This window comes from Ambystoma mexicanum, chromosome 6q (genome assembly GCF_040938575.1).
Source record: "Ambystoma mexicanum isolate Mex_15411 chromosome 6q, UKY_AmexF1_1, whole genome shotgun sequence".
NCBI classification, from domain to species: domain Eukaryota; kingdom Metazoa; phylum Chordata; class Amphibia; order Caudata; family Ambystomatidae; genus Ambystoma; species Ambystoma mexicanum.
In genome coordinates this window covers 208,778,985-208,851,073 of record NC_090937.1, presented here as the reverse complement: position 1 = coordinate 208,851,073, position 72,089 = coordinate 208,778,985, and positions in this window count along the sequence as shown.

Genomic DNA, 72,089 nt, shown 5'->3' with positions numbered 1-72,089 from the left:
CTATTCAATCAAGTGAAGAAAACAAGATCTGTACTATCCTCGTGGAAGAAAGCAATTATAGTGCCAATTTTTAAAAAAGGAGACGCACTGAACCCAAGTTCTACAGGCTAATTGCCTCGCTGGACTCCATTGTCAAAAACGTTGCGGCGCTACTCCTGCGAGATCTTAAAAGTTGGGCAGTGAAGGAATCCATTTTGGACAAATGACAAACAGCCTTTGTTAGTGGAGTCGGCACATCCCTGAACTTATTCATCTTAAACCTCTTGAAACAACGAGCAGTAGAATTAAATGGCAAAATCTACCTAGGTTTTGTTGACCTAGATCAAGCCTTTGGTGGTATAAGCTGCAAACTGCTCTGGACCAAGCTAAAGCTTTGGAATTGCCCGGAAGATCTTTCAGAAGCAATTGAAGCACTATATATGGATACCACAGTACAGATTCTATTATCTAGAGATGGATCCATAGCTAGGAAAATCCATACCTTTTGAGGGATTAAGCAGGGCTGTGCATTGCTCCTTTTTTATTTGCACTATACATGACAGACTTGAAAAATTCAAATAAAGAAATCAGGGCCTTCCCCTCCAAAGATTGAAAAAGGAGAAATCGCCTGGATTCTCCATGCGGATGATATGGTCTTTATTGACCAGACCGCCATAGGTCTCCAGATGCAATTGAAAGCCTTTAAAATCTACTTAGAGGGCAATCATATGAAGATGAACATCGAGAAATCAAAGATCCTAATAATGAAATCAACATGGTGTAAATTTAGGAAATGAAAAGATTTCAACTGGACAATCGATAATCAATCCCTGGAAGTAGTGGAATCAATAACCTGCCTAGGGATTCGAATTAATAAAAACATCAATGAGTCAGGTCTCTGCATGGTGATTATGGACAAGCTATTGAAATTAACAAACCAAGGTAGAGCACTGCATCATTGTTTTGGAGCATTTTCCCTGATGCCGACTGTCATATTTTATAAGCAGAAGGTAACAGCAGTATTAACATATGGAGCAGAAACGTTGATGAACCTCTCCTGGAAAATATGGGATCTATTTGAAGCCTACTTCTGGAGGAAGGTCCTCAGATTGTCTAACTCATTGGCAGTGGCAACAATTAGGTTTGAGCTAAGATTGCAATCACTATTGTCTATAGTAATGTGGAAGACAATCTCCCTCTATCGGAAATGTTCTCTTGATTGCCCGCCTGAACCATTTGAGATATTAATGCGACCTATGACAACAAAAGATAAGAACCTAGGGAGAAGGAAGGAACATTGTAGAGAAATCCTAGATAGCTCAAATATCGACTTGGATACTCTGAAAGGAAATCCAAATAAAGCCAAAATAATACTGCAAGAAAAAGACTGAATTGAAACAGTTGAACTGAAGAGATTAAACATACTATGTTATAACATTGTATGGGAGCGTGAGAAAATAAATGAACTGCCGGTATATCTAACTAAATTTCCATTGACTCATTACAGAGACTTAATACTGCGATGCAGATTGAACATACAGGCATCGAGAGAAATAATGTTGCAAAGGAAGCAAATAACTGCACAAGATGCAGTATCCCACTTCTGCAAAGAGGTGGGTGCTGCAGAAAGAGTCAGACAGCTGATGCTATCATGCCCCCTAATAAATGAGCAAAGGAAGGAAGTAGTGGGCATTGAGGGGCAAAGGAAAGGCTCCAATAAGGAAGAGCAGATGTGGGAGGATATTCTAACGACAAGAGCTCTTGGACGGGCGATTAATGCCTTAAAGTTGGCAGAGGCACAGTTGATGATGACAGGGTCACAGGACTAATCTCGGAAAGAGGAGCTGGAGCTGTGTGGGAAATTAATAGGAAACGGAACTGTGGCTTAAGTACTGCATGGAAAGACTGTGTGAAGAACCTTTGGCATGTTAAAGGCTTATGTTAAAGGTTGAAAGATAATTAACCAATAAAATATTAACTTTAAAAAAAATAAGTAAACCAGCTATGCAAGTGCCCAAGAATTAAAGGCACTTCATCAAAAGAGCATGAATATAGGGATTATTCCCCCCTTGCAATGCCCAAGGCAACTTAATGAACATATTGAGTTATTTAAAGAGCAAGCCCTGAGCTCTTGGTGGTCCTTAGAGTGCTTTTGGACCTATGTTTGCTGGACTGCATTTACATACCGATTTGACCAAAAAGAGCTCCTTTCGTTGTTTTCCCCAATCACAGCATGAGGGGTTCAAGTAATTCTGGGATCAGCAAAGTTATATCATTATTGGCAGAAAAAGTCGTTGTACCGTAACGTGGGAAATGGGCTCGGGGTGTCAAAGGTGATTGTATCATTCATTTCAACCAGACATTATTATTGTTATATACCTTCACAACAAGTAAAACAGACATGGAAGAAACAATGTGACTTTTAGCAGAAGCAATTCTGTTGGGAAATATTCATTCAGGAACTGCTGCTGTGTGATTCCAGCTGGTTTTACTCAAAGTCACTTATAGGCTTCAGGTGGTGCCTTTTTTCATAGGCTGGAGTCTGGCTGGGATGCAGATCGGCCTTATATGCGGTCATTTGCCCGAATTCTGAATCATTACATTGGCATAGATTTTTCTTGCCAGAATAATAAAGCAGTTTGAATAACTGTGATAATGCCCAGAATTAGTTGATTGCCCATATATGCTTTTGGTAGAAGTTATATTCGGTTTTCCACAAATTATTCGATTCATCCTGATATTTAACAAGCAAAATCTACTCTGTGGTGAAATCATGTCAATTTCGGTGATGACTGTAACATCAAATATCAGAAAGGGCCTCTGTGCTGCCTGGCAGATTTCAGGTGTTCCATACAGGGGCTAATATCCAATATGTCTGCCAGACACTATTTACATATGTGCAATAATCACACCGAAAAACCGCGATTCTTCCGGTATGGAGGTTTTAGTAACTATTCACATTTTACTGGAAACTCCTCAAAGCCTTAGGCAGCTGCATTTGGAAGCCATGCAGTAGCACGAATACAGAATTCAAAATATGTATTCCTCGTAGCACTATAAACAGACAGATGTGTGTAGCAGAGGAGAGGAAAGCAGGCTGTTCTTTTCTATTAGAGGTACTTTCCTGGCAGTGAGCAGTGTCACCTCGGGCTCATAGTCCCAGGGAGTCAGCGTGCACTGCTGCTGAGAAGCCTGAAACAGTTCTTACAAGGACTGAGGTGTATGCACGTCAACAGTACACAACCCACTGAGCCAGAGCGGCGGCTGTGGCCACATTCAGGGTGGCGCAGGCACAGACTGTGTGCGTGCCTCCAAATGCACATTGCCCTGTCTGTGAAGACTGGCCATGAATAAGGCGTGATTCGCCAAGCGTTTTTCGTATGGGATCGCGCTATTTATATATTTAATTGGTTTTTTTTTGTAACATACCTAATACCGTACCTGAGTTCGGGTTCTAAGCATAGATCCGGCATTCCAGCCTCCGGTGCTCTTGCTTCCAAGACCAGTGTGTTGCTCCTGTGCTACCCTCCAGTCACACAGCTATTATAAAATGCTCCTATGGGCTTGCGCTACTATAAAATGCTCCTATGGCATTGTGCTATTATAAAATGCTCCTATGGGATTGCGCGGTTGTAAAACGAGCCTGGAATCAGGCCCTAACGCGTTACTGGAACATTTCAGAAAACGCTAAAATGGCTGGGGTGTCGGAATGCAGTTTGGATTTTAAATCAATTACATCATTACAATTATCGTGAGTTTACTGGAACATTCCATGCTTGCAGGCTTCAGGAAATATGAGTGCAGGTGCATTTCCCCGACAGCTAAATGGTGTATCGTTAATCAAGATGTATGTGATGAAGGGCGAGTCCCAGAAGGATGCCTGTATGACCTTAGTACAGGCATAGCCAGTAAGGGTACATGGGATGGGGCAGGGCTTGACCCATGCATCGTGTGTGGACAAAACCTCGAAAACAGTGTGTGCCTGGCAACTGCATTTTGCATGGCTCTGGAATGGTTTCAAGCTGACCATGTGCAAGCTAGGAGAGTTACTGGGCCTCATTATGACTGTGCCGGTCTGGAAACAACGGTGCCGATAAGCCTACTGGCACTGTTTTTACCGGACCGGCCCAGTTTGACTGTGCGGACGGGTGTCGCCGCGCCCACCAGGGTCCAACCTGCAGGGCGGAACGGCACCTGCCCGCAGAGTTTCACAGAAGCACTGGCACCGTTATTAGTGGTGCCGGTGCTTCCGTGGTCCCCATTCCCGTTGGGAATGGGGATTAACAATTTACCAGCTCCTGACTTCCCGGAATGGCGGGGTTGTAATACACAGGGTTACCTGCAAGCCAGGCGCCGGTACATCTTGCAAATCCAATGGCAACCCATTGGTAGCACCGGCAGGGTTACCGCCGGACTTGTAATGAGGCCCAGACTGCCTTTTGTCGACAAAGGTATGAATCCAAGCTCCTCAAATAACATTTTTTAAAATACATTACATGATTTAATCGAGAGTGAACGAAGATGAAAATAACAGCCCTCAATATAAGGGGCCTAGGGCGTGATATACCAAAAATATTTGTAAATGGGAAAGTCCCTTTGAAAATGCTTTTGTAAATCAGGCCCTTAGTGGTCAAGTCATCCTTTAAGACCTTTACTCTTCGTCACATGGATGCACAGGCCACCCGCTTTCTATAGAGCCCTCTGCATGGAGCCAGCAGTCTCTCCAACATGGCTTGCTGGTATCAGGGACTGCACCAGTTGGTTTTAAAACGTCATTTCTTAGGCCACCACTCAAAGAACTGAAAGCTGTTCCCAACAATGTGTCCAACTTCAGACCAAATTCAGACTTGCTTTACTCGCAAACCATTCTGGAATGGACGGCATGAATTCAACTACAGAACTGCAGTGAAGCAAACGATCTACTCGACTCTCTCCAAGCAGGTGTTCACGTGGCACACGCCACCGAGATAGTCATCACATCCATTTAGAAGATTTGAGAACAATGCACAGGGAATTGACCTTTTACATTTGACCTTTTGTCCTAATTGATCTAGTTATAGTTATCCTAATTGACCTTCTGCACAATTGACTTTTATATTATTTTTGTTATTTTATATAGATATTGGGTTGGCTTTGGACTATAAATAATATAAGTGGATTGGATGGGGGTCACGTTTTTTTTTGGTTTGGGTGGAGGGTAGAGGGGGGTTTCCACTGCATATATGTCCTACATGACCTTTTAAATTAGGTCAATTCTCCCGAGGTCAATTCTCCCAAGGTCAATTGTGAAAAGGTCAATTAGTAAACATCCGGGAAAAGTGGGGGATCTGGTACGCTTTGACATTTACATTTTGTTTGTCCAAATCATGTTTGGAAGCTACCACTTCCGCCATTCACTTCAGGGGCTCTCCCAATCACCCTGGTATACCCCAGGATGCCCGCTCTTTTTGTTTAATATTTACATGTTCCCAATAAATAGTTTGATTTGTAATATTGCTGCATTGGTATATCATTTTGCAGATGAAGCACAACTATTTTTCAAATCCTCTCTGGGAGATGGGAAACACTTCCCTGGATTTGCTCAGATGTCTTGGTCTATTTATGAATGGCTGACTTTAAATCTGATCCCCACCAAAACAGACATTCTAGTTGCGGGCGCCCTTTTTAAGACAGGGTAGAGATATCGGGCCTCAACAGCTTGGTTCCCCACCGGTATCTCAAAAGACTGTGAGAAATCTGAGGGCACAGATTGCTAAGGCACTTTCAGTAAAATCACACATCGCTCTTCTTGTGAGGAAACAATGTTTTTCCATTTGAGAATGAATAGCAGGGGTGTTGCTAGGTCTGGGAAGGATCCGGGGCTATGCGAATGTCGAGACTAGCCTTTTGGTTGTAGGCCCTGAGCTTCTATCCGAGGCTACATCCAAAGGACCAGGGGCTACAGCCATCCTCAGCCCTCCTTAGAAACGCCTCTTGTTTCAGGGCATAATCTCCCTGATGCTATGCTCTTTAGACTGGAGAAACCGTGTATTTCTAGCCCTGCTAAAGTAGCACATAAGTTGCTCCAAGACCAGAATTCAGCAGTGTGCATGCATCCTGTTGCATCTGAGGAGTAAATCTGACAGTATGTGCCAGGAATTGTAATCATTAAATTCGCTATCTGTCGCAAAAAGCGTGGATTTCAAATCGCTGTGCCTAGCCCATTACTCATTCTATAATTAGGGCCGCCCCCCCATCCCCCCGATTTGTTGCTCACTGTTTCCCCTTCTACACTCCCACGGGAAGCTTGTGCTCAATGGATAATCCGAGCCTAATTATTCCTAGTACCTAGAAAGTTAGAGCAGGAGACCCAGCGGTCCCAGTTGCTGCAGCAAAAAACTGGAATAGTCTGCCTGCCCCAAAGAGAGACTAGTGATTATAAATCATTTAGGAAACAGTGTAAGACCAATTTCCCAAATAAGGCCCTATCCTTCACTCGTCAGCTGTAGTGCTAGGACTCTGCATTGGTGGGGACAGATGTGATCTATAAAAAACAAAATAACATATAACAGAACCAAAAAAGGCTACTTTGCTGACCACATCATATCAGCAACAATAACTTCAAAAGAACTTTCAAAAACTGTATTAAAAAGACTTTGGTGGGATACCACCCTAGAGAACCTCATTAAACCATCAGTTATAAGTGGAATAAAAAAATGGACCAGTGGTAGCAGAAAAATCTTTCAGTGAATATTTGTCCCCGCCGTAAAAATGGGACATTGTTTTGGCATCCACGAATGCCAAACAAACGTATGTCTGCCTTGTGGGCCAATCAGGAGAGGCCGATTTTTATTAATCGGGTTCGTCTAGCCAATAACAGCCTCTTCATGTGGTTTGCTAAGTTTTTACATGTTCGTTCAGACAGTCAGAGTCCATAAATCTAAATGAAATGTGTCTACCAGTGAAATTCCTAGCTCACTTGGGATTCTTCTCTGCGTGTTGCTAGTCAATGAAGCAAGGTGTTGCACAAGGTAGGCTCACACTCGGAGGGTGTTTGGGGTTTTTGGAGCTTTTGAGAAGTGCTTAGAGGAGTGTATTTGTTGTTAGCCCTTTGTATACTTTCTATTTTGTGTGTTTTCGCATACGTTTTATGTTCTTATTTGCATTAGTGTTTGGTAAGTGTGTGTGACAGTGTCTTGTGTTAGTTACCCAAACAAATAAAACAACTTTGTCTTTTCCTCTTCTGCGTTTACCCTTCTGCGTCCCTTTAGAAAATGAAAATGAAAAGATTGTTTCCTAAACCTACTTGTATCCGCATACAAATATATATAAAAAAAAAATTGTTAACATTTTCCCCTCTGTGTGTTTGTGGTATTCTGTTTTATACATCAATGTAGTAGTAGCATTGCATTGGTGCTTAGTGGTGATTTAGTTGTGGTTTTTAGGAGTAGAATTCTGTGTGCTCGTGTCTTGGGTCACTTTGGGTTGTGCGCTGGGTCTCTCTGGATTTTGTGTTCTCAAGTTGAGCAGTAAGCAGACAAAAACAGGTCTGGGTTGTGCGCTGGGTCTCTCTGGCTTTTGTGTTCTCAAGTTGAGCAGTAAGCAGACAAAAACAGGTCTGGGTTGTGCGCTGGGTCTCTCTGGCTTTTGTGTTCTCAAGTTGAGCAGTAAGCAGACAAAAACAGGTCTCGCCATTGCCATTTGTGCCAGTTGAAATGGAGCAGTCAGCTACCACTCTGTGGGCCTGATTGCGACTTTGGAGGCAGCCATGACCTTAATAAGGGCATGGCTGCCTCCAAAACCGTGTCCGGGTCCGGTTTCCCTGAATGGGGAATTACCGGGCCATTCCGAGTTTGGAGGGCCCTGTAATTCCTCCTTCAGGGAACCCGGGCCCGGACCTTCCCCATTCGCATTAGAGCACCATAGGGCTCAATGGGAATGGGTGCGGGAGCTAACAACAGGCCGATTACGACCGGCCTGTTGTTAGCTCCCTGGTCCCCTCGAGAGACCCATGAGGGAACCTCATAATATTACGGAATGCGTTTAACGGCGCTGGCACCATTACCGGCGCCGTTAAACGCATTCCGCAATAGTAGTAATGAGGCCCTGTGTGTTAAGAGGAAGAGTGCTTGGAGGAAAGAGGAGGAGTTGCATTTCTCTGTGCAGGAGGAGGAGCATCTCTCCAAGATGAGTGATAAGCAGAGAAACACGTCCATTTGAGGGGCTTATCATGGGTCCAGGCCAGACAGCCATACCAATACGAGAGTATAGGAGGACTTTTTCTGCTGACTGTAAGCAGGTAGGCAGGGGAGGCAGGGCATCAAGTTGATTCTCCCACCGAGGCAGGGAAGGTAGGGACTCATTTGATGCCCCCACACAGGTTTTGGAGATGAGGGAGGATATGTTCCTTTATATGTTGCTGTTGACCGCAGAAAACACACTGAAAGAGGTGTTTGGATTTGGTGGGCCCATAGAGGAGCTTGTGGTTTCCACACAGCAGGGTAAGGGTGCTGCTGCGGACCAAGATGAACTCTCTGAGCAGAATGCCAAGGTGGTGGACCAGGATGCAGAGGTGCCACAGCAGGCGGTGGAACTTCCTGAGGAAGAAGAGGAGAGGCAGGTAGAGACAAAGGTGGGGAGGACCCTCTTACTGCTCCTTTTGTAGGGGAGAGGGAAACCCATTCCCCAGCAGAGCCATTAAAAGTGGCAACCACAACTTTCTCTCCACAGTCTTGTGTTTGCAGCTCTCATGCTCAGGGGTTCCCTCTCCCTCGACTCACCAAATGGCACTTGTGTTGTTTATCCACTTCATATCACTGAGACTGTCACATAATGTAAACAAACACACATCTAAATTTCACTCTAAGAGCCCCCAGTCCCTTATTCTCTCTGCCCACCCTTCCTCCTAATCAATTACTCTATCTCCACTCTACTTTATAAACCCTTCTCTAAATTCCACATCCTGCATCCTGCAATAAACTCCTACCTCGCTCAAAGACTACAAACATACTCCAAATTCAACTGAAGTTCGACCTGGTCCAGTCACCAAAAATACAGGTGTATTTGTATTTTGTATTTATTGGAACAAGTATGTCAATTTCAATCACAAATTAATTACAATTGCACATGTTCTAATGGAGCAGGCACTCCCCTGAAGGTTGCCTGTACAAATAGCACAAGGATGAGTACAGGTGGTGAACCAGTTTATTAGAGTGTGGACAAAGTGGGACACAGACTGGGGACTAAACAAAACAAACACAAAAGAATACAAATATAAGAAACAGATAACTTGCAAAGATAACATTAATCTAGGCAGAAGGAAGGGGAAAGATCTTACATTTCCTACAAATGAAAAAGAGGTATTGTACAAATATACAAAGTTACATGATTACATTATTACACAACACTGGGGGGAGGGTAAGAGTAAGCTAGAGATGATGGGGGCAGTCAAGATCCCTTTTTAGCAGTAAAGTGAAGTTTAATCCAAGCTTTCAAAGGATCCTCAGTCCGACTGGCTTTGTGATGGGCAGTGGGTTCCAATAGAGTGGGGTGAAGAGGGCAAAGGAGTAGAAGCAAGAGGAGGCACCGGGGGGGGAGGGGGACGGGGCATGAGGCAGTGAAGTTGAGGGCAGATGAGTAGTGGAGAGATGGTGAGTCGAAAGATTTGTAGACTAGGAAAATTAACCTGTAAAGGAAACAGATGTACATGGAGACTCAACCAGCATGGTGTTGGCAGGTAGAAGTGAGGTGGAATCTGAATAGGTTGTAGAGAGTTTGGCTAGTAATGTTGAGGACTTTGGGCCTCATTACGACCCTGGCGTTAACCATGGCGCTGTTAGCGCCATGGTTGACGCCAGTATTTTACCAACTCCGCCATGGTGAATGGCGGAATTACTGCCCCATTGCAAGGTTGGTGGGGCGGTAATTCCCCATTCACCATTGGCCCTTCCCCATTCCCATTTTTGCCCCCATAGGGCTCAATGGGAATGGGGAAGGTGGTAATTACGGTACCGCAAATTGCGGTACCGTAATTACCTCGAAAGTTCCTTTGCGGGTTCCTTCCTTAACGGCTGGTAAAACCAACCGTTAAGGTCGGGACCCGCAAAGGGACCTCGTAATTAGGCGGTAAGGGTTTAACGGCGCCGACACCTATTATGGCGCCGTTAACCCCTTACTGCCTGGGTCGTAATGAGGCCCTTTGTCTAGAGGGAGGGATCAGTGTAGAGAAAGGACAAAGAGTAGTTCAGTTTGCTGATCCTGAGGCTGGAGATTTCATAGAGTGTTGAGTAAGACATTGAGTTTCTGAATATTGAGAAGACTACATCAGCAGTAAAGGTAGTGGTGGTGATGAATTGTTGAAACAGAGCTCAATCTAAAAGAAGAACCTATGGTTCTGAGACTTTGGCCAGGGAGCAAGAATGTCAGACAGGAAGTAGTTAGAATATGGTATGGATGAGGTTGGAAGTCAGGAGAAAGATTACATCTAATTTTGAAGAGTTCAACATGAGGCAGTGTGAAGACATCCAGTGACAGATTTTAGTGAGACATTTGGTAATCCATTCGTAGATGGGCTGGGGTGAATGAGGCAAAGTACAACATGATTCTCGTTTCATCAACGAAGAGCTGGTATTAAAAACCAAAGGACAAGATAAGTCTCCCTAGGACAGAGTTATTAATGGTGAAGAGCAGAGGCCCAATGGCTGATCTGTGGAGTATGCCGACACAGAGTGGGGTGAGTCCGAGGTTTGTGAATTCCATTATATTTTAAAGGAGCAGGCTTCCAGGTAGGAGGCAAGCCAAGTGACAGCAAATTCGCCAAACCCAAAGAGAATGAGGAGTGAAGAGGATTGGTCCACAGTGGCAAAAGAGGCATCAAGGCCCAAAGGTTGTGCAAAGAAGTGAGTTTGGAGTAGCGTGCTTTAGAGAGAAATGCATGAGTATGTTATCACTGGAGTATTTCCTACAGAAGTCAAATTAAAGTGGATCTACAAGGCCATTATCCTCAAGGTAAATAGTGATCCGGTTAACGACCACCCACTCAGGGATCTTTGAACAATTTGATAGGAGAGGAACTGTATGCTAGTTTGCCAGGATGTTTGGGTCAGCAGATAATTACTTTAAAAGGGGTAGGACAATACCCGAGTTTAAGGAGGGAGGGAAGTGTCCATCAGAGAGACAGTGGTTAAAGAGCTCAGTGATATAAGGGGAGGTGATTGAGACTAAATCTTTTACTATTTTAGGAGAAAACAGGTTGATAGGAACACAAAATGGGTTATGGCTATCAAGGATATGTGCTAATTTGATGGAGAGGTAGGAGAGAAGTAGTCAAGAGTAGAAGGTTTAGGGGACATGTCATTGCTTGGAGGTTAGCGGGAGAGAAAGCCGGGTTCTGAGAGTGCCAGGAATTTTAGGGATTTTAGAGGGAAAGTATCGAGCAGAGTCATTAGCACAGAGGGAGGAGAACATGGATATTGACTTGGGAGGTGTGAACTCAGTTTGGAATGTAAAAGAAAGTTTGTGGGGGTGATTGCCAAGAACATTACGTTTGTGAAGTAAGAGATTTTTGTGTGAGGAGGCTAGTCGTGCAGAGAGTAGAGGGAGCTGTCAGATGTGAAGGAGATAAGTTAAAGGTGTGTGGCTACAGTGGGCCTGAAAATGTTAAAGTCCCCCAGCAAGACAATGAGGATGATGGTGGGCAGTGACTTAAGGAGAAGGTTCAGGTCTGGATAGAATGAAATGAGGAGACCAAGGGGTTGAATGAGAGCAGGAACAGTGAGAGGAGTATTAATGAGAAGTTGAACAGTGGCATATTCAAAATTGATAAGGAACAGCACTCCACCACTCTTGCCAACAGCTCTACAAGAAGGTAGCAGAGCTGGTGAGGAGAGCAACTAGTGTAGAAGCATCATGAGGGGACATCCAGGTTTCTGTGATAGCAAGAAGGGTTAGTTGGGGTAATAGGAATTGAAGTATTCTGGGATATAGGAAGACTTGTTGCAGAGTGATTTTGTTTTCCCAAGGCCAAGTGTAAGAGGGACAGGAGGTGGTGAGAGGAGCAGTTGTAATGCAGAAGGTGAGGGATAGATGAGGTTTGAGATCCTAGCAGAATGGGATAATAAGGTTTGATGGTGCGGGTGCAGAAGAGAGAGGGAGATGGTGAGGGGGTAGTGTGAGGTAGAAATTAGACCCGCAGGTGGAAGACATCTATGAGAGAATTCCAAGTCAAGAATGGGCGCAACTAAGAATAAAGCGAAGTCAAAGTGCACGATGAAGGGTAGAAGAAATATGCAAATGAAAACTATAAAGGGAGGGTGCAGCCCAAGAGAGTGACGGTAGGGGTAAGGCAATGGGGAAAGGTTGATTGGCTGGGAAAGAGCAGATGTTTGTCCTGAGAAGGGCTAGGCTGTTGCTGTATGTCACCAAAAGACCCTTAACATGACCAAAACAGCAATCTTCCTTGCTTCTTAGAGATAACAGCAGCTTCACAATGAATTGACTTTCACTGGGTTGAAGGATCTCTGTGTTTACTTTTAGCCCTTAGCTGTGGACGCCCGCACTGGATACCTGCAAGAGACTCCATAACAAGGTAGGCTGTGTATCACATGACCTTCTTGCAGCAATAGTGCTCCAGATGGCTTCCAGACTTCTTGAAGGCAGGATGCAGGCAGTGTCCTGGGAGTTGTAGGTCCAGGAGGTTTCATTTTGAACCAGGAACAACAGATGCAACATAGGATCATTTGGGAATGCAAGATGTGGCCAACATATCTTTAAAACATAATTCCAGTCATGCGATTCGGTCACCCAGGCCTATTAATCAGAACACATGTAAGACCCAAAACTGTGATTTGCAGTGCTGGGGTTTTATTGTAAACAGTAAAGCTTCAGATTAAAACTACATTGCTATTTCCACGGTTTTGCCCTACATGAAAGTAGTGCACTACCCTCCAACGAATTGGGTGGTAGGTGCTTATAAATAAAAAGCAACATGTTTCTAAACAAAAATGTTGTGCCCCATTCTGGGAGTGCCAAACATCCCGTTTTTACAGTTGGCTCTTTACAAATCAGCAATAAATAAATAAATAAATAAATAGATGGAGTATATTAATTTTAACTTGAGTACACGTGCTCAACTTTCCACCCATTGACTGATCCTGAAATGGAGTGCTAACGCTGACAAATCATCCCTTCTCTCAAAAATCGCACAAGCTGCACTAGGCCCAGTGAAGGAAAGCCCTCTGCCCTACCAAGTGGCACACTCATATGTCTTCTGTGTGCAAAGTTGTGTCTTCAAAAGTTTGGGCTGAACGCATAACATACCTTTTTAGTTTGTACATCAGCAGGTGACTAGGAGAGAGTGTCATCAAATCCTGCCAGCGCTCTTTGCCCTATAAGAGGCAGGCAATGAATATTACTTAAGTGGTTTGGAACTCAGGGACAGTGAGGATCACATCCTCATTTTTTGGATCAACCAGCATGCTTAGAATCTGCCACCAAGCAGCTCCACCGGATGCAATGTGCCATGAAATGTGCTGCGAAAGAGGGTGATCCCTCTGCTAGTGAGATGACCTATACAGCAAAGATAGGAGAAACAGGAAGGGGGAGAGACTTCAAGCAACAGGATTGAATAAGTTCTCTATGTTATTGAGCCACCAATCAAACCCGTTGAGCCACTCATCTAAAAAATGATGCCTCTGTAACCGAGTGCCACTAAACACATGGAGCCACCTGACTCAAAGACACACCCTGTTAACTGTTCAATATCAAACCAGCTGAAAGATATCAAACGTCATCTCAAGCCCATGCAAAACAAAGACCAAGTGTTGAGCTAGCAAAGAGAAAGGGAGATGTATTGGTGACTTAGATGTCAGTCCCAGCCACACTCGATACTCTGACAACCAACCCTTACCATGGGCCCCACACATTGGTGTCGTACCCTATTGGTACCTCAGTGCAAACAAACCTTGCTGAAGGACTTCTTTTTGTGTTATGTACCTTGTCTCAAATTGATCTATTGTTGACATCCCTTCTTCATTTTAATGGCCAGCTATTCAATCTGTGTGCTGTAGATTCCCATTGTGCCAATAATGTAATTCTCCCAAGCAGGCATGGGTTGTTGGTGATTTTGGTGTGTTCTGTGTTTAGGAAGGAGTGGTATTTTTACACAGATTTGTTTGGACAGTCCTATTTAGTACTTACTGCACTGTACGTGTTTGGACGCTGTTGTCTGCTCCCCTTCCTTTCATCTGATTATAGCCTGCCCTTGAAAATTGCTACCTAAAATGGAGGTGAAATTATCTATGTTTTTTTTTTCTTTTTAAGCGTTACGATTGAAATAGAATAAAGATGGTTATGTCGGCCTTGTACTTCTTCTGGGCAGAGTAGGGTTTCAGAACACATCTATCTGATCGTCCACAAGACTACTGGATGCCACAAAATACTTCTGTGGTACAAGTCTGTTCGATAAAAACATAACAATATGACATAAATGAACATATCTTTGCAATACACACCAGGCGACTGTGATGGGACCACACTCTGACACTGCATTTTCCCACCACACCTGACCGGGTTTCCTCTTTGTCATTAGCTGGATCTTCTGACTGAGTGTGGAATGTGGAGCAGTGCGCAGAATAATCAGGTATCCTGCTGTATTATACCTCAAAACATAATACCAGAAAGATCCCTCCTGTTCAAGGTTTATACATTAAAAATAAGACAGGGCGAACCAGGTACATTGTGTACAGGTATAGACAACGAGGAGACTATATTTCCAGATCACAAAGCACTGAATAATGTTTACTAAGCAGAGCTAAAGGTTTTGGCAAACATGTGCCACTCCATTTACTGACAGCAAATAAGGTCATATAAGGCCCACATAGGAGGGAAGAATTACAATCATGCTTTAGCTCACAGTGCCTTGACAGGGACGAGTTGACTTTCCCATTTGCATATCAGTCTGACCCCACCCACAAGGCTAGTTTGAACCGCATACATGCTAAATAATTATCTCCTGAAAAGGAGTACCGCTAGCATGTGTTCTGCCTAGTTGTGTGTCATTAGTGAGGTGTTCCTGCCTTGCTCTAGGCACACAGCGAAAGGGGTCTATGACTGGATTGCCCTAACTAGTGTATGGTGAATTCGCAAGTATTCTGAAATTGGCCTAAAAATGGAGGCCCCCTTTACCGAGAGCCAACGATACTAAGTAACCTGTTCTATGGGATAGTGACCACCCAAGAGTGCCTTCAATCAGTATTTAACTTACTGTGCCTTACCAGACGAGAAGTAGCCATGTGTCTGCATCCCACCCTTTTGGACATTTTACATGCATTTATTCAGTATCTGGTCAATCCGTTGAATGCTATTGCATCTAACACAATCCATCGAATTATAAGCATCGAAATGCCATTCCACTGAATGACCATTTTGTTGTCTATAATTCGATGGATCTATCGAACTGTGTTATATTGGATTAGGGTTGGGGTTTGTGGTTAGGGTTGTGGCTGGGGTTAGATTAAGCGTGTGATCAGAGTTAGGGTTTGGGTTGGGGCTAGGGTTATATTTAGGGTTAGGGTTAGGGTTTGGGCTAGGGTTAGGGGTTAGGGTTGAGGCTAGGATTAGTTTAAGGGTTAGATTAAGGTTAGGGTTAGGGTTGGGGCTAGGGTTAGGGTTAGGGTTTAGGGTTGTGGATAGGGTTAGATTAAGGGTTAGATTAGGGTTAGGGTTTGGTCTAGAATTATGGGTTAGGGTTGGGGTTTGGGTTAGGGGCTAGGTTTGGGGCTAGGATTAGATTAAGGATTACATTAGGGTTAGGGTTAGGGTTATGGGGGTGGGTGTGGGGTTGGGGATGCTAGGGGAGGTTAATGTAACGTTTTAAAGTTACAAAAAGGATTGAAATGCCAACATGTAAAAGTGCATTTCCATTGAAACCAGTCCATTTATATTTTCGATGGACTGGTTTAGATGGAAATGCACTTTTAAATGTTAAAGATAGCCTGTCAATGCTTTCGCAGACGATGCTTTGCATTAGATGGTTTGGTATATAGGTGCTTTTTTTTGACGGATTGACCAGAAACCTTCTTACACAATTTTCCCTTCACCCCGTTATTTTATGACTTTACTCTACACAATTGGGCTGTATGCTTACATGCATGCCAACATTAGCCATTCCTTCACGGAGACGCCAATCCAGTCTAGGTGTTAACCTTGCATTCTAGGCCTTACAGTCCTGGATTAACACATTATAAACCCAGGACTTAACCTTTTAACTGCCAGGGGTTTCCCCCCAGTGCCAAGGCCTTTTTGGTGATTTCAGTATTTCACCATGCAAAGCCTTCTAACATTTTCTCCTTAATTAACCCCTTAAGTGCCAAGGACGAGCTATCTCGTCCTTGGCACTGGGGAGGTAATCCCAAGGATGAGATACCTCGTCCCTGGCACTTGCAAAGTTGAAACCAGGACTGCACTGGTATCTCCCTAATGAAATGGATAATGCGGGCATGTATGTGTTTATATATTACTATCAATACACATTAACTGTCTATGTTTCTACAATACTAAGCTAGATGCATCAGACAAGCAATAATGCAAGGAAATAAATAAGAATTGAAACCCCAACAATCTGGACGACCAAACTCATTATACTGAGGACAAGACAGGATCCTCGGACTATTTAATTGCCTTGAAACAGACCACATTGTCAAACACAAGTTGCTTATAGGATTTATTAGAGAACAAATCAATTTGAGAATATAAAAGCTGTTCTTTACAATAAATACAACTGAACATTAATTATTTTGTGAGCATATATGATATTCTTTTTAAGTATCTATGAGACTCAATTTTGATCATGGATATACTAATTGAATTTAGATAAACTAGCAGGACACTTACGAAACAACTTATTGAGTTATCTAATGTATCTGAGTTCATGATTGAACCCTTATCATCCCTTTAGTTGGATATGGGCATATTTGTGGACGAGTGACTATGCACATCTTGTTAAATAGGAGCTATCTGACCGGAGGTGCTAAGTCAAACATTTGAAAAATGACTTTGTATCTTGTTCCACAGCCTATGAGACATATGTTATTTCATATCCTAAATAGCACATAGCTCCAACCATAAGGCCTTAAATATATGTATCCAGGAACATATACGCACAATTGAAAACAGAAATCATGCATGTGCTGCAGTGTTTTTTTATAAAATTAAAAACTAGTCATCTCTGAGAGCAATTGAATAGTCACCACATGTCTAATTGCTATTCACATTCAATGTAAAACATTTGTATTTTCATGTTTGCACAGACTACAGTCAACCGCAGGGCACTCTGCCCCACAGAGCTTCGACACACCGTGTTAACTGTTCAATATCAAACCAGCTGAAAGATATCAAACGTCATCTCAAGCCCATGTAAAACAAAGACCAAGTGTTGAGCTAGCAAAGAGAAAGGGAGATGTATTGTTGACTTAGATGTCAGTCCCAGCCACACTCGATACTCTGACCACCAACCCTTACCATGGGCCCCACACATTGGTGTCGTACCCTATTGGTACCTCAGTGCAAACAAACCTTCCTGAAATACTTCTTTTTGTGTTATGTTCCTTGTCTCTAATTGATCTCCTATTGTTGACATTCCTTCTTCATTTTAATGGCCAGCTGTTCAATCTGTGTGCTGTAGATACCCATTGTGCCAATACTGTAATTCTCCCAAGCAGGCATGGGTTGTTGGTGATTTTGGTGTGTACTGTGTTTAGGAAGGAGAGTTATTTTTACATAGATTTGTTTGGACAGTCCTATTTAGTATTTACTGCACTGTACGTGTTTGGGCGCTTTTGTCTGCTCCCCTTCCTTTCATCTGATTATAGCCTGCCCTTGAACATTGCTACTTAAAGTGGAGTTGGAATTATCTATGTTTTTTTTTTCTTTTTAAGCGTTATGATTGAAATAGAATATAGATGGTTATGTCGGCCTTGTACTTCTTCTGGGCAGAGTAGGGTTTCAGAACACATCTATCTGATCGTCCACAAGACTACTGGATGCCACAAAATACTTCTGTGGTATAACTCTGTTTGATAAAAACATAACAATATGACATAAATGAACATATTTTAACAATACACACCAGTCGACTGTGATGGGACCTCACTCGGACACTGCATTTTCCCACCACACGTGACCGGGTTTCCTCTTTGTCATTAGCTGGATCTTCTGACTGAGTGTGGAATGTGGAGCAGTGCGCAGAATAATCAGGTATCCTGCTGTATTATACCTCAAAACATAATACCAGAAAGATCCCTCCTGTTCAAGGATTGTACATTACAAATAAGACAGGACCAACCCTGTACATTGTGTACAGGTATAGACAACGAGGAGAATACATTTCCAGATCACAAAGCACTGAATAATGTTTACTAAGCAGAGCTAAACGTTTTGGCAAACATGTGACACTTCATTTACTGACAGCAAATAAGGTCATATAAGGCCCACATGGGAGGGAGGGATTACAATCATGCTTTAGCTCACAGTGCCTTGACAGGGGAGAGTTGAGTTTCCCATTTGCATATTAGTCGGACCCCACCCACAAGGTTAGTCTGACCCGCATAAATGCAAAATAATTATCTCCTGAAAAGGAGTACCGCTAGCATGTGTTCTGCCTAGTTGTGTGTCATTAGTGAGGTGTTCCTGCCTTGCTCTAGGCACACAGCGAAAGGGGTCTATGACTGGATTGCCCTAACTAGTGTATGGTGAATTCCCAAGTATTCTGAAATTGGCCTAAAAATGGAGGCCCCCTTTACCGAGAGCCAACAATACTAAGTAACGTGTTCTATGGGATGGTGACCACCCAAGAGTGCCTTCAATCAGTATTTAAGTTACTGTGTCTTACCAGACGAGAAGTAGCCATCTGTCTTCATCCCCACCCTTTTGGACATTTTATCTGGTCAGTCAGTTGAATGCTATTGCATCTCACACAATCCATCGAATTATAAGCATTGAAATGCCATTCCACTGAATGACCAATTTGCTGTCTATAATTCGATGGATCTATCGAAATGTGTTATATTGGATTAGGGTTGGGGTTAGGTGTTAGGGTTGTGGCTAGGGTTAGATTAAGGGTTCGATTAGGGTTAGGGTTTGGGTTGGGGCTAGGGTTATATTTAGGGTTAGGGTTTGGGTTTGGGTTAGGGTTAGGGGTTAGGGTTGAGGCTAGGATTAGATTAAGGGTTAGATTAGGGTTAGGGTTAGGGTTGGGGCTAGGGTTAGGGTCAGGGGTTAGGGTTGTGGATAGGGTTAGATTAAGGGTTAGATTAGGGTTAGGGTTTGGGCTAGGGTTAGTGTTGGGGTTTGGGTTAGGGGCTAGGGTTGGGGCTAGGATTAGATTAAGGATTACATTAGGGTTAGGGTTAGGGTTAGGGTTAGGGTTATGGGGGTGGGTGTGGGGTTGGGGATGCTAGGGGGGTTAATGTAACATTTTAAAGTTACAAAAAAGCATTGAAATGCCAGTTTGTTACATGTAAAAGTGCATTTCTATTGAAACCAGTCCATTTATATTTTCGATGGACTGGTTTAGATGGAAATGCACTTTTACATGTTAAAGATAGCCTGTCGATGCTTTGGCAGACAATGCTTTGCATTAGATGGTTTGGTATGTAGGTGCTTTTTTTTGATGGATTGACCAGAAACCTTCTTACACAATTTTACCTTCACCCCGTTGAAGTGGGCTCCGGTGCCTCAACCCCGGTGACTGCTGCTGCGGGTATCTGCCTTCTCTGAAGTGAGATCTAGCATCATGGCCACTGTGACGTGCCGGTTGCGGCCTGGTCGGCCCACTTCCTTAAACTTCGCCGTCTCTGGTGCCGGAGCTCTACTACACTGGCAGTGGGAGGAAAGAGATGAAAAAGTAAAGGGAAATAAAAAAAAATAATAACTTCCACATAACACAATGTTCAGAAACTTCCTCACGCTCTTAAGCGTTCAAAGGTACAGGAGCTTTTACTTATAAACAACTTCCAAATATTATCTCTCCACATAGCTTCTGGATGAATTACTGCCCATAACATTACATTCACATAAGACATACATTTATAAGACTATTTTAAGCACAAGCTAAAGAAAACAAAGTAGGAAATACCGTGTAATTCCAGAAGATATTTTCTACACCATGCTGTCAGCTTGCTATAACCATTTTTATATCTGATTATTTGCTGGCCTGTCTTGAGAATATCCGATTGCCGCCAGTGCACTTGACTATACTTGAATCATTTTCTTAACTTGATTGAATACTCTTGGAATTGGGTGTCTTTGTAAATCCATACTGAACCTCATCCAACTAATCTATTATTCTTGCATGGTGCATTATCACTGTTAAATGACTGGTGGCTCTCCTTAACTCATTCTTAAATTTACTCATTATTTTCTGGTGCTCCCATTTAATCTCCTTCATCGGGTCAAGCACTATTTGCATAATACAGAAATAATAATTGCAAACTGTAGGATATAACATTTACAGGCCAGACTAAGAGTCTTTATTGCTTGGAAGACACTACTATAAGCCTTCTGGAAGACTATTTTTTTTTATCATCAGAGGTTGCACCACTCTATTGCTGAACTTTGGCTTTAACAACATTTAATGTTAACATCTCCTTTACTTTCCAACATCAATATACTTACTCAAGCATTTTGACATTCTACATATTTCCATCTATCTCAGTTAATAACATGGCTGCTAATAAAAAAAGAATACTTCTACTACTAAAGAATCCAATGTCTCTGCCTCTAACCTCAAGAGACCCAAAAGTGACTCATCAACACCGTTAGGTATCTCTGATCCTGCTATCGATGGCATTTTATCAGAAATTAGATCACTCAAACCCTTCATTGAGACTACAAATCAAAAATTACAACAATTAGACGACAGATGGAAGGGTTTTGAGAACAGAATGGATGAGGTAGAAAGAAGAGTGGGTTTAGTAGAGAATTTAACCCCCAAAGTAGCACAACTTGGGAAGTCTATCATAGATCTTCAAAGTAATAATGAATATTTAGAAAATTGAAGCCGGCGTAACAATCTCTGAATTTCAGGTCTGCCTGAGGGCTCAGAAGGAATCAATACCATTGCCTTTTTGCACAAGTTTCTACCCGCCTTGCTTCACCTATCTATAGATTTGGCACTCAACATTCAATGTGCTCATAGAATTAGCCAACTATCTACCTCCACCTGTCCACAACCATCGTCCAGAACACTGTTTTTTATCTTCTAGAATATTCCCAACTTCAGCTCATCCTATTTGCAGCAAAGGAACGTAAATCCCTCACTTGGATTAGCAATAGGATATTTCTCTCACAAGATGTTGCTAAAAGCACGGCCCAACATAGGAAAGTATTTTAATCCTTTCATCCTGCCTTAAAAAAGCTAAACATTTGATATGGTCTTTACCATCCTTGTTCATTCAAAGTAACACATGTAGGTCGTACCACCATGTTTGAAGAGCCTGCTGACCTAAGAGCTTTTATATGTGCCATCAAATCCAATGACATCGACACATCCTCTCCTGCTAGTACCTCTACCTCCTTTATTACATGAATGCATTACTTTCTCTTTTACCTTACTATCTTCTACGTAATGCCATGATTATCCTCAAACTGTAACCTGTGAGACGGATAGCCACGCAACGTCCATCTTCCATCCTTAGTCGCTCTTTCCGCTTTTTGACGAATCAGTGGGTGTCACCCTTCCCTGTAATTTTATTCTTCCTTTGTTTCCTTTACCCTGTCGGATCTTTGTTCCTGGTTCAACATCTAGAACCCTATCAACTTGTGTATGATCAAGCTCCCTACCCCCCTTCCCTTTAACCGATGTGTCTTTCTTATGTGTCTCCTTCTGATTATTTGTGATTCAAGATATTGCTCTATGGCACAAAATATTTGTATTTACATGGTTTCAGGTTATGTTACCATAATTTGTGAAATGTTAAAATGATTTTCAAATGTGTCACATGGAACATCAAAGGTTGCAATAACCCCATTAAAAGAAGTAAGGTAATCTCTCATCTCAATAAATTCAGTCCTTGCATAGCCTGTATACAAGAAACACATCTTTCCAACAAAGAAACACTGAAACTGAAGTCCCTTTGGGTGAAAGAAATCATTTTTAGTCTGGCTGTCGCTAAGAAAAATTGAGTAGCTATAGTAATTAGTAAGAAATTACCCTTCAAAATCCTAGACCAAGGTGCTGATACTAATGGGAGAAGGGTTTGGGACAAACACCTGATTGAATCCACTCAGGTCACCATTCTTAACATTTATGGTCCTACTAATCCGGACCCCAATTTTTGGGTCTCCATTAAACAAATGATACTTCAAAACAACTTCACCAATCTAGTCATGTGCGGGCGCACAAATCAGATCCTTGACCCTTTTCTAGACAGAAAATCCAATAGCATGTTTAAAAATACCAAGTCCCACAAATCCTTTTTGGGATGCTTAGCTGAAACCGACCTTATAGACACATGGAGATTATCTCATCCCACCCAACTCAACTATACCTTCCACTCATCTACACATAATACTCTCTCTTGCCTTGATTATATTTTCTCAACTAAAACTCTTACAGGTTCCATTGTTGACTCTAAAATTGTAATATCAGATCATGCTCCAATATGTACCTCCTTTAGTCTTTCAAATGTGCATAAACCCTCATCTCATTGGAAACTTAATAACTTTCTCTTACAAAACCCTCAATTCATTCTATCCATTAAATCCTTTGACCAACAGTTGTATGCTGATAATCAAAACTGCGATACACCGGTTGTGAACAATTGGGATGCGTTTAAGGCTGCTCTAAGAGGCCACATTATGGCTTTCTCAAGGAAAAAGAAGGCTCTGCGCAAAAGCAGCTTGATGACCTGTACCCTCAGCTTACTTTAGCTGAGCAACATTATTACTGTGACTCTAACCCTAACAACCTACATCAGGTCATGGCCCTACGCTTCCAAATTAATAACGCGATCACTGATCTTGCAGCTGGAACCATTCTTAAATATAAAACAAAAATGTATCAAACATCCAACAGAGCCGGTAAAGCACTTGCCTCCTACCTTAAAACAAAAAGAGAAAAAAATTTCATTTCCCATAACAAAGACACGTCCGGTACTGTAAAACATCATCCTAAAGATATACTAAACTGTTTCAAAAGGTTTTATGCTAACTTATATACTCCTGAAAACTCGATTCCCCATAATAATATTGCATCTTTTTTGACAACATTAACAGATCCTCATATCCTCAGTTAGACCTCTCTCACTTAGATAATGACATTACCCTTCCTGACCAAAGCCATTAAAGGCTTAGGTAGAGGGAAGGCTCCAGGCCCAGATCTCCATCCCTCACTCCCAATCTCAAAAATGTATTCTCTTATTTAATTTCCCAAAAATTATCCTCGGGTTCTTTTTCTGAAGCCCTACTTATACTTTTTCCCAAAACTGATAAGGATCCTTCACTTCCCGCCAATTTCCGACCCATTTCCCTTATCAATGTGGAGAGTAAAATCTTGGTGAAAATCCTAGCCAACAGAATCAAAACATCTCTTCCTGCTTTAAAAAAACCTGATCAAGTAGTTTATGTAAAAGGACGTAATATTTCTTCCAGTGCCAGACTACTTTTGAATGCTATCCACTTATCGGCCAAAGATAAAAAAAAAGATAGGCATGGGCATGCTGCCATAGCATTAGATGCAGAAAAAGCCTTCGATTGGGTTAATTGGGACTTTATGTTCCAATCTCTACACTGGCATAGTTGTAGTGATAAGTTTATCTCTCTTGTTAAGTTACTTTACTCTTTCCCTAAATCATCAATATGTATTAACAGCCTATCCTCTCCCTTCTTTCCCCTCCTCAGAGGCACCCGACAGGGATGCCCCCTCTCACCTATCTTATACATTCTCTCAATCGAAGCGTTATTGGAACTCATTAGATCTAATAAAAATATCCCTGGTATTTCAGGTGGAACATCTCATATAAAAATTGCAGGGTATTCTGATGACATCCTTATTCTCATAAAGAATCCCAAATTACACCTGCCCTGAATACTCAATGTATTATCTCAGTTTAGCCAAGTATCAGGGTATAAACTCAACAAAAAAAATCTGAAATCATTCCCCTCAATTCTTACTGTCTCAAACATGACATTGACTATTTTGGTTTTAAATGGTGTAGCTCCTCTATTAAGTATTTAGGTATACGCTTTGCCCCCACAATCTATGATACCATAAACCTTAATACCCAATCTTTATTGGATAAACTAATAGATCTAATCTCTAGATGGTCCCCCCTTTATCTCTCATGGTGGGGACGGCTCGACACGATCAAAATGATGCCATCACTTGTAGTCCTATATTATCTACAACTCCATTGTGTCCCTACATCTCCCTCCTTTTTAAAATCTATTTACTCTATCCTACTTAACTTCTTATGTAGTGAAGGTAAAAGCTAAAGGATTGCCTTGATCAAACTGAAAGCGCCATACGAAAAGGGAGGGGTCAAGTTTCCTGATTTCAATTTATATCACTCTGCTTATCTTCCCAAACAAGTCAGGTGTTGGTTTGCATGTCACAGAGCATCATATATCCCCACATGGTGCACCTTAGAGAAACATCTGGTTCATCCCATGGAAATAGTTGACCTTCTCTACATATTTCATCATTCCTCATCAGGCATTTATGACCCCGTCAAAGCCTCCATTTCAGCTCTACTATTTTTTCTCTTTCCTCATACAAAACTCCCAAAAAAATGCCTTTCGCCTTTACTATGACATAACAGAAAGATTGTGATCAACAACAGAGCCTTGAATAGAAAATCTTGGTTGAAAAAGGGCATTAGATTTATACAACAAATTACAGACGGCTCTTCTATTATATCTGTTCAACAACTCAAACACCAATATTTCATTCCCAATTCAGATTTCAATTTCTACAACAAATTAGTCAACTCTTGATGCACTTCACAGTTCTTCTAATGACATTCTTACTCCAGATGCCTTGAGACTATTACAGCTAACAATGCTTTTTGATATCAAGGCTTCCAAATTCTACAACATTCTAACTGCTTCCTTTAAGATGTGTTCTGTGCGTTTCAAATGGAAAACAGATTTAAGTTGTTCTTTTGATGACCACACTTGGTCCCTCCTTTTCTCTAGAATTAGATACATATCTGCGTTTGTGAATATTACTCAACATTGTTTCTTCTTCATGCACAGAGCGTTCCTCACACCTGCCAAATTATCACAATTTAAGGCTAACAACAGTGACAAATGCTAGACATGTGAAGCAGCTGTTGCCTCTTATGAGCACGTGTTTTTTAACTGCTCCTACACTTTTAAGTTCTGGCATCGGGTATGGAAATATCTTTTTTTTTTTTTAATTCAGCTGAGTAAACTCAACTTTTTCAAAACAATTTTAAATTACATACCTAAAAATGTACAATTTAAAATTTAGACATAACAGAGTCAATGAAACATAAAACATTTGTGAGAGAAAAAGCAAAATAAAATAAAATGGTTAAGAAAATGAATGGTTGAATTGCACAAAACATGAAGTGTAGAACCTTAAGAACAATACACTTGTTTACAAAAGACAAAACAGAAAAACACCATGATTACAATAAGGTTGATTAATAATGTAGAAGCTATGAAATAAATACACTTAGTAAACCAAAGGCCTTTATTACCATTCGACTGAGGTGGATTAATAAAAAGATTTAGCCAAAAGGGCAGCAACCACTCCTACCGATTGAAACTAATAGTATACTACAGTAACAATACTCTAAATCATTATTCAAACTCAGAATTATTGACCCTGTCCAAGTTCAAATCATTCAAGAAATTAAAAGTTGCAATTTGAATACTCATTACTTTGGTTTCCAATATTGTTGGCCATCAATTTTCAGGTGACATTAGCCCAAAGCAAGTCAAATGCTGTTTAAAGGATCTTCTTCGCAAGTCTATGTGAGCAGGAGAATCCACAATAATGTTTTTCAACGTTTCTTTTATATTTACATCACCGCTAAATCTACAATAGTTCTTTTTAGAATCAATGAGTTTTCTTCCAGCAAGAATGTCTCATGTTCAGTATAGATTAAAGCGAAGGCGATGAATCACAGATCTAAGTTGCGGAGACGGTGCTCTGCAGATATATGCTTCCACTATATTGAGACTTTTTGGATGAAAACCATGGGACTTGAACTCCTTATATGTAAGACATTTTGTTCTGGTCTCAACCCAATCCCACCTGTAAACTTTATCTTTTGCTCTATCCGGATTATTCACCCAGGTCTTAATTGTCACATCAGCCTTAGCCAACACTTCAAGCAAGCTTGCCGTCCAAGTTCGCACAAAGACATGGCAAGAGGAAAGAATATACTTCGAGAGGTATGCTAGAATGGTGTCATTTTCAATGTGGACTAGCATTTCCAATACAAAGCACATAGACGCCACTGATACACAGACAGCAGAGAAGTAAGACCCAGCTCAAGACGCAGCCACGCACCAGGAACACGATGTGGAATATGGAGGACACAACTCCAAGATTTCGTCTCCAATTTATTCAGAAAGGATGCTGGTATAATATTTTTGTTCTCTAAACCATATAAAATGGTATGCATGACTTTCTGCCGCCAGTATGTTATTGCTGGGCAGATGGAAAATGTTTCAAATTTGGATAAAATGAGCCGTGTTTGCGATATGGCCGAGTCAAGCTTGTGCACAATGTTTTTCAACTGAGATTCAACATGAGGCTGTCCAACAAAAACAAGACCTAAATATATGTAACTGGGAACAATCTCAACCCTCACATTTTTGATTTTCCAGTCCATTTCCGGTCTATGGGTAAGCCTAGGCGCATATATCACAATTTGAGTTTTTAAAAAAAATTAATTACTTGTTCATTCTCGTCCAAATAGGCACTGCGTACTGAGAGTAAAGTCTGAAGACCTGTGGGGGTCTTGGAAACCAGAACAAGGTCATCGGCATACCACAATGCTCTGACAACCAAACCATTGAGCTTTGGTGAATCTGAGCAGGCCAGAGAGAAGGCAAACATCACATTGTGAATGAAGAAATTAAAGAGGGCGGAAGCAAGGATACATCCCTGCTTCAGCCCTCTAAATGTTGCGATGGCCGCCGACAACAAGCCTGCCAGTGAAAGTCTAATCTTTATGGTAGTGTAGCACATGAATGATATCACACAAGGTGGCAGGACATCTAGCTTTCAACAATTTCGACAGGAGCTTCACTCTCGACACCGAGTTGAATGCTGAATGCAAATCGATGAATGCAAAATACAATGGTTGTTTAATAGTTTGAGCATGATCTTTAAGAGCATTCATTGTTAGAAGGTTAACTGCCGTCCCAAGTCCGGCCACAAAACCTGTTTGATTTGGGTCTCGCTGTTTACATAATCGAGTCCACAGGGAAAAATCTCTCAGGACTAGCCTTGAGAAGATCTTGCCCAGGGCGTCCAATAACGCAATCGGGCGATAACTATTGGGGGCCCCACGATCGCCTTTTTTAAAAATCGGCACTATCAAGGAAGTATGCCATGAATCCGGCAAGTGTCTAGACAGAAGTATTTGTTGGAAAACATTATTGAGAATGCAGGCCCATTTTGTTGAATTTTCTTTGAACATGAAATTGGAAAGACCATCGGGACCGGCCGCACGATAGGCTGAGGATTTGCATATATGCTCCTCAATTAATTCTACACAGCACTCTAAATGCCACCCTGTCACGGACTGTCATTTATACCTATATTCCTTGAAACTTCCATCGGCATATAAATGAGCAAAATGGGCCATCCATTGTGCTTCTGGCACTCCATTCAATTGAATACTTGCTTGTGTGTGATTTGATGTATTACCAAGCAAGGCCCATATCTGCGCCAAATTTTTGTTCTGAATCGCATTCATAAACGCCTCACTTTCTAGTTGAAATAAATGTGCTTTCCTTGCACGTGTCCAATTCCGATATTTACACTTCAAGGCTCTACGGGCTGATTTACGTTGTGTTTGGGGAAGATTCAAAGTGCCTCTCAGTTCTTTTCTGTAGGCTATTTTTGTTTGTTGTGTTAATAAATCAAATCCATGAGTATGAGCGGACCGCTGCATACATTTATCAAAGTAGATGTTTTTAAAGAATGACAGTACCTCTACATACGATCCATGACTATATTCCCTCTGATGATCCATAATAGCCTTATTAAGAGCCAAGAGTGAGTTATCGGACCACCTGAAGCGGGTCTTGGCGTTGTTAATTGTCAGTATTTGATTATGCCATTGTAGTTTATTCTCCACAGGCGTTTGGTCCCAGAACCAATTTAAGGAAAGGAGATGGTGATCACTAGCTTTCTGTGTAACAATTTCAAATGTTGAAGCTTTTTGAAAGAGGGAGTTGGACATGTAGATGTAATCTATGGTAGATTTAGATGTCCCCCTTTGCCATTTATGGTGTGAGGGAATATCCCCCCTCAGAGCGCCATTTGCCATATGTAGGTTGCAATCTTCAACAAACTTAATCCACCTCTCCTTATCTTGTGTTCGAAAGGATCTACATGCCCCAAGGCAATCCAAATTAATGTCTCCTGCCAATATTATACCCAATAAATAAGGTGCTTGTGAGGTAAATTCTACAGCAGTGGATAAACCTCTATAAAACATATCGTCCAAGATGCCCATCGGGTTACGATACACATTGATCACCGCTACAAAGTCAGTAGAGTTTGAGACTTTAACCATTTGTATAAAATGTTTGGGGTGGCCCACTTGGTCAAACTCAGGCCTTGACTAATTTTGACGGCTACCATAAGACCTGATGTGGGTCGTCCTCTTTGGGCAGTTAGAGCTGGTAACAGCAAAACCTCATTGTCATCCCACACTGGAGCCACTAACATCCAATTCTCTTGGAGAATTACGATATCAAATTTATTTATGGGATGATTTACGCCCCATTGCAAGTGAGAATGACCCCTCGTATTCCAACTCGCCAAAGAGATGTTTTGTTTGTTAGTTTGTTTGTTTATTTTATTTGTATAGCGCTCCAGACCCGGCGCTTAGGACAAATTACAAGGCACAATATATATATAATTTGCAGTAGTACATTAGTAAGGTTATGTACAGTATATACAGACAGAGGTAGTTAAAACTTGCAGTTAAGGCATAGGTGTGGCATGTACAATATATACAGTTTGTAGTAGGCTAGGTCTATCTTAAGGTTGGTTTTGAATCAATCAGTAACCACCCAATGACACGTTTCCTGTATAACTGGAAGGATTTAGTCGATTTAATGTTCAAGGGCAGTGTGTTCCAGAGTTGAGAGGCGAGGACTGTGAAACTAGAACCGCCGGCTCTTTTAGAAGTGAATCTGGGCATGGTGAGCCATAGAGTGTTGGAAGATCTAGTGATTCTGATGGCCGGTTTCATGGTGAATTTGTTGCTAAGGTAGGGAGGGGCTAGGTGGTTAAGGGCTTTGTAGGTGAGGCAAAGAGTTTTTAAGTAAATTTTTTGTTGAATGGAAAGCCATTTGCATGATATTCTGGTGACGGATATATGCTCTCGTCTAGGAATGTTTAGTGCTGCTCGTAGCACATTGTTTTGGAGAACCTGAAGTTTATTTATTATAGATTGGTTGGCACCTAGGTAGAGGTTGTTCCAATAGTCTATCTTAGATTGTATACGATCCCTAGCCAGCGTGAGGCAGCTATTAGTGGATAGAAAAAGGCTTGCAGGCTCTAATTAGTTCCCTGTGTAGGCGGTAACTGAGGCGGTCGAGTTAACTTGTTTGGTGAGGTTAGTAATGGCGTCAAGATAAAAGCCGAGGGTTTTCACATTTTTAGCGACGGAGATAGTGTTACCTTCGATGATGATGTTGGAATAGTCAGGGCTCAGTTTTTGCAAGTTATTAGGTGATCCGACAAGGAGAAGTTCAGTCTTCTCATCATTCAGGCAGAGGCCATGTGTGGCCATCCATGCCTGAATGATGGAGAAGATTTTGTTAATCCTGGTGACATCAGCACTGAAGTTGCCAGAGATGGTGAGGAGTATCTGGGTGTCATCCGCGTAGTTGGTGTAGGTGACACCCAGAAGGACCAGTTTGTCAAAGAGAGACTTTGTAAATATGTTGTATAAAGTGGGGGAAACACAGGATCCTTGTGGGACACCACAGGTGATGGGGATGGGGACTGCTGCTGCTGCGGAAGAAAAAACCCTCATGGTTCTGTTGGCCAAGAAGGATGTTCTTTGATATGATTTCTATTAATGGTTATGCCTTCAGAAGCTGGCCTGTCTCACGGTTCTGTGCCACTAATGGGTTACAATATGGACAAAGGCAGATCTGGGAAGATGTCGCCTTTTGGTGTGTGATGTCATTACTCACAGATGATGTGTTGTTATCTTGGATCAAGCGTTCTGGATCTTGTGTGATCAAGAATCCAATTTTAAATAGCTCCATTTTGGCTTTCCAAATCGAATTTAGGACTAAGCCTGATTTGATCCAGAGCCGCACAATGGCGAGATTCTGATCACAAACAAACACAACCTGATCAATATCACCGGAGGAGATATCCTCCAAACTCAATACCTCTCCAAATATGTTCAGTATGCTCGAACGACATAGATCATATTTTTCATAGGGGGCATCACGACATTTCACAATGAGGGAGTGGCAATTCTTGAAAGAATTTTTTTGTTTATGCTGCTCCTAATGATTCAGGTTGACCATAGGTTTAATATGTGTGCTTTTGTTTAGGGGAAATTCTGAGCCCTGAACCCCTCGAACACATGCCATTTTTAGCATGCTCGCACACTCATCAACTGGTTTACAATTGGAAAACCCACTTGCAATATGATTATGGTTATTTTGACTTGTGCTACCTGCGGTCGAGTCCTTCTCACTTGCAAACAAGCTGGGAGGGTTTAGGCACCATTGATTCAGTTAGGCGCTGTACTAAATAGGCGTCAACTGCTGCTTTAATTGCTACGGTACATTCTCACAGGGCTCTTCGGCAGAGTCTTTAGGTTTGTCTGGCTTTACTGGCCTAATAGCTCCTGCCATCATCTGAGAATTGTGAGGATCAGTTTGTATCTGGGGATTAGGCAGTTGTTCAGAGGTGGAGCCAATTAAATCTACCAGTTCCGACAATGGAGCATACTTGCTAGAATGAGTATTGGATAGGCTAGCATTATTGGCAGCGGTTGGGTTAGCCGGTGTGAATACTGGAGCAGTGCAATTAAGTAAATTTTGGACAGATGCTACAACTTCAACTGGCGTTATTGGCAGCATAAGATTTGGTGAAGCACTAAGTTGTTGAGTGATGACCTTAGGTGATGCTATTGTAGTCAATTTGCGTGGCACAACTTTAGATTTAACATAAGAGCGTTTTGGGCGCAGTTTATGACTCGGAATAGCCAGACACGGGCCACGTGACTCTACGCATGGGGTGGGCTGTTGTTTTTCAGACTCCCCCTCTATGTGAATCCAAGAGTCGTTAAGTGTTACCACTTCAGCGTTAAGCGGGTCAATAGGAAGTATTATTTTTTTAATTAAAAGAATTTCAGGAAATATTGCATTTGTGTTAAGCTGATTGTTGCCCATACCCCGCGAATCAGGCAAGCCCTCAGTTACTTTTAAACATCCAACCTGCCCTTGGAGTGACTTTACCAGAGGGACTATTGATATCCAATCTAATATATGTTAGATTTATTTGTTTTGGAAAGATATTTTCGAATCCATTGCTTCAGACAGTTTGAATAGGCTAGCAATAGTGGTATTAACCACAGCCAAAGTAATTTTGATTAGAGCCAGATTTTCTGCGGGATTGTCTGAGTGAGCGATAGGCAATTTGCGTCTAGGCATTGGTTGCATAAAGGAGTCCGCAATGGTATGCACGGACTGTATGGTTGAGTCCATGGAACCCGGCACATCATAATTTGTTGTAATCGGACTAGGTGTGCACGAGCTGGCATGGATCGATGTCAGCTGGTGCAGGCGATGATACGCTGCCTTCATGTACTGGATACATAAGATCATCGTTATTTGTATTTTTATTTGTTTTGGAGGGCGAGGCCACTATAGCCAAGATAGTAAGATCAGAGACAGTTGGCAAAGCAGGCTCCATGCACGGGCCACTGCTATAGACACCGACACTGCTCTGGACACCCAATCTAGCCTTGATGCTACATCGACAGGAGCATCCTCTGCCATACACTCCTGTCTTTTAGCAGAGAAAGTGCAGCTATTGCTATTAGAAAGGGGAGTTCGAAGGACTGGAGTTAAGATGATGTGTTTCCTTACCACTCGAGAGGTAGGATTTGGTTTACCACTAATGCTTCTAGATGGTTGAAGCAATATGCCCGAAACGTCAGGCATGTTTGATTTTAAAGAGTAATCCATGTGAACCCGTTGAATCCCTGGTAGCGAGGCCTGTTCAAAGTAGTAGCTCAGCCAATACAAGAACCAAAACTGTATGCGAGACTAATGCGTACAACTGGCTCACCTTGCAAGTATTAGAGGGAATCAAGCGCTACACTTCTCAAAGCAGATTATGAATACACAAGAACCCTAGCACCAGCACGCTGCACTGTGGCAAAGCAGCAAAGTGGTACTTGAGGGTACTTGCTGGGTGCGCGCACATTAGTTATTATTTACGCCTCCACAGAGGGGGTGTGTTTAACACAGCTGCCTAGGAAAGCAAGAAATGCACGTAAGTGACAATAAGCAAAATAAGCAAAATAAATAAATTACGCCAAAGCTTATGGTCCTTTTCTGTCTTCACCTTCTGGGAGAGTGAGTGCAAGCACTATACAAGTCCACTTAATAAGTCCACAGGGGTATAAACGCTGCAACGGAAGACAGGCAAGCAGAATCTCGCGACCAAGCAGTACTTGAGGGTACTTGCTGGGGTTTATAGTCATAAAGTCGAATTAAATAATATCGAAAGTCATAATGTCTAAAACAAAAAGTCAAACAAACCCCTCTTTTTTTTGTTTTACCCCTTTTTTTTACCCCCGGAACACAAAAAAAAATGTAAATAAAAAATGCAACATTTGTTTTCGACATTATTGTTTAGACATTTTTAGACATTTTTGCAATTCGATATTATTTTTTCGACATTATGACTGCACACCCCTGCTGGCTGCGCGCACGTTGACTATTATACACACCTCCACAGAGGGGGTGTGTTTAACACATCTGCCTTCTGGGAGAGTGAGTGCAAGCACTGCACAAGTCCACTTAATAAGTCCACAGGAGTATAAACGCTGCAACGGAAGACAGGCAAGCAGTCTTAAACTCATTTTCTCAGTTGATGTCCCATTATCTTTTCTAAACATTGCTCTGGGAAGCCTTGTTCCAATAACCCACTTACAGTCGGAAGCTACCAAACTCTACGACCTGTTAATCATTTTGGCACTGAAGAATATAACTGCTGATTGGAAAGACTTTTGCTCCCTATCTATCAGAGGCTGGTGGAATAATATATGTCACACACGAAGAATGGAACTATGCCTGGCAACTGATCTAAATTCTATTCCCAAGTACAACGCAAAATGGGGTCTTTCTTCACTCGCTATTTGGATTGTTTTAATGCAACTACACATGGAATGTGACCTCTACTTGTATCTTATACTCCTCAGATGTTCTCTGGATATATTGACTTGTTTATTATGACTGATGCCATATGGAATACTAATATGATACTCTAATGTGCTATTTCGTCTTTACTCATTTCCCCACCTTCCCCCCTTTCCCTTTTGTTTCTTGTTTGTAGTTTGTTGGTCTCTCGTTTGTCCTCCCACCCACTTAATTAAAACGCTTGCAGGATCCTTCATTGCATAGCCTCTCACAATTTTTGGTTCCTTACATTTTATCTTTAACTAACACTGCTTGTTTTTATTGTTATATTTAGAAGATTAATTATTAGAGCATCCACTTACTCTTTACTGAATATTTCTCTTTTCCTTTGTTCCTCTCGCATTATACAGTTAATGGATTACTGTATTGTCGCTTTGAACAATTACAATATTATTGTATTGTATTCAATATTTCAATAAAAATCATTAAAATAAAAACAAAAAAAAACTTGGGACTGCCTCAAAAGGGCAAACTCTTCATGAGGGGGCTCACTAGGTCTGCACAGAGGTCTAACTTGTCTTGGGTAATGCTTTGCTGTTTTCGGATAAGGGACACAGAGATATCAGTGGCCCTACAATAACCGCACATGCCTCATGGGCACTGCACTGTCTGTTTGCGTCTCGTGAGCGTTGACTCGTTCTTGCAATATTGATGGGTGCTGTCTCACGTGCACCCTGTTGCCTGCGTCTGGGAGGGGCCCACCGCTGGCTGGGGAGGGCGGCAGTACCCGCCCACATGCCTGACCTCTTGGGTTGCTTACGGGGGGTCTAGCCAGCCTTCGAAAGTCCTAATCTTGGGCAAATACACACACGCATCTTAAGCCTCCTCATAGGACTTTCCCATACCTGGACTTCAATCCCCAAGTGCGTTCCTATCACAAAGTACTTTGTGGCCATACAAATGGGAAAAAACGCTATCTGAATGACTACTACAATACAATATGTAGTCAAATCTATTATGTCCTCGGGGAGTGATGTGACACTACCCTGTAAGGCTCTTGAGCTAGGTCTGTATATAATTCCTAATGAAAGCACATTCTGACCACATACCATTCCTTGAAATAGCAGCATCATTCGAAAGGATTTAAGCTTTCTTTTGAAAGAGTTTCATGAAAATGTTGATTTGAAAATATAGAATTCCTCAAGTAACAGAAACTATCATTATTTATATAGGGGAGATGGTCAGGGGCAAAGGTTTTTATCTATTTGATATGTACAAAATACAGATATGTATAGGCCTCGTTACCTAATGCTGCGTTAAAAAAAAAAAAAAACAGACAAAAGTTAATTCATCTTTTGACGTAAAATGGAAAATCCGTTATTACAAAATATTTCTAAACTGACCTTTGGGAGTTCTGCGCCAAAAATCAAAACTGGCCACAAACCCCTCTCATTCTATTCCAAAATAAAAAGATGCATTTTGTAAAGTTTTAAACTGCTTAATATGTGGGCTCGTAAAGAGCAAGACAGCATAGAGTAAAAAAGCATTATGTTTAATTTTTGGAACCTTATCATTAATTAGGCCAAAAGGTCAAATAGCAATCAATGGGGACAAAACAGAAAAGCTGCAAGCGTTAACCACCAGCACTGATAAGGCAAACATGCAGCAGGCCCGAAGTGCGGTCGGTGTAGCAGAAGCAAATGCGTGATATAGAGAAATGCACAGACAAAACCAAGCTGGCATTTGTCTGACTTGCCCATGCACTTTTCTGCTTTATTTTATTTATTTCTTCATATTTGTAGAGCGCGGGACAGCCCGATGGCTTCGTGGCGCTTGTTACAGTGAAATTATCAGAGCTTGGTTACACAACAAAAAGAAAAACATACATGCATACTCATTGTACAATTTTTTGTAAGAACAGTTTATGGGGCACATGTGTAGATTGGAAGGTGAGAAAGTGTAAGAAGTAGAGAGTGGTTAGTTAAAGAGGGCAGTTTTAAGTTTTTTTCTGAAAGCGGTGAGGGAAGTTTCTGCTCTGAGGGCAGTGGGGAGCGCATTCCATAGTTTAGGGGCTAGATATGGGAAGCCTATCCCTCCTGCTTTGGCCCTGTTGATTCGTGGTATGGTGAGTTGGTTGGTGTAGCAAGTTCTGGTAGACCTAGTTGAGGCAGCTCTGGAAAGCGTGTCTGAAAGGTGTTAAGTATTTCAATCAGGCGATACACCCTGGTCTCAGCCTAGTATGCAGCGCACAGCTGAAATGCTTATTTTATTATATATATAGGTTCAGTATTCTGAGTGATATACCACTCATATCACACGCCTTCTCAAATACCCCAGGTCACGATGGACCAGGAATCAGGCTGGTTGATAAAGGTAATATTTATTTATTTATATATTTAAAATTCAAATCAAGCATATACTTTTCAATAGGGAACAGCAATCACCAATGTGGTGACAATAACAGATAGGAAGGTATGTAATGCACTTAAATTTACTCTATAGCAACACAGAAGGAAAACACCAGAGAAAAGAACACTTTTGGCCTGTTTGGAAATATGGCATTTAATTTAAGATCTCCCCTTCAATATTCCTCAACCCACAAACAAACAATTCTACTTAGATATAAGGAAGCAGCAGGTAATCAGGAATAAGGAACAAACAACAGATTTCGAATCCAACCTTCCCTCCCCAAACAAGAGAGAAAAACGGATTTGAAACTTACACTTTAAAATGACATTCGGAAATGGCTGTGTGAAACAATGAATGTGTGAAAAAATCCTTAAATCAGTACAAATCTCTATGGGAGCAACATTGGAAAGTGACTAACAATCATGAGCTATAGTTTGAGCAAAAGTAAACACTTTGAATCTGAATGGAAGGTTGAAAATAATTTAGAATAAAAATCACACATGTCAAACTTTGCAAAATTGTGGATTCCTGCCTAAAATTAACCAAACAGTTTTTATGAAAACGGGCTGCGATGTAGCTATATGTCTTAGGTATGGTCCAGAGTTGAAATGAAGTCTCTAGCTATTAAACTGAGGAAGATATGCAATGTTGATTGAGAGGCGTTTTTTAGAAAATTCGAGTAGTGAAAACAGAAAAGAAACTCAGTTTGGACAAGAAAATATTTACTATAATTTTACTTTATACTAGAGCATTCCGACCAGAAAACCAAAGAGGTACACATTAAGCTCTAGAGTTCATTCATGACTTCAACACCAGATCCCCAGTGTATGCCCTGGCGAAACCAGTCGGATCACTCAAAGTAGGATTGATAATTTAAGATTTACACAAGATAAAAATGATTAGAGAAAAAGGCGCTTAGCAAGATAAATCAAAGATGGGATTGCAATAAGGATTCTGACAATGTTACAAGTTATTAAGGTAATGATAGGATGGTTTAGAGATTGGGATGAGACAAGGCAAGGCAAGGTATGCTATGGTTTTCTATGATTCCTATTAATACTTACAGTCCACTTTAGTTTAGGATTTTGGACAGTCAAGGGTTCTGGTCATCACACGGATCGGGTCTAACTGTAATGCTCACCTTGTATCCACAGGGACGCCTCTGGACTGGTCCGGGGCACCTCTGGGCTCTCTGCAACTCCCCTGGACGTTCTACCTAGGGTTTAATTCTAGAAAAAGGGATGGGGGTTTAGCGACTTTTCCTTGTCTCCCGCGGCCCACCTCCTGGTCTTCCCTTGTGATTTCCCCTTGGGACTCCGCTCACCTTGATTTTCGTTATGCTGCACTTTCCGTCCTGCCGTGCTTGGCAGGGGCGCGTCGTTGTTGGCGTGGTCCGCCGAGTTACTTCACTGTCGTTCGCCTGGAGTCCAGACCGGCTGTGACACCTCCTTTCAGGTAAGTCTCTAAATGTTTCTTTTGAAAAAAGTCTATGTTGATGAATGTCCCAGTAACCTTCTTCTTTTGTCTTGTAGAGGCTGATGGAGAATGCTGAGGCTGACTGCAGAGTTCGAGAAGGTAAGGATGCACTAGATGCGGCACTGAAAGTGTCCTTGCAAATGAGCTGACCTGTGCCTTGTTTCTTTTCGGGTCGCAGAGAATTCCTGGAAGCGACGATGGATTGGGGGACTGAGCGCCAAAGGTGAGATTTGTAATGGTGGAGGCCTTCCAGGTGAGATGGTAAGCAGCTTCTTGTTCTTGCCTCTCATAATCCTGAATGTGTAGCCGAGGACCGATGGAGATACCCTCGAAGGCTCCTACTGGATCAAGAGTTGGAGCTGAGCAGGTAAGAATAGCGATGTTCTTCCAGGCTGTTCACCTGAGCGGGCCAGGATACAGGGTTCTACGTTATTTCGCCGTGGTATTTTTCATCGCTGGTTTTTTCATCGCCGTTTTTTTTTCTCGAAAAACTCATCGTTTTTTAATCCCTTACACCCACAACCATATATTTAATTTTTTAACCCCCCCACAAAAAAAAGAACGATGAGTTTTTTTTCCAAATAAAAACGGCGGGGAAAAAAAAAGCGCGATGAAAAATACCACGGTGAAATGTGTGTATACCGGATACAGAGCAGGACCCGGTGAATGTCACGCTGCAAAGCAGAATAATGTGAAGCACATGCCTCAGGTCAGGCGTGGTTTAAATACCCGACAGGTATCCGAGGTGCCTTAGGTGCGAACCCCGCCCAGAAGCTAGCCTTCTTGTTGCAGTTCCCCGATAATCCTCGTGGGTGCAGCCACATTCCCCCATTGTCCATTGGAAACCATACTTGCCAAGTGCGCCTGGTGCAAACGGCGCCAGGATTGTGTCCAAGGCACCCGCGACGGGCTAGTGTGGGCCTTTATGGCCTTGGAATGGTACTGAGGTGGAGGCCATGGTGCCCAAGACCCACAGCCAGGGCTCGGGTTTGTGACACTAACCAAGGACAGCTGGGCAATTCTGGTGGAACAGGATCATCTAGGCCATTCTGGTCACCGGACTGCACTGGACTGGCCCTTCTGGTTACTGGAGACTGGAGATCAGTGGGATGGCGACTTTGCAGGCAAGCATCTAGTAGTAGCAAGCCAGGTTGGATCAAGATGCTTCCCTTGGGTTTTTGGGATTTTTAGAATTTGAGGCCTAGCTGTAAAGGGGTTCAGCAATGCATAGGCCTTGGCTTTGCAATGAAATCTGGAATCAGGATCAAGCAGGATGAAGAAATCAGGAACAGGACGCCATGCAGGAAATCAGGAAGAAAGTAAGGAATCAGCATCTATGTGCTGTCAGGTTCCCTTATTTATCATGCCAAATGACATCACTACAGTATATGGCAGGGGCAGGCTTACTACCCACACCCATAATGCTAGGATTGGGCAAGCGCATAGTTTTTGCCTTGCTCTTTGCTGAATGGATCACGGACAGGATGTCATGTTTATGGGGTGATTTTTACAATGACTAGAAACCTCCACTAGCTACTGGAACCAAAATCTCATTTTCTGTCATGCATGCTGGACGCTACGCTCGTAGAACAGCTAGACCGTTCTACTCCAAGTGGAGGTTATTCGATACGTTACCGGGAAAACGACGTTTGCACTTTTCACGTCGCTAACTTCACGTGACTTTTGCTTCGTCACGTGAACTACGGTATTACGTATTTAAGCAGCGTAGAAGCTTCACTCGCTGCTTCTGATCGTCTCTATTGGCGTTGTGTAGCTGAACCTCTGATCTGCATCCTGGCATATTTCTACAGCTACTTTTGGGCCTTCGATAGCGTGTGTTCCGCCACACGCTGATTCCTGGAGCTATCCCTTCGCGTGATAATTCACACGCGTTCTCTGTCTTCAAGCGTGGCTGGTCCGGACTGCGGGAATCCTGCCCGCGTGTAATTCCACACGCTCACGCTGTCTCTAAACGCGGCTGTTCCGGACTGCGGGAACACCGCCCGCGTGTTATTCCACACGCGCTCTCTGTCTTCAAGCGCGCCTGGCTAAGGCTGCGTAAATCCTGCCCGCGTGTAAAATCCACACGCGCTCTTTGTCTTCAAGTGCGGCTGGCCAAGGCTGCGTGAATCCTGCCTGCGTGTAAAATCCACACGCGCTCTTTGTCTTCAAGTGCGGCTGGCCAAGGCTGCGTGAATCCTGCCCGCGTGTAATTCCACACGCGCTCTTTGTCTCCAAGTGCGGCTGGCCAAGGCTGCGTGAATCCTGCCCGCGTGTAAATCCACACGCGCTCTTTGTCTTCAAGTGCGGCTGGCCAAGGCTGCGTGAATCCTGCCCGCGTGTAAAATCCACACGCGCTCTTTGTCTTCAAGTGCGGCTGGCCAAGGCTGCGTGAATCCTGCCCGCGTGTAAAAACCACACGCGCTCTCTGTCTTCATACGCGGCTGGCCCGGACTGCGTAAATCCTGCCCGCGTGTAAATCCACACGCGCACGTTGTCTTCACACACGGCTGGCCCAGACTGCGCGAATCCTGCCCGCGTGTAAAATCCACACGCGCACGTTGTCTTCAAACGTTATTTTCTTCGCGGCTGTTTATAACCGCGTGTACTTCTAACTCCTGCATCTGTGGAATTAACAGAAGGATTGATCCCTATAGTGGGAAGGAAGCCTTTCAAGGATTATTGGAAGGTGACATTGAACTGAACTTTGGACGCTATCCTGTGGTGAATTCAACCCGTATCTAGCGTGAGCCTCGTTCCGTTCGGGATAAGTCTCCCTTACTAATTTTCCCTTCCTTGTCGTTTGTTCTTCATTCAAATCCATCAAGAGACTTCTGGATTGTTCTACCCAAATCTAAAGGTCAGTGTGAACATTCCTGTCATTATCTAATTCATCATACTCAGATTTGAGCAGTTATTCATGATACTTTAATTTGTCCTAGGCTGGATTACTATACTTTACCCACGCCCTTTCCAGTGATCCATCGCTCTGCCTGTTTTATCAGCCAGAGGGTTGTATCATTTGGAAGGTCTTTTATTGACTTCACGACTATCAAATCGTGTGAACAGGGATCCGGAAGACCCTACCTCCTGTATCCTTTTGAGTATTGTATCCTTTTCAGTTAATACTTTGGTACATTCTGACAGAATCAGAAGCCATGGAGGGTACGGATCCTTTAACTGTTTTGACACAGTTGATCAACGATTTGAGAAATGAAATGGTTACAGCACAGGACATGTTACGGCACCGTATGGACGTTATGCAAGACGCCCTACATGGTAGTCCTCAGGGAGCACAGGCGCCGATGGCTACTGCATCTGGATCTGGGACTACGGCACCCCCACAGGAAACTATTAATGTGGTTATGCCCACTCAGTTTCCCTTGGCCCCTCCGGAAAGGTTCACGGGTGATCCCAAAACCTATAGAACCTTTGTAAATCAGTGCCGACTCCATTTTCTTTGCCGTCCTACATCTTTTCCTGATCTAACCACAAAAGCAGCCTTCGTGCTTTCCCATTTAGGGGGCACAGCTGCTGCTTGGGCTAACCCTTTGTTGGAAACAAATAGCCCTTTGTTGTACGATTGTGACGATCTCTTGACTGCTATGAGTAAAGTCTTTGACATGCGTTACTCTACTCAAGCCACAGATTTAGAGTTGCTTAACCTACAACAGGGCAGCCAACCCCTTATGTCTTACGTTGCCCGGTTCAATCAACTGACGGCGGAAACCCAATGGCCTGACAGCAAGAAAACGGCTGTTTTCTACAAGGGTCTTTCCGAAGAACTGAAAGATGCCTTATCTACAGTTCCTGTGGTTCCTACGGGTTTCCCAGAGCTGCTCGATTTGGTTCTACAAATCGACGCCCGAAGGAATGCTCGAAAGGGAGAGAAAAAGCCCTTCATGCCAGTCTCGGGGCGGTCAGAGACACCAGCAGTCATCTCTAACGACCCTGAACCCATGCAGATAGGCGCCGTGAGAGGTCGATTGTCCAATACAGAACGGGAGAACCGAAGAAAAAACCACTTATGTATGTACTGTGGTTCTTCCGAGCATTTATTGGCAACATGTCCTAAAAAACCCATCAAGCGTGCGGGAAACGCCAAAACTCGACATTAGCAGGAGTCCCTCTGTCGAGTGTTTCATCGGACTCCGTTACCATTCCTAAACATGCGCCTGTAATAGTTCAGGTGACGTTACGTTGTGATGAGCGAGAAGTGGTTTCCAAGGCCATGGTTGATTCTGGAGCCACCAGCAATTACATAGACATCACTTATGCCAAGACATGTTCCTTACCCCTTGTAAACAAAAAAAGACCTGAAACGGTGAACACCGTGGACGGATCTGTTTTGATTTCTGGTATGGTAACCCAGGAGACGGTACCTGTTCAGATGACGTTATCGAATAACCATTCAGAAGAAATCATCTTCGATGTTATTGCTGCTCCGCAGTACGAGATCATACTTGGTCTTGCATGGTTAACCCTTCACAATCCTGCTGTTGACTGGGTTTCGGGATCGCTCCAATATCCTTCGACTCATTGCAATGAACATTGCTTTACCAGTCAGGAGGTGTCAAATAAACAACACATATTGGCCTCTATGGTGGAGGATTCTGCTATCAGCGTTGTACATCAATGCGACAATATCATACCATGCGAATACGCTGATTATGCTGATGTCTTTGATAAAGGCCAGGCAGAACAATTACCTCCTCATCGACAGTACGACTGTCCTATCGAATTGATTCCTGGTGCCAAAATTCCTACAGGCCGTGTTTATTCATTAACACCTAAAGAAGATGTTGTGTTAAAAGAATACATTGACAAAGCGCTAGCAATGGGCTTTATACGGCCCTCACAATCTCCTGCTGCATCTCCTCTATTCTTTGTTCCTAAGAAAGAGGGAGATCTCAGACCATGCATTGATTACAGGGCACTTAATGATATCACCATCAAAAACCAATACCCCTTACCACTAATAAACGTTCTGTTGGATCAGTTAGGCACTTCCAGTTATTTCACCAAATTGGACTTGCGAGGTGCATACAACTTGGTTCGCATTCGTGAAGGCGACGAATGGAAGACCGCTTTTAAGACACGGTATGGTCTTTATGAATATTTGGTGATGCCTTTTGGTCTGTGCAATGCTCCCGCCACATTTCAATTCTTCATTAATGATATATTCAGAGACATAATGGACCAATTTGTGGTTGTCTATCTGGACGACATTTTGATCTGCTCATCATCTTTATCAGAACACGTCAGACATGTTTCTACAGTCCTACAAAGACTCAGGGAGAACCATCTTTATGTGAAAGCCGAAAAATGTGTCTTTCATTCACAGGAAGTGGAATTCCTTGGTTACGACATTACCAATCTAGGTGCTCGAATGAGTCGTTCCAAGTTAAAGGCCGTCTTGAATTGGCCGATTCCGCATAACGTCAAGTCACTACAGTCTTTCTTAGGCTTTGCGAATTTCTATCGCAGATTTATCCATTCCTTTTCCAAAACAGTAGCTCCTTTGACGGCTTTAACTAGTTCCAAAGTTCCTTTCTGTTGGAACCAACATGCCCAAGCAGCTTTCGAAAAGCTGAAGGAAGCATTTACCACTGCACCCGTGCTCCAACATCCGGATCCTGATCGCCAGTTTGTCGTTGAAGCGGATGCATCCAGTGTCGCTATTGGTGCAGTGCTCTCACAAGTTTGCACAGAAACCAAGGAAGAACACCCAGTGGCGTTCTTCTCTCGCAAACTCACCTCGTATGAACGGAACTACACCGTCACTGAGCGGGAACTACTGGCTATCAAAGATGCTTTCCGAGAATGGCGTCATCATCTTCTTGGGGCCAAACAACAGGTGTTGGTGTACTCTGACCATAGAAATCTCCAAGCATTCAAATCCATGAAATGCCTTACGGCCCGTCAGGCCAGATGGCATGTCTTTTTTGCCCAATACGATTTCCAGGTCACCTATCGTCCTGCCCGAGAACATGTTAAGTCGGACGCTTTGTCCCGTATGAGTAAAGAGGCGCAGGAAGAAAAACAAGTACAGATTCAGCTGTTGGCAGATCATGTAATTTGTAGTTGTTCGGTTCAACCGTCCCTAAAAACCGAAATACAAGAGTGGGTAAAAAATCATCCACAAGTAGTCCAGGATATGAATCTGGACGTGCATAACGGTTTACCATTCACACAAGGAGTACTTTATCTACCAACTCCTTCAATGCGGAATAAAGCCCTCAAATGGAATCATGATTCCTTGATTGCAGCCCATCCTGGACGGAAGAAAACACTGGATCTGCTCAAAAGGTGGTGCTGGTGGCCATCCATGGCAAAAGATGTTATAAACTATGTATCTTCTTGTTCTGTATGTATCCAATGTAAAAATACTCCTGGTAAACCAGTGGGCTTACTCCAGTCCCTACCTGTCCCTAACAAACCATGGGACATGATATCTATGGATTTTGTGGTAGAACTCCCCCCAAATCAGGGATATGATACCATATGGGTCGTAGTGGATTATTTCACCAAATTGGCTCTATTTATTCCCTGTATTGGTTTACCAACTGCTACTGTTCTGGCTGAACTATTCATCCAACATATATTTCGTTTCTTTGGTCTACCATCAGTAATCATTACTGACAGGGGCTCGCAGTTTGCGTCACGCTTTTGGAGAGCTTTAACATCTGCATTACTAATTGATGATAGAATGTCCAGTGCTTATCATCCTCAAACTGACGGACAGACTGAAAGGGTCAATTGTACTATGGAACAATATCTGCGGTGTCTGTGTTTGCAATACCAATCGGATTGGCTCACGGTACTGCCGGCGGCTGAATACGCCTATAACAACTCTTATCATAGTGCCATAGGCACTTCACCATTCTATGCTCTCTATGGACAACACCCCCGATCAATACCTCTGGATTCCGGTCTATCCTTGGACACTCCTGCCGCAGGCCGTACTCTTCGTGATCTGAAGAGATTACAAAGAAAGGTGAAGCAGCAATTGGAGCAGGCTAAACGACGTGACAAATTCTATGCCGATGCTCATAGAGTATCCGCACCTGTCTATAAGGCTGGTATGAAAGTCTGGCTATCCACTAAGAACTTAAGAATTCCAGGCAAAAAGAAATTGTTACCTAAATACATCGGTCCGTATGTAGTGCTCCATGTTCTTAATCCTGCTGCTGTACGTCTGGCTTTGCCACAACGATGGCGGGTGCATCCTGTCTTCCACGTCTCACTCATTAAGCCATTCTCTGAAGCTACTAGACTGCCTGTACGGCCTGTCGCTGTTTCTGTGCGGGGGTCCGATGAATACGAGGTACAAGACATACTGGATATGAAACTACGTTCTGGTAGACCATATTATCTGGTGGATTGGAAGGGCTATGGTCCCGAAGATAGGTCCTGGGAACCTCTTTCCAATATTCATGCTCCTGCTTTATTGAAGCGCTTTCACACAAGAAGGGGAGAGGTTGTCCCTTTGGGGGATGGCACTGTCATGCATGCTGGACGCTACGCTCGTAGAACAGCTAGACCGTTCTACTCCAAGTGGAGGTTATTCGATACGTTACCGGGAAAACGACGTTTGCACTTTTCACGTCGCTAACTTCACGTGACTTTTGCTTCGTCACGTGAACTACGGTATTACGTATTTAAGCAGCGTAGAAGCTTCACTCGCTGCTTCTGATCGTCTCTATTGGCGTTGTGTAGCTGAACCTCTGATCTGCATCCTGGCATATTTCTACAGCTACTTTTGGGCCTTCGATAGCGTGTGTTCCGCCACACGCTGATTCCTGGAGCTATCCCTTCGCGTGATAATTCACACGCGTTCTCTGTCTTCAAGCGTGGCTGGTCCGGACTGCGGGAATCCTGCCCGCGTGTAATTCCACACGCTCACGCTGTCTCTAAACGCGGCTGTTCCGGACTGCGGGAACACCGCCCGCGTGTTATTCCACACGCGCTCTCTGTCTTCAAGCGCGCCTGGCTAAGGCTGCGTAAATCCTGCCCGCGTGTAAAATCCACACGCGTTCTTTGTCTTCAAGTGCGGCTGGCCAAGGCTGCGTGAATCCTGCCTGCGTGTAAAATCCACACGCGCTCTTTGTCTTCAAGTGCGGCTGGCCAAGGCTGCGTGAATCCTGCCCACGTGTAATTCCACACGCGCTCTTTGTCTCCAAGTGCGGCTGGCCAAGGCTGCGTGAATCCTGCCCGCGTGTAAATCCACACGCGCTCTTTGTCTTCAAGTGCGGCTGGCCAAGGCTGCGTGAATCCTGCCCGCGTGTAAAATCCACACGCGCTCTTTGTCTTCAAGTGCGGCTGGCCAAGGCTGCGTGAATCCTGCCCGCGTGTAAAAACCACACGCGCTCTCTGTCTTCATACGCGGCTGGCCCGGACTGCGTAAATCCTGCCCGCGTGTAAATCCACACGCGCACGTTGTCTTCACACGCGGCTGGCCCAGACTGCGCGAATCCTGCCCGCGTGTAAAATCCACACGCGCACGTTGTCTTCAAACGTTATTTTCTTCGCGGCTGTTTATAACCGCGTGTACTTCTAACTCCTGCATCTGTGGAATTAACAGAAGGATTGATCCCTATAGTGGGAAGGAAGCCTTTCAAGGATTATTGGAAGGTGACATTGAACTGAACTTTGGACGCTATCCTGTGGTGAATTCAACCCGTATCTAGCGTGAGCCTCGTTCCGTTCGGGATAAGTCTCCCTTACTAATTTTCCCTTCCTTGTCGTTTGTTCTTCATTCAAATCCATCAAGAGACTTCTGGATTGTTCTACCCAAATCTAAAGGTCAGTGTGAACATTCCTGTCATTATCTAATTCATCATACTCAGATTTGAGCAGTTATTCATGATACTTTAATTTGTCCTAGGCTGGATTACTATACTTTACCCACGCCCTTTCCAGTGATCCATCGCTCTGCCTGTTTTATCAGCCAGAGGGTTGTATCATTTGGAAGGTCTTTTATTGACTTCACGACTATCAAATCGTGTGAACAGGGATCCGGAAGACCCTACCTCCTGTATCCTTTTGAGTATTGTATCCTTTTCAGTTAATACTTTGGTACATTCTGACATTTTCCGACAAATACATATTTATACAGTTATAACCTCTGAGAAAATCAGATACACAGGTTACATATTTTGTGGGTCACATTTCAATCCAAACCACAAGTCTGTGGGACCTGGTTTTGCATTTCTGTGACATTTTGGCAATTTTAACCATGAAAGATTTGGCCTAAACTGTTTCAACTTTGTACACAGATGCACATTTACCCCAGGATGTGTGTACCAAATGTTATGTGCTCAATATCAATACTTTCCCCACAATCTGTCATTCTTTACAACTTCTGTACCTTATGCAGTAATGAGTTCTACCAAGTTTTCAAAGAAAAAGCATAAAATTAGATTTAAAACTACAACATTTTCATATTTTTCCTCATTCTTGCTGCAAAGTTAAATGGCTTTAAAGTTCTGTTACAAAATAGGCTTTTTAAAACCAACAGGAAGTCTATTGTCACTTAATCCGTGTTTTTTTCTTTTCCCCAACTGCAAGCAAATGTCAATTACTTTGAAGCAGGAAGAGGGGCCTCTCTCTTGATTGAAGTTTACTTCCCCTCACACTTGAAAGGTGCGAGTCTCAGCCTGCTATTGTCCCAGCCTGGAGCAGAGACGAATGTCTGATACAAATGGGGAAGTCCCTTTGTCCTGGCTCATTCAAAGCCTCCAAGCTAGCAATTGGCCTTTCCTGTTCCAGAAGTTTATGGGGTGTCATCCTTTCTCAGGGCTAGCAACTGGCAGAGCATTTATTTTTTATATAGTTTGCCAACTCAACCTGGGTTTTAGCTTTGATTTTCTCCTTTTGAATCTTAACTTTAAACCTATAGAATTAAAACAGTTTATAAGTGTATTTTTAACAGTAACAAATCCTTTTACATTTCTAAGTAATCAGGCCTTTACACAACAATGTACTATTAAATAGGCGATTTTCCCCTTTCAGTTTGGAAAAAGAACATTTTACTATTTCTTTAAATTCGGTTTTCATCTCCCGCAAATATACACTTTGAGCAGCTATAGTTCTTTTCTTGAGTGCTGGAGTTGTTTTGCAGCATGGATACAGTTACAGGCATCTATTAAGAGTCTTTCTCTGGACAGCTGATTCTTGATACTGTTGCAAAGAAAATAGATGTGTTTACCGCCGTGTTAAATGAAATACAAAGACCCTGGTTGATTTTACAAAGATACATTTGACTGGAGCTGTCATTCAAATGAGGTCTCTGAGGAGACGCCATGAATGATCCTGGGCACTGCATGGCCTTTTTAATCACAGTTTTGCATGAGAAAATGATGAATTTAGTGCCAGGCAGCACTTTTAAGGTTGAGAAAGTGTCATTTTAAAGAGGCATTTCGGGTTTTCAGCAAACTAATGCTGCCTCTTTCACTTCACTCCATGTTAAATGTTGGAGAGCACACTAGCACATTCCTGCAGTGAGTACTCTGTTCCACCCCACCTGAAATGTGTGTTGCAGCGGGTGCAGCCATTTTCTGGTTATTACAAAAGTACCGTTTAGAGATCTTGGTGCGCACAGGAGTCAGCGTGGCCATTTTGTGCTGTTTCTTGCACCAGTGCAGCAAGTGACGTAGCATAGCACAGCTGAGTGAGTGAACATATCCTACAAAGGTATGACATGGCTGTAAAGTTAATGCATTTCTGAGTATTTTGAGTGATGCAGTCTTTGATTGGGAGCCAATGGACAGTCTTTCTGGCTTGTGAGATGTGGTCTCTTTTAGGTATGCTTATCACTGCTCCTAGTGAGTTATTTTGGGTGACTTGGAGTTTTTTTGAGATTTATTTGGATGTGCCGGCTAGGAGCGCATTACAGTAGTCAAGCTTGGCCCCTATGGTAGCTCTTGCTGTTGAGAGACAGTTTTCCTTAGTTAGGAAGGGTTTTATGGCGTTAATGAATTTGGTACGTAGGCCAGAGGCAGAGACAATAGCACTAACTTGCTTGTCCATAGATAGAGTAGCATCAATGTGGATCCCTAGAGTCTTAACAGAGGGTAAGACTGGGATGATGCAGTTGTCTATGTTGAAATTGGAATAATGCCCTTCAAGGTTAGCTAGGGTGGACTTTTGACCAAGAATAAGAATCTCTATCTTGTCCCCATTGAGGCATAGGCCATTTGTGGCCATCCAGGCTTGGATGGTGGAATAGATTTGCCGTAAGGCTAAAGCATCTTGGTTATATGAGCCTGTTAGTGGGAGGAGCACCTGGGTATCGTCAGCATAGTTTGTGTATGCAATCCCAAGAACATCCAGTTTTGCCTGGAGTGAAGCACCACGCAGTCTTTCTTCCTCGCTCATGTACTTTATTTTTTGCGCACGGAATGCTTTGCATTAGGTCAAATGCATGCATACAAAAAAATAAAGCACACTCTTAGGGACACCATTTTGCTCAGCTTGTCAGCCATATTTGAAGTTCGCCTATTTGCTCCACATTCTAATACTAGTAAAAAAGAAGCAAAACCATTAGTCACAGTGTTTTGTTCTGCACTTCGGCCAATTCCTGCATATAAAATAACAAAATGAATGTTCAAAAGGTGTCAGTCCCTCCGACTCAGCCATACCATTCCAATCCTGTCAAACTGGCACACCATGCCATAATTCATGCCTACACATTATCCCTATTGCCGCCTCTACATGTTCCACTCAGAAGACCGCCAAAAGGACAGAAATTTCAGAATACAAGACAAGTTTTCATTACATTACACTGACTCTTTCTTTTAAATACTGAAGTATGTGTGCATGCCTGCTTCATTTTTAACCAAGTTGCAATGATAGCAGGCCGGTTTTCATATATAACAGCAAAGTAACATGCTTGAGTTTTCATGTTGAACAGCCTACACTTTTCATGTTCTAACATTCACACCTACGCATTGCCATACTTCATACACTAGTGCTTTTCACTGTGTTACAACTTTGTACACAGATGCACATTTACCCCTAGGATGTGTGTACCAAATGTTATGTGCTCAATATCAATACTTTCCCCACAATCTGTCATTCTTTACAACTTCTGTACCTTATGCAGCAATGAGTTCTACCAAGTTTTCAAAGAAAAAGCATAAAATTAGATTTAAAACTACAACATTTTCATATTTTTCCTCATTCTTGCTGCAAAGTTAAATGGCTTTAAAGTACTGTTACAAAATAGGCTTTTTAAAACCAACAGGAAGTCTATTGGCACTTAATCCGTGTTTTTTTCTTTTCCCCAACTGCAAGCAAATGTCAATTACTTTGAAGCAGGAAGAGGGGCCTCTCTCTTGATTGAAGTTTACTTCCCCTCACACTTGAAAGGTGCGAGTCTCAGCCTGCTATTGTCCCAGCCTGGAGCAGAGACGAATGTCTGATACAAATGGGGAAGTCCCTTTGTCCTGGCTCATTCAAAGCCTCCAAGCTAGCAATTGGCCTTTCCTGTTCCAGAAGTTTATGGGGTGTCATCCTTTCTCAGGGCTAGCAACTGGCAGAGCATTTATTTTTTATATAGTTTGCCAACTCAACCTGGGTTTTAGCTTTGATTTTCTCCTTTTGAATCTTAACTTTAAACCTATAGAATTAAAACAGTTTATAAGTGTATTTTTAACAGTAACAAATCCTTTTACATTTCTAAGTAATCAGGCCTTTACACAACAATGTACTATTAAATAGGCGATTTTCCCCTTTCAGTTTGGAAAAAGAACATTTTACTATTTCTTTAAATTCGGTTTTCATCTCCCGCAAATATACACTTTGAGCAGCTATAGTTCTTTTCTTGAGTGCTGGAGTTGTTTTGCAGCATGGATACAGTTACAGGCATCTATTAAGAGTCTTTCTCTGGACAGCTGATTCTTGATACTGTTGCAAAGAAAATAGATGTGTTTACCGCCGTGTTAAATGAAATACAAAGACCCTGGTTGATTTTACAAAGATACATTTGACTGGAGCTGTCATTCAAATGAGGTCTCTGAGGAGACGCCATGAATGATCCTGGGCACTGCATGGCCTTTTTAATCACAGTTTTGCATGAGAAAATGATGAATTTAGTGCCAGGCAGCACTTTTAAGGTTGAGAAAGTGTCATTTTAAAGAGGCATTTCGGGTTTTCAGCAAACTAATGCTGCCTCTTTCACTTCACTCCATGTTAAATGTTGGAGAGCACACTAGCACATTCCTGCAGTGAGTACTCTGTTCCACCCCACCTGAAATGTGTGTGGCAGCGGGTGCAGCCATTTTCTGGTTATTACAAAAGTACCGTTTAGAGATCTTGGTGCGCACAGGAGTCAGCGTGGCCATTTTGTGCTGTTTCTTGCACCAGTGCAGCAAGTGACGTAGCATAGCACAGCTGAGTGAGTGAACATATCCTACAAAGGTATGACAGGGCTGTAAAGTTAATGCATTTCTGAGTATTTTGAGTGATGCAGTCTTTGATTGGGAGCCAATGGACAGTCTTTCTGGCTTGTGAGATGTGGTCTCTTTTAGGTATGCTTATCACTGCTCCTAGTGAGTTATTTTGGGTGACTTGGAGTTTTTTTGAGATTTATTTGGATGTGCCGGCTAGGAGCGCATTACAGTAGTCAAGCTTGGCCCCTATGGTAGCTCTTGCTGTTGAGAGACAGTTTTCCTTAGTTAGGAAGGGTTTTATGGCGTTAATGAATTTGGTACGTAGGCCAGAGGCAGAGACAATAGCACTAACTTGCTTGTCCATAGATAGAGTAGCATCAATGTGGATCCCTAGAGTCTTAACAGAGGGTAAGACTGGGATGATGCAGTTGTCTATGTTGAAATTGGTATAATGCCCTTCAAGGTTAGCTAGGGTGGACTTTTGACCAAGAATAAGAATCTCTATCTTGTCCCCATTGAGGCATAGGCCATTTGTGGCCATCCAGGCTTGGATGGTGGAATAGATTTGCCGTAAGGCTAAAGCATCTTGGTTATATGAGCCTGTTAGTGGGAGGAGCACCTGGGTATCGTCAGCATAGTTTGTGTATGCAATCCCAAGAACATCCAGTTTTGCCTGGAGTGAAGCACCACGCAGTCTTTCTTCCTCGCTCATGTACTTTATTTTTTGCGCACGGAATGCTTTGCATTAGGTCAAATGCATGCATACAAAAAAATAAAGCACACTCTTAGGGACACCATTTTGCTCAGCTTGTCAGCCATATTTGAAGTTCGCCTATTTGCTCCACATTCTAATACTAGTAAAAAAGAAGCAAAACCATTAGTCACAGTGTTTTGTTCTGCACTTCGGCCAATTCCTGCATATAAAATAACAAAATGAATGTTCAAAAGGTGTCAGTCCCTCCGACTCAGCCATACCATTCCAATCCTGTCAAACTGGCACACCATGCCATAATTCATGCCTACACATTATCCCTATTGCCGCCTCTACATGTTCCACTCAGAAGACCGCCAAAAGGACAGAAATTTCAGAATACAAGACAAGTTTTCATTACATTACACTGACTCTTTCTTTTAAATACTGAAGTATGTGTGCATGCCTGCTTCATTTTTAACCAAGTTGCAATGATAGCAGGCCGGTTTTCATATATAACAGCAAAGTAACATGCTTGAGTTTTCATGTTGAACAGCCTACACTTTTCATGTTCTAACATTCACACCTACGCATTGCCATACTTCATACACTAGTGCTTTTCACTGTGTTACAACTTTGTACACAGATGCACATTTACCCCTAGGATGTGTGTACCAAATGTTATGTGCTCAATATCAATACTTTCCCCACAATCTGTCATTCTTTACAACTTCTGTACCTTATGCAGCAATGAGTTCTACCAAGTTTTCAAAGAAAAAGCATAAAATTAGATTTAAAACTACAACATTTTCATATTTTTCCTCATTCTTGCTGCAAAGTTAAATGGCTTTAAAGTACTGTTACAAAATAGGCTTTTTAAAACCAACAGGAAGTCTATTGGCACTTAATCCGTGTTTTTTTCTTTTCCCCAACTGCAAGCAAATGTCAATTACGTTGAAGCAGGAAGAGGGGCCTCTCTCTTGATTGAAGTTTACTTCCCCTCACACTTGAAAGGTGCGAGTCTCAGCCTGCTATTTTCCCAACCTGGAGCAGAGACGAATGTCTGATACGAATGGGGAAGTCCCTTTGTCCTGGCTCATTCAAAGCCTCCAAGCTAGCAATTGGCCTTTCCTGTTCCAGAAGTTTATGAGGTGTCATCCTTTCTCAGGGCTAGCAACTGGCAGAGCATTTATTTTTTATATAGTTTGCCAACTCAACCTAGGTTTTAGCTTTGATTTTCTCCTTTTAAATCTTAACTTTAAACCTATAGAATTAAAACAGTTTATAAGTGTATTTTTAACAGTAACAAATCCTTTTACATTTCTAAGTAATCAGGCCTTTACACAACAATGTACTATTAAATAGGCGATTTTCCCCTTTTAGTTTGGAAAAAGCACATTTTACTATTTCTTTAAATTCGGTTTTCATCTCCCGCAAATATACACTTTGTGCAGCTATAGTTCTTTTCTTGAGTGCTGGAGTTGTTTTGCAGAATGGATACAGTTACAGGCATCTATTTAGAGTCTTTCTCTGGACAGCTGATTCTTGATACTGTTGCAAAGAAAATAGATGTGTTTACCGCCGTGTTAAATGAAATACAAAGACCCTGGTTGATTTTACAAAGATACATTTGACTGGAGCTGTCATTCAAATGAGGTCTCTGAGGAGACGCCATGAATTTTTTGATAAAACATTTTTTATTGTTTTAAACATTCCAAACTACACAACAACAGCTTTCATGAATTAGCATGTCCTCCCAAAGTACAACCAAAAATAGATCATGTATCAATCACTCAAGACATTACCCCAGGTTTTAGTGCAATCCGACCATATCCCTCTCACTGCATACGACCGGGTCCAGCCGGTTCTAGGGACCAATCTCCTCCCACCTCCCCCATATCTTGTCCGCCTTAGTAGGGCAACCTCTGGCGGTATATACTCGGTGCTCTATGGTGGCACAAATGTTCATATCTGTTGCCCATTGCTCCATCGTTGGGGACTCCGGGGCTCCCCATTTCTGCGCTATGTTGCGCTTCATCAGTCCCGCTGCTGTGCTCAGGAGCAGCTTGCCCCATTTAGTAAGTTCAATCTCAACCGGAGCCCCCAAAATGAGAATCTTCGGGTCTAGTGGTATGCGGCACGCCAAGACGTTGCCGAGTACAGTACAGCATTCATTCCAGAAGGTGCGGATTTGGGGGCATGCCCACAGGGTGTGGAAGAAGGTCCCCTCCTCATCCCCACAGCGGAGACAGTTCGGATTCAAAGCTCTTTCCCATCTATATAGTATAGTCCTGGAGTAATAGACCCTGTGCAGGATCTTTAATTGAACCAGCCGAATCCTGGAAGAAATGGCCACCTCCCGTGGGTGCATTAGTACTTGAATCCAGTCTTCTGGATCCATCACCCCCACATCCGCCTCCCATTTAGTTTTCAGGGTCGTGAGTTCCGGCGTAGCAAAGGATGTAATGGCATTGTATAGGATGGAGGTGCATTTGGTGGGGATAAGAGCTGGTAACATATTACGTTCTATTGGTGTGTAATCCGGGATGTTGGTGCCTGCAGGTATGTGGTTTCTTAGGGCGTGGGCCAGCTGTACATAGTGGTATCGCTCAGTATCCGGGAGTTGGAATTTCTGCTGAATAGATTCAAACGAGGCTATATCCCTCTCCTCAAGAATGTCCCCAACCCTCAGAATTCCAGCCCTTACCCATCGCGGCCATGGTTGAAGCTTCTTTATCTCGGGCAGGTTACAATTTCTCCACAAGGGTTGTGCCACAGTTACCCTATTTTCCCACCCAACGAATCTGTGCGCCTGTTTCCAAACCACCATAGTATGAACCATGGTCGTTGGTGGGAGGGGTCTCGGAAGAGTTTGGTATAGCAGTTGCCACGGATCGGTATCGTGCATGGCTGCAACCTCGGCCTTGATGTGGGGGAGCTCCCTATCTCCATGAAGCAGGTCGTTAACTACTGCCAGCTGTGCGGCCCAATAATATGTTTGGAGGCGCGGAGCCCCTATCCCACCCTCCCAGACCGATCTTTGGAGCGTAGTGAGCGCTATCCTCGGTTGACAGCCCCCCCATATTAGTTCCCGAAAAAGGGATTCAACCCGCCTAAAGTCGGAATCTGGGATCCTTAGTGGGGCATTTTGTAAGACATAGAGAAACCTTGGGAGAGTTATCATCTTAAAGAGTGCGGCTCTTCCCATGGGCGTAAGAGGAAGAAGTTTCCAATGGTGGGCGTCATTAACGAAACGGTCAAGGACCGGTTGAAAATTGCGTAGTGTGTATTCATTCAGGTTTGTGGTCACCCAGATCCCCAAGTATCGAAAACCTTGCGGTTCTGTTCGGTACGGGCATTCCCGAGGGTCAGCCTGCACGCTGCCTTTCACCGGGAAGAGAACTGATTTTCCCCAATTGATTTTAAGCCCACTAAGGACACCGAAACGGGTGAGCATCTGCGTCACCCTGGGGCAGGACCGAGCTGGGTCTCCCAGGTAAATCAGGAGGTCATCTGCATACAAGGAGACACGGTCCTCATGCCCTTCAGGCCATCCGAACCCCGTCCATGCGGCGTCTTGTCGAAGCCAAAGGGCTAGAGGTTCAATTGCCAGGGCAAAGAGAAGGGGAGAAAGGGGGCACCCCTGTCTCGTGCCCTTTCCCAACGGGAAGGACCGGGACGACCAACCATTCACTTTGACCTCCGCTCGAGTGTTAGTGTAGAGTAGTTTCACCCATTTCAGGAAGTTGTCCCCGAACCCCATACGCCTCATGACCTCCCAAAGGCAGTCCCACCTAACCGAGTCGAAGGCCTTTTCAAAATCTACTGCCAGTAGGGCGAGAGGGGTGTCAATGATCGGGGCCCGCTCCAGTGCCAGATGGAGCCGGCGCAGGTTCATACGCGTTGATTTGTGTGGCATGAAGCCACATTGATCCGGGTGGATCAGGGTATGGATCACTGATTGCAGCCGGTTGGCAAGGAGCTTCGCAAGAACCTTGGTTTCGCTGTTAATTAACGAGATAGGCCGATAAGAGGCGCACTGCTCCGGGGGCTTATCGGGTTTGGGAATGACCACAATAGTGGCTTTACATAGGTCAGGTGGGAGGGTGCCCTGGTCGCGGGCACCAAGAAACATCCGGTATAAGGGGTCGCCATTTTGTTCCCTCCAAGTTTTTGCCAGGTCTCGGCCGGGAAACCATTGGGGCCCGGTGTTTTCCCTGTTTGGAGTTGCGCTAGGGCTTCGGCTATCTCGGATTCAGTGAGATCCGAATCTAGCTCCTCCCGTTGTTGTGGTGTCAGTGCTGGGAGCGTAATCTCATCTAATAGGGTCGGGTCGAAAGGTGCTGTCGGGGCTCGGTAGAGTTCCGCGTAGAACTGGGCAAATGCTTCTGCTATTTCAGCATCCGTCTGGTACCCAACACCATCTGGGGCAACAATCTCCCTGACATGACGTCTCCCCTCCTCCCTCCTCTCCAGCCAGGCCAGCATCTTGCCCGCCTTGTCTCCCAGTTCGTATATCCTCGCTCTGGTGTCCCAGTGAGCCTGTCTGGCATTATCTAGCATGATATTTCTGAGGGTTTCTGTGGTTTGTTTGAGGGACCTTTGAGTCTGCGGGGTGGGGTCAAGAATGTGCGTGCTTTCGGCCTGGACCATTTCTGCCTCCGCCTCTACTATCTTTTGGAGTCTCTCCCGCTTTTTGTTTGCCACCCAGGACATGATTTCCCCACGCAACACCGTTTTATAAGCCTCCCACACCACCACCGGGTCATCCACTGCTGGTATATTTATGTCAAAGTATTCATCGGACAGGTCCGTAAGGCGGTCTACCAACTCTGGGAAGCCAAGATGGTAGCTGTTTAGCCTCCACGTTCTAGGGGGAGTTACAGAGTGCGTTCGTATTTCAATCAATAGGGGGGAGTGGTCCGAGATTCCACGAGGGAGGTATTCAGCGGATATTGCCCTGTGTAGGTCTGTGTTCGGGACCAGGAGGTAATCCAGTCTAGAGAGGGAGCCATGTGCTCCCGAGTGGAACGAGTAGCCTCTACCCTGGGGATGTAATTCGCGCCACACATCTCGGAGGCCCAAGGCGGACACAAAGTTGGAGAGTTTCGTGGGAGCATCCGGGTTACGCCCTCTAAGATGGGTACGATCCATGGTATTGCACATGACGTCGTTAAAGTCTCCCCCCAGGACCCATCGATCTGGGCGGTGCGTCCCCAGGAGAGCGGTGACGTCCTCCAAGAGTCCCTGGCCTAGTCCGGGTGGGGAGTATATTAACAGAATGGCCAGTGTTTCGCCCCAGAGTGAACCTAGAATTAGTACATAGCGACCCCGTGGGTCCAATTCCACCACCTGTGGGGAGAACGGGAGCCTTTTGTGTATAATAATAAGGGTGCCCCTGGATCCCATCGTGTACCCTGCATGGAATGCGGTCCTGTAATTTGTTCTCTGAAAAAGGGTGCAGTGTGTTCCCGCTAGGTGCGTTTCTGATAGGAGGGCCAAGTCGGGAGAGTGCCTATTCAACAGCTGTTTAATCAGACGTCTTTTAATCCCAGAGCCCATTCCGTTCACATTCCAACTGAGCAGCTTAAGGGACCTGGGGCGATCGGATGGGGGTGGGTGTGTTTGTGGGTGTGTCATCTAGAGCTTTCCGTTAGACGACACGCAGGGTGTCTGGGTCGGGAGAGCTGCCTCCCCTTAGTGTGTCTGTTGGGAATATGGTTCCAATACAGAGTACTGCAGGGTGTAATGTACCGCGGACTGTTTTTAGGTCTGTGGTTGGACATGCTATGAGTTCGAACTAACAAAACAACATTAAAACTTTCCCTTTCATCCCCCACCCTATACTCCACCCCAACTTGAAGTACCTGTCGCCCGAACATACAAATACAACCGACTGTCAGGGGACAGTCAACTCATCAACCTATGACTATTCCTCAATTGGTATAACACTACTTAGTCTTAAGTTGCCCTGTTTCGGCCGTGGGGGTTGCGTGGACCGGGCCGTCAGTTACACAGACATTGGGTTCACAGTTAATTCGCTGTTAGCATGGGCTAATAACATGGCGCCAGGATTCAAAGCGTAACTGCGAGTGGGTACCTTATTCTCCATTTCAGACATTGTCCCTGTTTGGCTGTTCCTGGGGTTGGTGCTGCGGGGGTTCAGGAGGTGCCCTGTCTCGTCTCGGGCGATTCCTACCGTTACCCTGTCTTCCGTCTGGCCTCCAGTCACCCTCCAGGTGTCTTGCCGCCCAACTCCATGCCTCAGCTGGGTCCGTGAAGTGCACAGTTGTTCCATTAAAGTATATCTTCAGCTGCGCCGGGAATAGGAGTCCGTATTTTACATTGAGGGTCTGGAGACGTTTTTTGAGAGGGCCAAAGGATTGTCTAGCTCTTTGCACTTCTCTAGTGAAATCCGGGAAGAAACCTATCCTGGAGCCGTTGAACGTTATAGTGCCCTTGGCTCTGGCCATTTGGAGTATTGCGTCTCGGTCTCTATAGTTCAGAAGTTTAGCAATCACTGTGCGGGGTGGGGCACCTGGGATTTGCCTGCCCGTTGGCATTCGGTGGGCCCTTTCAATTGAAAAGAAGTTCGACAAGGTCTTGGGGGCAAAGATGTCTGCGAGCCATTGCTCTAGAAACAGTTCCATGCTTGCTCCTTCTGTTTTCTCCGGCAGACCGAGGATCCGAATGTTGTTTCGTCTCGCTCTACCCTCCCCCTCTTCCACCCTTTCTTCCAATGCTTTGAGGCGAGCTAGCGCTCCTGACATTTGCTGGTTCACCGTCCTTAAACTGACCTCTGTTTCAGATATTCGACCCTCGGCTTCTCCGGTACGAGCTGTGAGTTTTTGGAGGTCGTGGCGTAATAATGACACATCTGCGCTGATGCCATCCATCTTTTTTTCCATGGAAGTTCTCGAACTTGCTATGGCGTTCATGACATCCCTCAGCGAAATGTTCTCCTCTGTTTCTGGTGTTGCGGTAGTACCGGGTTGCTCCGGCGGGAGGGCTTGGGCGGGGGTCGCATACTGTTCTATTTTGCTCTGCGTTGTCGTGCCTCTTGCCTTATCCTTACCCATATCTGAAGGTATCTAGTGGACCTCGGGAGGTCGGCCCCACTCACGCACCGTTTATAAGGCTTTGCGACGTATGCTTCTTAAGGCTGTTTGTAGGGCGGGTAGGTGCGGCGCCCCGTTTCGGAGCTGATAGGGTATGTTGACGCCCAGCGGTTGATGGGTGGGTTGGTTTGCCTCTATTCCGGAGACGCCATGAATGATCCTGGGCACTGCATGGCCTTTTTAATCACAGTTTTGCATGAGAAAATGATGAATTTAGTGCCAGGCAGCACTTTTAAGGTTGAGAAAGTGTCATTTTAAAGAGGCATTTCGGGTTTTCAGCAAACTAATGCTGCCTCTTTCACTTCACTCCATGTTAAATGTTGGAGAGCACACTAGCACATTCCTGCAGTGAGTACTCTGTTCCACCCCACCTGAAATGTGTGTGGCAGGGGGTGCAGCCATTTTCTGGTTATTACAAAAGCACAGTTTAGAGATCTTGGTGCGCACAGGAGTCAGCGCGGCCATTTTGTGCTGTTTCTTGCACCAGTGCAGCAAGTGACGTAGCATAGCACAGCTGAGTGGGTGAACATATCCTACAAAGCTATGACAGGGCTGTAAGGTTAATGCATTTCTGAGTATTTTGAGTGATGCAGTCTTTGATTGGGAGCCAATGGACAGTCTTTATGGCTTGTGAGATGTGGTCTCTTTTAGGTATGCTTATCACTGCTCCTAGTCAGTTATTTTGGGTGACTTGGAGTTTTTTTGAGATTTATTTGGATGTGCCGGCTAGGAGCGCATTGCAGTAGTCAAGCTTGGCCCCTATGGTAGCTCTTGCTGTTGAGAGACAGTTTTCCTTAGTTAGGAAAGGTTTTATGGCGTTAATGAATTTGGTAAGTAGGCCGGAGGCAGAGACAATAGCACTAACTTGCTTGTCCATAGATAGAGTAGCATCAATGTGGATCCCTAGAGTCTTAACAGAGGGTAAGACTGGGATGATGCAGTTGTCTATGTTGAAATTGGAATAATGCCCTTCAAGATTAGCTAGGGTGGACTTTTGACCAAGAATAAGAATCTCTGTCTTGTCCCCATTGAGGCATAGGCCATTTGTGGCCATCCAGGCTTGGATGGTGGAATAGATTTGCCGTAAGGCTAAAGCATCTTGGTTATATGAGCCTGTTAGTGGGAGGAGCACCTGGGTATCGTCAGCATAGTTTGTGTATGCAATCCCGAGTGCATCCAGTTTTGCCTGGAATGAAGCACCACATAGTCTTTCTTCCTCGCTCATGTACTTTATTTTTTGCGCACGGAATGCTTTGCATTAGGTCAAATGCATGCATACAAAAAAATAAAGCACACTCTTAGGGACAACATTTTGCTCAGCTTGTCAGCCATATTTGAAGTTCGCCTCTTTGCTCCACATTCTAATACTAGTAAAAAAAGAAGCAAAACCATTAGTCACAGTGTTTTGTTCTGCACTTCGGCCAATTCCTGCATATAAAATAACAAAATGAATGTTCAAAATGTGTCAGTCCCTCCGACTCAGCCATACCATTCCAATCCTGTCAAACTGGCACACCATGCCACAATTCATGCCTACACATTATCCCTATTGCCGCCTCTACATGTTCCACTCAGGAGACCGCCAAAAGGACAGAAATTTCAGAATACAAGACAACTTTTCATTACATTACACTGACTCTTTCTTTTAAATACTGAAGTATGTGTGCATGCCTGCTTCATTTTTAACCAAGTTGCAATGATAGCAGGCCGGTTTACATATATAACAGCAAAGTAACATGCTTGAGTTTTCATGTTGAACGGCCTACACTTTTCATGTTCTAACATTCACACCTACGCATTGCCATACTTCATACACTAGTGCTTTTCACTGTGTGAACAGCCAGACCTATTGACTTGGCCAATGCTTGTTTGACGTTACCTTGTTGACATTCTGCACCACTGTTCCTGTGCACAGAATCAGCAGGAGCTGGGGCTGAAGGCTGCCACAGAGCGCCAGTCTCGAGCAGCATTCAGAGCGTTACCCGGGGCGTACTGGTACCTGGCACAGAGTGCACTGTGCGCCGTTTCTGGCATGTCCCCTCTGGCCTTGACTGGGTACATGTGTGCCTGTCTGCTGCTTGCTTCAAGGGGGAGCGCAGCACATGGGGAGAAAAAGCCCAGCATACATGCTAACTGATGCTCCGTCCCCTGGGTCATAGAGACCCTCACACACAGACACGAATGCAGGGGGTATCTTGCTTACCTTAGTCGACAATCGACATCGATCTTGCCAAGGCAGGCAGAAGGCCTCACGTCATGCAGCCCGGGCTGGCCCTGCTGCTGCTGCCAAATTGTGTTCACTATGCAGGGCAGGCACGTGTGGCTCCAATCCGGTGCCCAGCCCAGGAGGCCCTCATGTGCAGGCACAGCCCCAGCCCTTCTGGGAAGAAAATAAAATGTGCAGCACCTGCCTCGGTTGCAGGCAGTCAATTCTAGGCAAACCACCCAGGCGGAGGCGAAATCACCCAATGTGCTTGTGCTGGGTATACTTCCGCTTAAAAGAGGCCCTACGGCCAGAGGCCTACCGGGGTATGTCCCATTGTCCCGGTGGGGCAGTCCAGCCCTGTGTGCCAGCCTCACAGATTCGACTTGACAAAGTGCAAATTCACCCTGTCAGAACTGTTTGTGAACTCTGGCGTTTTAACTTTACTCTAGACGAAGGTACCTTAGCCCTGTTACTGTCTTTTGGTTGTACGTTTTCATTGCCTCTGCAGCAGGAGAGTGCAACCGCCAGAGCCTGCCTCAGCGGTCACCTTTTGTTTGTATGTGTGGTACTTTAGATGGTGTTGCCACCTTTATCGTAAAATAGCAGCACTGGCAGAAGGAGAGCCCTCACTAAGACGCAGTGCATTCGTTTGTTTCTGTGGCAACACGCTCGCATTAGAAGCACGACGATGCGGAGCAACACAGGTTCAAGACCCGGGTCGGCGCTTAGAAACCTCTGAGTATTAAGTGCATTATAAATAACCAATTACCATTACAAAGGTGTAGCAGGTATCTGCAAACACTGGCTTTCCAGATGTTTGTGATAACTCCCACCAGCCCTAACCAGCGCAGTCAATGATGAGGTGCCATGTGAGTCGTACTCCACAATAACTGTAATTTCAGAGATTACAATTATATACTAATTCTTAGAAAGCAGTCAAATGTCCTTTTCTAGAAAGGGAGAACAAGGGGCATTTTACAGCAACCCCCCACCCCTCAAAAAAAATACAAACATACCAAAAGATAATCGCTGCTTGCAATTGTCCTGTAAAGCAGGAAGCCATACATCATTCCATGGTGTTTTTTTTCTTTTCTTACGGGCCATAGTGGTGCCTCTGTGAAATTGCACTTTGCGGGCCTGCTGGCATATTGTGATGGTTTGCCAACATGTGAGCTGTGGGCCACACGAAATGGCCGGCGGAGAAAGGGAATATGTGAACTCTGAAATGGCAGCCTTGCAGAGATGCCCGGCTCTCGGCTGCTCTGCTGCATTAAAGGAGATTAGGAATGATAACTTTGCCTAAAGCTAATTGGTCACCCCACAGGTGTTCCATTCACATCACGAGAGCGTAACCCACGCTTTGACACACCGCCTCATGCTTTCCATATGCTCCCAGGGCGACCAGCAGTTTCCCGCTATTCTCTAAAGTCAATCCGCAGCTCGAGCGTCTCAGTGGACAGCGTTGTTTTCCTTTGGCTCTTCAGCTTCTGGGCCTGTAACAGAGTTTGCGAACCCTCAGCTTTCTTCCAATTTTGATGATTCATGCCTCACATGCATTTGCTTAAGTTTCACACATGTGGGACAGTTTACGGCCTGGAGACCTGGTACAGCACTTCTGCAAATTGCTTGGATGCACTCTGCATCAAGCCTTCCAGCTGCTGAACGCATCGGGGTCAGCGGCCAGTTATCCTTTAGCCCCCACAGAACGCGCTCAGTGCTGCACGTTGCTCGACTATAGGATGTTTGATTCGCCATTCACCTCCTACAGAAGCACGTTTAACTAATTACATTTGAGTGGCATTTTGTGAACAATAAATAGTTCGGCCACCTCTTCACCCCCTCTCACAAAGGTGCGCGCAAATAAATGACGCACAGCTGATTTAAGTATTTAATCTTTACAAGCCTTTGAGGTTATATCAAGGTTTGTTTTCATAGCAGAAGGAATATCTCTGACTTTTATTGAACCCACATGACCAGGAAAATCGAAGCACTTCAAGAGGCTAACTGCACACTGTACCTTGCCCTAGAATTTAACCCTTTCGGTGGCACACTGGTGCCATATTAAGGGGCGTGGCATGAGTGACAGACTAATAGCAGTGTTGGGTTTAGGAGTAACCAACAAGTAACCCTGCAAATGTTTTGGCCTGCGACTCCCATCCGTCCCAGCCACCATCTTGACTGGTGAGGGATCATGGGAGGTCTACTTGAAAGCATCTGGAGGTGGACAGGTTGGTTAACCCTCTATCAACAGAAGAGGGCCCTTATGAGAAACAATGACACAAGTTGGTGTCTCAATCTCCGTAGATTGGTTAAAATCCTTGTGCCCGCCCTGCCTCAATATATGTGCCTCTTTTGAGGTATGCGTATTCGCCCCTGGTTGTGCATATACGGGAAACAAAACAACAGGGTGCGGTGCTGACTATCCTGCATGTGGCTAGGGACAAGGAAGAAGGCAATGCTAGGTGTTGGCTACAGCTGCCATTCAAGGAGTGGGCGTGCAGGAGGAAAACGCACAGGGTCAGCATGGCAAGCCACCTTCTGCAGGTCTGTGTGCGATAATGCCCTTTGATCCCGGAAAAAAAGAAAGCAACACTACATGGAAGGACATTCTTGGGTTGACTGCATCATCTGAGCCAGACGGGCAGGATATCAGTTGTAGACCCTTGAGGGCACGCGGGTAAATGAGTAATGAAATCCACAGGGATTTCTGTTTAAGCATTTGCATCAGCTGTGTTCAAATATGAAAACAAGCTCAGTTAGGATGCAGTTATTAATCTTACCTCCATCTGAAAACTGGCATTACTCAAATCATGTGTACAAACTAGTGCATTGTTGAAACTAAGCGTTCACATTTGCACTGAAGAAGGGCAACTCTACCATTTACAGCCAGAAGGGGAGGTCATGGATCGAGTATCCAGACACAAGATCTCCATTTTGAATCAGTTGAAGACTGCCAAGAAGTGTATTCTCAAATTCTACAAGCATGAGCACCTGGAGACTGCCCATGGGTGGTAGCAGTGTGCGGTATAAATCAGCATGTGATTTATACCGCACACCGCTTGTGAAACACCTGTGTACAAGCGCGATACAAATAAAATATATCATATCATAACATATAACATGACATTACGTTATAGTAGCACCACATCCTCTGCCCAGGCAAATACCTCCCCGCCCTGCATGGTTCCACGCCTGATGCTCCTACCACCCACCACACTGCACCCCACACCCACCAAAGAGGAATGGTTACATGAGGCTTCAGCCCTTGCATCACGCCCCGAGCGTGCTGTGCCCTACATACTCCACTGTCCCAAGGGCATAGTACATGCATGTCACAGTCCAGCATCCATCTTTCATGATTCTTCATCACCCACCACTTGTATACCCCCACTCCATTCTTACCACCAGCGTCAATATGTCTAGACACCACCAATATGGGAGTTGCAGCTAACAATGTAACTCCACTCCTCTCTAGTGTTCAGATGCCTGCGCAATGAAACACGAATATGCACCACCTGCATATCGAGCCTGCCCACTACTCGCTATCCATGCCTGCCCGACTTCCACTGACAGCTACGCTGGCCACGATTCTACTCTGTGCCTCTCCAATACCCAGCCCAACGGCCTTCCTACCCTTTGCTCTGGTGAGCCCTATTCTACCTCCAGCCTCTCCACTACCCAGGTCCACGCCCATCCAACCCTCAGCTCTGGTGAGCACTACTCCTCACTGCGTCACATCACTGATGCTTAACCTGCCCTTTCTACATGAGGATCCTAGCCAGCTGGCCCGCAACAAACAGATCCCTGCAAGTGCCCCAACGCTCAGCAGTAACAATAGCCACCGCCTGCTGATGTCCAGGAAGCAGACGCCCTACAGCCGGAGAGTAAAATCCCTCAGGGACACTCCCACCTCTGCCTGTCCGAGATGGTTGCACAAAGACAGCAAATAATGCTACGAAACGAGCGCACGCCAGGTACCTCGTACCCCATTACAGGTACATCCAAAAGGATGTGATTCACCTCCCACACAAGCCACACAAGCCACCCCCTCCACTACCTCTCAACATCCCCGCAACCATCACCCTTCCCTGCCATATGCCCCCTACTCCTGCTTCATAGGATGTCTCTGTCAACTGTGCACTCATAAATACCTGCTCCCTGGGAGCACATGCCATTGAAATTCATGACCTCATCTTAGACCTCAACCCACCACAGAATCCTGGCTACACAGTGCTTCTGGCCCTCTCCCTGTACATGCTATTCCCCCAAAGTACACCATATTCAGACAGACTGCACTAATGCAGTGGGAGGAGGCGTAGCCCCCATTGCCAAATCCTCCCTAGCCACCCACTGCTCCCCTACTCCATCCTTCACTGGTTATGAAAACACTGCTACTAAAACAAGCCATCAATCCAGAGACTACCTATAATATCCTCCTACTCTACAACCAATCAGGCATTCCTCTGCTGATCACCCCCCTACTTAAACCCTTCACAAGATGATTCATCCTGGGTCACAAGCATTGGGGTTACAATGACCCAACAGACCACAAAGCCACAATGCTAGCTCAGGCATTCACTGACATGAACTTCGCTCAACTATTCATGGCCCACACACACAATAAAGGTTGCATCCTTGACTGGATACTTTCCACCAATTCTAGTAACAATATCTTGGCCATTAACCTTGTGCCCTGGTCCGAACACCACCTATTATAATTTAATCTCCTGCACACCAAACATGCTACACAAAAACCTCCCACGCTTAACCGGATCATGGTTAGAAACACAAAGAAAATCACACACGAAATTCTCAGGCCCACTCTGCTGTATTCACTTACTACCCCCATCCAGCTTCGGCAAGCCAGAAGACATAGCAGATCACTACCACCACTGCCTCCAACTCACCATCAACCTTCGTACTCACAAACCCACCAACATTTATTTTTCTGATGAGCTTGTCACCCTCCGTAGAACAAAGAGAGCACTAGAACGGCTCTCCAAGAGACACCCCTATCTAGGTAACTCCCTAAACCTAGACAGCACTACCTTAGGCTACAAAAAAATCATTAATCTTGTATAAAACAGCCTCCTACAACAAAAGAAGATCTAACGCAAGCTCCAACACAAAAGAACTCTTCACCATACTAAGAGGAATGGAGTCCCCTGTGCCACCTAATAAGCACATTGGGCCTGACAAACCGTGGTGCACTACTATTCAAGATGTCCTTGCCAAAAAAATTGAATTGCTGAGCAATAAAATTAACCTAAACAAATCCCAATTTGCAGCCACACCTAGCAGTCCGGCCACCTACGAAGGACTAACGATAGAGACCCTGAAAAACCACAGCCTCACCACCACATTTCTCCTTCTCCCAAGTATCTCAAAACATGCTCTTAGAAACCATCCAAACACTCAAACCTTCCAACTGCAAGAAAGATGCTTGCCCTGCGTACACCGTCAAACTATGTACCACCACCATGACACCCATTATTATTTACTTCATCAATGGCACCTTCAAAACCTGCCTAGCAGCATCAAATCATCATGGGTCACACCTTTCCTTAAAAAACCCACCCTAGATCCCACTGTGCCTATGAACTAGCATCCCATTATTACTGTGCTCTTCCTGCTTAAGATCCTAGACTGCATCACCTACTTACAAGTACAACAATTCCTTGAGCATCACTTACTACTTGGAGCCAGATAGTCAGGCTTCTGCCCCAGGCACAGCACCAAAACTACTCTACTCGACCTTAAAATTCAGCTGGACAGGATTCATGATACTGGCAACATAGCTCTATACCTGCTCCGTGACCTCTCGGCTGCCTTTGACTTGGTAGACCACGACACACTCGTCCAGCACTTCAGATCCCACTTCCACTTCTTTATGAAAGTCACCACCTGGGTGAGATCATTACTCAGAGACCGCACCTCAACGGTTGCCTTTGACATTGCGGCAACCAACCTTATTCCAGTCCCCAATGGTGTTCCCCAAGGCACCTGCCTCTCCCCCACCTTGTACAACACCTACACCAAACCAATCTTCGATATCCTGGATGCCCTGGGCACTACTTTTACACATTCTGCAGATAATCCATAGGTCCTCATCCCCATAACATGCAACTACACTGATGATACCACCACCATAAACAGCGTGTACAGTGCCATACAAAACTGGATGGCCACACATACCCTTTGTCTCAATGATGAGAAAACAGAGTTGCTCCTTGCTGGCTCGTACAAGCACCTTAAATCCCTGGATAGCTCCTACTCATTCTTTCACATTCATGGTGTCACCATCCCAGTCCTCAAACAAGTAAAAACCCTCATGGTTTATCTTGATGCTGAGCTCACCATGACAAACCATGTCAACACCCTTCTCAACAGCCTATACAGCCGAGCTCATCTCCCGGAGGAGAAAGTTCCTCTCCACCAAAAACTGCCTCACTCTCTTGAGAGCCGTATTACTCAGTAAACTTGATTATTGCAATGCACTATTCAACGGAACCTCAGCTTCCAATTTGGCTAAGCTTCAACTCCAAAATAAAGCCCTACGAGCAACTTTGGGGCTCTGCCACTCAGACCATATCTCTGCAGCATGCCATGAATCGCACTTGTTACCAATCAAAGCACATATATAGTTTAAAATCATCTCCTTCGCCCACCACTGCATCAACGTGGAAGCCCCTCTCCCTGAATGACACTATCACAAGGAAACAACAGAAGCGGCTACTTCGGTCCTTGAGCTTCATCTCGCTTAGCACTCCTAGCATCAAACGTGTTGAAGTGGGCGGCACATGCTTTTGTGTCACCGCACCCACCCTTTCGAACACCCTACCACCAGCTATCAGGAATGAACCTTCCCACAATGCATTCAAGAGACTACTAATTCGATAAATATGACTAACCTTACCTGTCGAGCATGCACCACGTCCATACTGCTCTCTCTGTTTCTTGACTACCATGGTCTAAGTGTCCTTATATTTACCCTGTCTCCATATAAGTTGGTTCAACGCTGTGATACCTCTGAGTTTGGGCGTTACAAAATATTTATTGATAAATAAAATAAATAAGATCAGTGCCCCTTGCAGGCCCACAGTGCAATATGCCCCATGTTCTACAATGCTTCATCTATACACTGCACAGCTTCTCCTAAAGATTCAGCTTTGGAATCAGCCAAAGGTCCATATTTTATGGAGCAATATGCCAATTTGGTTCATAAGGAACAATTTGGAATTCTTGCTTGAGGCTTCTCTCATCATGGATGAGTACGAGACTAGTCACAGTGTTTGCAGGGGTTCACTGCATTTGAGTGGAGAGAAGAGTTCAGATCCCATCTAGCTTACTCTTCTCTCCACACCAGAAGCAAACCAACTTCTCAGTCCCATAGTTGAATCTGCCTTCCCCATCCCAAGGAGCCATCATGGATCATTTCCCATGTCACTGACCCATCTGTAACTGAGATCCACTACAAAGGCCTTCTTCACTCTGAATCCAACCCTCTTTTCAAATAATAGAATATTGGTTTTTCTCCATAGATTAATCACAAAGAGGAGGGATCAATTGTTACTTTTCTTTGCTTTGTTTTTTTTCTTTTTTGCTGAGAGGGTAATGCCTACACACTTTGAAGCTGGCAGTTAGGAACTCTCACAACTTCACAAGAAAGGCAAGTTCATAATCTTGTGAACAATTACATCGTTTTTAATGATCTTAATATAGCCTATGCCTCAGGCCATAACTTGGTGGCTGGTCATTATCGCAGATGATAATGACCCCTCACGAGGTATATAAGGCTATTAGCACATGGTGGTGGTAGAAATACATGTTTTGGAGTTTTGATGGTAAAGTAAAACAATTGTACTTGAATACTAAGTGAAGTAAATAGGCAACTGCGTTAGTAAATTAAAATGTGGTTTTATTTTGTAATATTGAACTAACATGACTGCCCTCATTAATCAAGTATTTTAACTCCACACTTGGTTGAGCTGAAACAGGTTAAATATGAGCCTGCTTCTTTTTTTCATGTGAAAGTAATGGTTCATTCTCCTATGCTTTAGCTTTCTCTTTTGTGCATTATCTAGGCTGCTGCAGCAAAAAAGGTCCCCTCAGAGAGGAAGGGTCTTGTGGAAAGAAATCTTGCCTGCAAATTGAATTGTTGTATTATGTCTGCTTTTGAAGAAAGAATGTTCACAATACAGCCAATAGCAGTAGTTGTTGACTGCACTCTAAACATTATGATCGGTTGAGGGGTGGTCAATAGCATTTCAAAGTGCTAATTTGATATATTACTGTTGTTTCAAGGAATTCATTTTATTTCATTCAACAGCTATTGATATTGGAATCAAGATTACGGCCTTTGGAATGTTTAAAACAGAATTATTTTGAACATATTGGAACATTATTCTATACCTATTGTAATTATTATCAGTATACATATCCCACACATACAAATAATATGTGGATTAAATGCACATACATTATCTTTATCACTAACCACGGGTTATGTGTACAGCTAAATGGCACCACAATCAACATAATGATTTGACTAAGTCTATTTCTACTTTCACTGAAGTCTACTATTTTGTTGCAAATATTTTTAGATGAATATTCATGTTGTTCTTTCTGTTTCCCTTTTGTATCTTCATTGCTTCTTCAAACTATGCACACATTGTCTGAGAATGTAACATCAAAGGGCGAGTTACCATTTTGCTTAATATGAACACATTAATGTTTACCTAAACCAAATTATTTAAGGTCAGTCTGACTATTAGTATCGCATGGACCGATTTGCCATCTTTACTTCTTATTGTGTAACAAATGAAAGCAGTCTATGTCGCGCCCTAAAATTTGTTGGTATATTATACAACAGAGTAGTGGAGGTGGCATTAAAGCAAACTATGCATGTAAATGAAACAAGCTAACATACGCTAATTACTTACTGATGCTCTGCGTCAATGTCAGCAGCCGATTGCCACAACCGTTCGGCGAGGAAGAGCCATATTTGTTGTTCATGTACAGCATATATTGCAGGTGACATCATCATGGTGTGACATCCCCATATATTGACAATATGCCGTTCTTAAATCCAATATCAGGGTCGGCGTGTTATGACGAGGACTGATTGCTGAGCTTAATCCATCAAAAGTATAACAAATTAGCAATCCGTAAGGCATAATAACGCATTCAATAGATGTGACCTTATTATGATACGCAGTTAACTGGCAGTGAGCTCGTTGCCCATATACATGAGATCAAAGCAGGTGTTGGGTTATGGTCTTTGCCATAGAGTTGACTATCGTCAGTGTTAGGGAGAATTCTCAGAAAAGTGCTAATTCCTAGAAACCTTAGAGACCCCCAGAACTCTTTTGCTGGACTTGAGGACTTTTAATTTGTATCCTGGAGAGAGTGACACTTTTTTCCCACTCTCTCATGTATTTTTCTTTAATTTGAACATTGTGTTTCCTTTGGTTTTGGAATCTGACAAACTCCATAGGCATCAGCTTTTTCACCTTGTGACACACAGCACCTTCAGTACGGTGGCACAGGGAAGTCTCTTAGATTTCCCAAAGGTTTAAATACCTTCTCTTGGTTAAACTACTGTTTCCAAGAGCAGTGAAGTGAAATTGTCTTTACTTGCATTTGTAACTTTCTAGACCAAGCACACACGCTGTTTAGTATCTAGCATGAATATATGCGGCCTCAACTTGCACGCACGTAACCTTGCACTACCCAGATCTACTACCGTTATTATTGCCCACCGAGCTAGGATCCCACTCTGCATTAGTAGAAGCATCCAGCTCTCCCTCATCCCATTTCCCCAACCTCGAACTCTGCATAAATGCAACTGCCTCACTGCTGTTCAATTGAAACTGTTGTTGCATAACTGTAATCACCTGGTTCAGATGCCGCTCATCTGGCAGGGCTACCTTGCTGCTGCCTCATTAGCTATTCTCGATTTTCAGCCTATGCCTACCTGCTGTTGTATCACTAGAACTGCCCTTTTTTCACCTTAGCAGTAATTTCGAATTTTGCCTGTGCCTACCTGCTGTTGTATCACTAGAACTGCCCTTTTTGCACCTTAGCAGTAATTTCAAATTTAGTCTGTGCCTACCTGCTGTTGTATCACTAGAACTGCCCTTTTGCACCTTAGCAGTAATTTCGAATTTAGCATGTGCCTACCTGCTGTTGTATCACTAGAACTGCCCTTTTTGCACCTTAGCAGTAATTTCGAATATAGCCTGTGCCTACCTGCTGTTGTATCACTAGAACTGACCTTTTGCACCTTAGCAGTAATTTCGAATTTAGCCTGTGCCTACCTGCTGTTGTATCACTAGAACTGCCCTTTTTGCACCTTAGCAGTAATTTCGAATTTAGCCTGTGCCTACCTGCTGTTTTATCACTACAACTGCCCTTTTGCACCTTAGCAGTAATCTCGAATTTAGCCTGTGCCTACCTGCTGTTGTATCACAAGAACTGCCCTTTTTGCACCTTAGCAGTAATCTCAAATTTAGCCTGTGCCCACCTGCTGCTGTATTACTGAAACTGCCCTTCTTGCACTATAACAGCAAATTCAATCTGTAACCACGGCTGTACTCTAATTGAAGTTGCCCTCCTCTGCACCACACTAGCTAGCTCGAACCTAGCCCCTACCCACCTTGCTGTGATAACAACCAAATTGCCCACTCTCTGCTTAATTCCAACTATGATCCTTTGGCTCATGCTCACCATGTTCCCTTTTTGCATCATAAACAACAACACTCCATGTAGAAATAACAGCTACATACCATACAACAATGGACTAGCTAAACTAGGCTGCCATAGACACCACCCCATCTCCTGCCCCACACCCTTCCTCCCCTCCCTTTTACCTTTCACACACACCACTCACCAACAAATCATTGCTAAAAGTAAGGCCACACCAGCCAATTTCCTACCTAACAGTACCAACTTAACTAAAGTTGACCACATTGCCTCCAACCCTCACCTTCCCAATCCATTAGCTCACTGCTCCACAATAAACCCCACCCTCCAGGATATAGAAGCAATAACAGACTCAACGCTAGACTCCCTACCACATCTAGTAAGTTGCCTACCACACCTGTGACCAAGACCACAACCACTAAGGACAGCGCTAAGGCCACTAACGGGACTTCTCTAAAAGGTGCACTACTCAATGTTAGATCTCTAGTAGCCCACCCCACCGAAATTGCCGACATTATCCT